We start from the raw sequence: 72,089 nt of genomic DNA on the forward strand, positions 1-72,089 counted from the left end.
CTAACCTATCCTTTTAATCACCTGTGGGGAGAAAATAAGATACCCAAGCTTTTGGGGGATCTGTGTGTAAAGGAAGAGTAGACAGGCTTTGCATAAGAATTTCTCCGATAGACCAGGGCAAGAATTTTATTACAGGGTTTGCTAATTCTTACTACATAGATATCTTGGCTTTCTCTCTGATTCTTAGCTATTATCTGGATAAGTGAGGTGACCAGATACCCTGGTGCATGACAGGCAAGGTAAGTTTCTTTAGAAAGTTAGGGACAGAGATACCTGCCCTTGAGCGTAAGGGAATGGGCACACATTGGAGATCCCACTGCTCATACTCATCTCTGTCTCATCAGCAAACCCTGTGCATCTGTAACAAGTTTCCTCAAAGTAAATTATTGTCCAAACTGGGATACTTTTGAGAACAAAATAATGCAACTACCAATATTTATTTCAAGACAAAAGGACTGTCCTAGACAAATCAAGACAGAGAGTTTCCCTATTTCTTTCTTTCTTTCTTTTTTTTTAGGATTTTATTTATTCATCTGAGAGAGAAAGAACACAAGCAGGGAGAGGGGCAGAGAGAGAGAGACGCAAGTAGACTCCCTGCTGAGCCAGGAGCCAGATGTGGGGCCTGATTCCAGGACCCTAACCTGAGCCAAAGTCAGACACTTAACCAACTGAGCCTCCCAGGTACCCCCTTGGGTCTCCCTATTTCTAAGACAAACCTTAGTAACACCAGCTGGTACAGAGAACTAAAAATGTAGTGGATTACTGCAGGGTTAGGTGGTCATCATGGCCATAATCACAGACTTTCCTTGGGTAATTTCCCCATTTAGATTTAAACTTATAAATTATGGACTCAGGCCAATGGTATAGAATGCCTGACATCTTAACAAAGCTAAAACAAAGATTCAATTATTGCTTTTGGACTTAATATTCTCACCCTTCTGCATCCAAATACCACTTAGTTTCTTGGGTTGGCAAATCAAATGTGTTTCTGGATTATTTTTCTTGAAGTATATTTTGTAATAAGTTTATGGACCTGTGGTTTGGGCTGAAATATTACATTCATTAGATCAGACTGTGTGTAAAGTTCTTAGTCTAATATCTGGAATATAGTAAGTACTCAACTAATGTTAACTAAAGCAAAGGGATCCCTGGGTGGCGCAGCGGTTTGGCGCCTGCCTTTGGCCCAGGGCACGATCCTGGAGACCCAGGATCAAATCCCACATCAGGCTCCCAATGCATGGAGCCTGCTTCTCCCTCTGCCTATGTCTCTGCCTCTCTCTCTGTGTGTGACTATCATAAATAAATTTAAAAAATTTTTAAAAAATTAAAAAAACTAAAGCAAAGATATGTGCACTTGTGAGTATACACACACACTTCTGCTTTTATTATATATATATTTTAAGATTTTATTTATTTATTCATGAGAGACACACAGAGAGAGAGGCAGAGATATAGGCAAAGGGAGAAGCAGCCTTCTTGAAAGGAGCCTGATATGGGACTTGATCCCAGGACCCCAGGATCACACCTTGAGCCAAAGGCAGACGCTCAACCAGTGAGCAACCCAGGCATCCCCACTTCTGCTTTTAAACTAAAGTACAATCTGGAAATGTGTGTCAATATTTAAAATATCCTTTGGCCTAGATATCCAGCTTCTAAGAATTTGTCCTAAGGAGAAACATGTTTATCACAATATTGTTTATAATACTGAAAAATTGGGATAACCCAAATCTATCAATAGATTATTAGTTAAAAGAATAAAAAGGCATCTGTACAATATAATATGATATATGGCTCTTAAAAATAATGACGAAGAATTTCATTTATTGATGTAAAAAAGTCAATAATATATTATCAAATGAAAATGCAACTTACAAAGCAGTACTCCCAGTGTGATTTCTTTTGTCAAAAAAATGAAAAGAAAGAAAAGACATCAAAAAATCTAAAACTATATAGCAAAGCAACATGTCTTTTTAAATACTTTTTAGTTATTACCTCTGAATTACAGGATAACTGGTAATATCAATTTTCTTCTGTTGGATGTTCTGAATTTTGTTTCATATATATATATATATATATACACATACATACATACATATATATACATACACATACATATATGCATATGTGAAACAAAATTCAGAACTTTCAAAGAAGAAAATTAAGATGACCTATTATCCCATAATTATATATATTATACATAGCCATATATATATATACGTGCATTTATATAACTTTCATAATCAAAATAAGGCAATACAATGATTTAAAAACAACTCTCAACTCAGATCCCAGCCCCTCTGAGAGGTGCTCCTGGGCTCTCCAGGGTTCAATGATACTGCTCCTCTATGCTCTCATAATTCCCTGTACATATAATTTTTCTTGTACTTATCCCTGCATTGCAGTTTTCCCATGATACATCAGCCTCATCAACAAGACCATGTAAATTTGAGGGCAAGTCATTTACCTGACTCATCTTTGATTTTCCCTTATATGCCACCTAGCTTAAAGTTTATGCTCAGGCAATGTTTGTTCAATGAATCAATGCAGAAGTGAATGGGTCTTGTGGCTTCTAAAACTAACCCAGTCTTCAGAGTCTCATGAGAACAAAAGGAGATGTAATGATGCACTTGCCTTCATAATCGGGCTGCATCATGTGAGACTTGCAGTCTGGGAATCCCTGAAGGAGTTCCCCTAGGGACAAAGCAAGTATTCAATATTTGTGGAAAGAAAGAATGAAAGATTGAATGGATGACAATAAACAAAAGTGATCATAACAACACCAGTTCCATCCTATGCAGGGGATCTAGTAACAATGGGGACCAGGACCTGAAAATCACCCCGAAACTGGAAGACAGAGATGTAATAGAACCTTAGAGATCATATAATCCATCTTCCTCACTTCACAGGTGAGGAGACAAGGCCCAAAGAGGAGAGATGATTTCCCTGAAGACACAGGGCAGGTAAGCAGTAGCCTCTGGGCTAGAACCCAGAGCCCTCACCACCTGGCCTGGGGCTGCTTCCTGCAAAGCTGCCTCATCCCTCAACCACAGCCTCAGGTTTCTGTGATTTCAGCATACTCTGGTTTTCTAGCTGAACAAATTGAAGGCAAAATCAGGATGTTCTCTCTTCATCTCTGCCTGCAGTGTTTTCCCTTCTGCCATCCACTCTATATGCCGTTTGAACCAGACCCCTTCCCAGAGCAACTGCCCCTCTGTCAGTAATCCACACGCATCTGGAGACCTGGCTGCCCTGGGTGCTGAATCTCACCCACCAGGGTTTTGTTCTGTTGAACAAAAGCAAATCCTGCATCAGGCAACAAATACTTCCCAATTCTTGAATAATTGAAAGCCTGAGCCCCAAGCCGCAGCAGGCTAGGCACTGATTAGAGATGGAGAACAGGGAGCCGGCAGTCAGCATCACCCCTGTTTTGGGGCACTCCACAGGACAACTGCCTCCCTCGGGTCTGTGGCCAGGGCCCAGGCGCCAGTGGGATAGAGGGAAGCATTCTGCAAGCATCAGCTTCTTCATATCCCCTCTGCTTCTGCCACCAAATTAATCTATGTGTTAAAAGCAGTGGGAAACCTAGATCACTTTTGCATCCCCAAGCTGATGCAATTGTGATAACTCATCAGAGGAACCGAAAGAATGATTCTAACTACCTTCCCATTCCTTCCAGATGGGCTGTTGGTGAGAATAAGCACATTTCTCAGTTTACACCTGAGTCTTAAGAAAATGTGGGCCTCCTTTTCATTTCAATGATCTCCTTTTCAGGGTTAGATGAGGAAAACAAAACCCGTGTCACACTGACCGCACTCCACAGCCTCTATGTCTTATTAGCTCTCCACAAAATGGCACAGAGGGCTCCTTCACTTGTGGGAGAGCTGGGAGCAGAACAGGGATGGGACACAGGACTGCTGGCTGCCAGCTTATGCTGTGCCACCCTTGGGGCCAGCCACCTCTAGTCTCACACGCCTCCTGCCATGCTCAATGCTGCAGCCACAGCCATCTCTGCAAATATCAAATATGATCAGCTCATTTCCCTCTTCAAATTTCTACTTTGTCATATGTATCACCTAACACCTTTGGGACAAAGACCAAAGTCCTGAAGAGGGCTTTCCAGGGCCTCAGATTCCAGTCTGTCTCCCTCCATGCCCTCATCAAGCACCACGCTCCCTGCCATGGTCACACCCCCAACCAGAGCCACCTTGACCTTCCTTGTGTCCTCAGAAGTACCATGCTCTGTGGCTCTGGTCCTTCACATGTGTGTCCTCTGAGCCTGGAACAGTCCTTAGTGAGTTTCTCCTCATCAGTCAAGGCTTTGATCCCTAAGGATCACTAATCCCTAAGGAAGAAAGTTCTCCACTCCATCTCCCTCACGATCACTGTTCTAGTGGCCATTCTTCCCATCAGACAGTGCGCTTCATGCTACTGCAGGATCACGACTGTCCAGGATGAATGAACCAGCATCTATTATGATGCCTAGCTTGGAGGAGGGCCTAGTAAAAATTTGTTGAATGAACAAATAAATAAATGGCTGAATAAGAAGCAAAAACAGAAGCAGAATCAAAATCAGGCCACAAAAGAGTCCTGACTATCTTTTCATTCATGTCTTGTTATTTTTTTAATGAATATTTATTTAGTATCTGCTATGTGCCAGGAATTGCTCTAGGCACAAAGAAAAAAATATTTAACAGTGAAGAAGACAGGCAAATATCCCTACACTCATGGGATGGCTTTTGTTTTAGTTAAAGAAGACAGTTAATGAAGAAAATAAACAAAATATGTAGTTTGTTATACGGTATTTGGCACCATTGTAGGGGCAGAATGGAGAGGGAGCAGGAGACTCACATATAGGTGCTGACTATAGGTCGCTAAAACTAAATCTCATGCTACCTAAGAGGTATCTGCCACCTGTATTCCTCTAAATTTCTTTTCTTTTCTATTGAATTCCCCTAATGGTGTACATTTAATTAGCTTTCTATTTTAATGCTATTTTAGCTCATCCTGAGATGATATATGGGTCAGGCATCATTCTGTTCCCATCAAAAGATCTCCTTTGGATAAATTCCTAAATGGAGAATTACTTAATCAAAATGTACATTCTTTTTTTTTTCAAAATGTACATTCTTAAGATCTTATGATGTACTTCCATTTTAAATAATTTTAGAAACTTATAAGGCCTCTTTTACAAAAAGAAGTGTACCACTTTCATTATATCATCAACAAGACTGAGAACTATTATTTTTGTTTGTTTACTGTTATTTTAGTAGATATGAAAATTGTATTTCAAGGTTACACTTGTTTGTACTTCTTTGATTATCTTGTTTTTATTTTCTAAAATCTGATTACCTGAATACAAAGCAGTGCTTCTTTACCTTCTGGAAAAGTGTTTATGAAACTTAAGGTCTCTGTATTTTTGATAAGAGAACATCAAAAAAAAAAAAAAAAAGAGAGAGAGAGCATCAAAGACTACGTCCAGGAAATGGATTCCATGAAATGATCAAGCTGTTCCATTAGGACAACAGGATCATGAAAACGACCAGAACTGAAATACAAAAAAAGACTGATAGGGTTCTGAAGGCAAACCTACCATGTTGGCATCCTGTTGAATACTTAAGTATCAAATACTTAGGGCAAATAATCAATAATTACATATAGGACTAGGGACTCACAGACCTTCAATCCATTTTAACCAATTGAAGAATGGCCCTCAGCAGTAATATTTTTTGTCTTTCATTTGCCTTTGCTGAGTAAAGATTTTGGGGTTTATACCCTGGAGGCTTGATTATTCAGATAACTTCTGTGTGGCTGTATAAATCAGTTAAGTAAAGGCTTTCTTAGTTATTATTTCATTTTTAAAATCATACTACAGAGCTGTCTACATCACTCATGCCTCTATTTCATTCTTATGCTTATCATTAATACATAGTTTTTTTAACTTGACCATAGTCTCTCTCCCAATCAGATGGCTTCTAATTTCCACTTTCAAAGATAAGTAATTGGAAATTTCAACTGCTAATTTAAATTTGCTGTCAAGGAGACATTCTGTACCATCTCCATTTATGTTTTTCTTATTGTCTGGCATATTTTTTTCTTTTGCTATCAACTAGACATTGTGTATTTTGGTTTCAACTACATTTCATGTATTTATACTCTTTTAAAAAGTATGACATAATTTACATTTAATAATATTGACCATTTTTGATGTTCAGTCCTCGGAGTTTGACATATCAGTCACAAATAACATCATGGCCATGAGAATCAAGATGCAGAACGATTCCGTGACCTTCAAAAATGTCCTTATACCCCTTGGTAATTAACTTCTCCCTCTGTTTTCTACCCTTGGCAACCACTGATCTGTTTTGCCTTTTCCAGAATATCAAGTCAATGGAATCATATAGTATGCAGTCCTTTGAGTCTGGCTTCTCTCATTTATCAGAATGCACTTGAGATTCATCCAGGGTGTTACATAGATCAGTCCTTTATTCCTTTTTATTGGCAAAACAGTATTCCTTTACATGGATTTGCCACAGTTTGTTGGTCTATTTATTACCTAAAGTACATATGAGTTGTTTTCAGTATAGGCAAATTGTGAATAAAGCTGTTATAAACATCCAGGCACAGGTTTTTATGCGACCATAAGTTTCATTTCTCTTGGGTAAATATCTAGGAGTGGCAATTCTGGATTGTACAATGACTTATATGGCTGTGCATTTTGCATTCCCACCAGCAATGTATGAGACTTTCAGTTACTTCATATGCTTATTCATTCTTACATATTTAGCGTTTGTATTAGGTTTGTAGCAGTAGTTCATTGTGATTTTAATTTGCATTATTCTGATGACTAATGAAGATGAGCAATGTTGCACAGTCTTGTTGGCCATCTGTATTATTTGATGAAGTGTCCATCCAAATACTTTCCATGTTTGATTGGGATACATATTTTCTCATTATTGAATTTGCAAAGCAATTTATATATTCTGGTTACAAGACTTTTGTATTTTCTCTCAGTCCATGGTGGGTCTTTTCTTTTTTTTCACAGTATCTTTTGCAAAGTACAAGTTTTTAATTGTTATGAAGTCTAATTTCTATTCCTTTTGAAAAGTGTGTGTGTGTGTGTGTTTCTTAGCTCTTTGTACTTCTTGTGCCCCCATCAACGACCGCTGTACAGCAGGTACATTTTGGCCTATTTTTACTAAGGACATCCAGTTGCCACTGCATTTCCTTAGCATGAAAGGAACACATATGAGGACATGGAATGAACAGTGAACTGAGTCAAGATGTCTAGATTCCTATTGTCATTAGTTTGCTATTGATCTTGAGCTTACTATTTAAATTATTTACTTTCCATTTCTTCATCTACATGTTAAAATAAAACCCACTTTACTCATTTCAGGAATGATGAGGATGAATCGAGAGAAAAAGTGTGAAAACATTTGTGATGTTGCTGGAATGATTGTACATGCACAGGATGTCCATGAGGGAACATTATTTTTTCCCTAAGAATTTCCCATTGACTTTGACAGGCATACTTGGATCCCACATTACAAAGGTACCCCATAACTACAAATATAAAACTATAATGTACTTCATGTACCCAGTGCTTCTCTTTCACTCTAGAATATCCTTTGGCAACTCTGAATTTTCTTTTTCATGCTTTATATCAAATGTCTTTTTTCTTAGTTATATATATTTAACACTATAATCTTCAGATTTCATTTCTGAAACTTAACATTTTTAATTTTTCAGAAAGAAATGCTCCAACCAGCATTAGAATTGATTAAGATTCTTTCCTTTGGACAGTTGGCAGAATCATCTTCTTTCATGAAATAGTAGTGCTATTCAACAATGGAGCACGATCTTTTTTTTTCCTTCTCTTTCTCAAGGGAGGGAATTGAACTATAGCAGAAGATTAAACATTCTCTAGGATATATGTGGTCCTCCTAGTAAAACTAGATAAAGAAAAGGATATTTCTGTGGATAGGAATATTTGTGGTTAGGAATTATAGCTGTAAGGATCTAAAAATTGAAACCATCTAGGAAAGGAATAAATTTTTAAAAAGATTTAGTCTGTATAACCATTGAGAGTTGATAATTTGTCACATTCATGAAGTTTTTAACATGTTTGTTTAACATTTTGAATTTAAAAAAAAACGAAAAAGGATTCTTTATAAGTTATGGAACTAATTTTGGTAAAATTGCTATTAGCCTATTTTAGGAAATAGGTAAATCTTACACTGCACTCTTATAAGAGCCAAGTAGCTTAAATCCAGGATAATTGTTTTTAAATGAAGGTCAAATCATGTCACTGTTCTGGTCAATGGCTTTGCCATCTCAGAGTGGCAGACAAGTCCCGATGAGGGCCCATCTATGGCACCTGCCCCCCACCTCACCAATGCCTCCTCCAGCCACTCTCTTTTTTTCTTGCCTCACTCCTGTTGACGCACCTTCTGTTCCTTACTCATTGTAGCCCCTGTGTGCTCACTGGTATCTTTTACCTACAGATCTCTGTCCTTAATTATCACATGGCTCATTCCTGGTCCAGGACCAGCTGCATAGTTCGGCCCAGTATAAAATGAAAATGTATTTTGTTAAGATAAAAATCATTAAGAATCTCAATATGGTGAGACTAGAACATTAGACCAAATGTAATGCCCTGTATCACTGCGTTGGTAGTATATCCATGAAGCCTGCACTGTCTGGCTCCTTGTCCCCTTCATATCTTTGTTCCAAAGTCACCTTATATTAGAGAACTGTCCCTCTGTCCATTCAGAAATTGTTACTCCTGGCACCCTTGGCCTCTTCCCTCCCTCTCTCCCCCTCTCCCTCCCTTCTTCCCTTCCTTCTTTCCTTCCTTCCTTCCTTTCTTCCACTATTATCTACTTTTCCAAGTGGAATATAAAGTCCATACATGCTGTATCACTCAGAGCATGGAACATGCCCAGCATATAGTAGCCACTCAAGTATTTGCTGACTGAATGAACAAATGAATAAATGAGAAGTAATGAAAATGCAAAACTAAAAGAAAAAAATGAAGAGACACATCAGATTTTTTAGACAGTGGATACTATGTTTACATGTCTGGAGAGAGGTCCAGATTTGATTATTCAAATTTATGAATGCAGAGAGTGGATTCAGTCCTGGCACCAACACTGGCTGGTTCTGTAACTTTGGATAAGCTTCTTGACCACTCTGAATCCCACATCATCACCAGTGCAGCAAGGGTCCTCTCAGCATTTCATTCCACAACTCTATAGAATAGTCTCAAGTTCTCAAATGAGACAGGATAATATAATAATCTAGTCAGTTGAAGATCTTTTCTGTACATTTGAATCGAAACAAAAATGAAACACTCTTTAGATTACTATCTGAATAGTAATAGACTGGTCTGAATAGACTGGTCTGACATCTTCAGTCTATCCCTTCCAATGTGAAGTTCTAGTTATAGATATATATATATGGGATATCCATATATACCAAATTATATAATATGGCCTCACAGAACCATTTTTCCTGAGGAAAAAAATACTCTACTTTGGGAGTAACTGGAATTCTTATAAATAACTTATTATGCATCAGATTGTGTAACTTGACCAATTAAACTCTTGAATTGGTCATACTAATCTGAGCTTATCTGAGCTCATGGGTCTTTAGGTGTTAGTTCCTTAAAAAGAAATAGAAAAGTAATGTAGGGGTTCCTGGAGCTGTTTCTTCACTGCTGATTAGGACATTCTGGGTGTCTATTGCCCAATGCATTGTGGAAAACAAAATCCTCATTTCATGTGCCACACTCCATTTTTTATTATTAATTCTAAAAATCATGAAGAAATGTTCTGATCATAAATTCTCCTGGCATAGATGATTTTAAAAAACCAGAACATTAAAATGCCTTCTGGCTTCATATGTGTCTGTGTTGAAAAATATTTGTTTTCTAAATCTAACCTCTCTCCTTTTTGGTCAATAATTGTGCACAGAATTTGCTTTGTAGTTTGTATTTCATGTCCATTTTGCTTGAGATAACGTCCTGTGTCTTTTTTTATTCTTCGGATTCATTTTTTTCTCTGTTCATTGTGTTTTTTAGCAAAGAAGTAAAACTGATCTTTTCTTCCCCCAAAATCCACATTAATCCTTCCTGCCCTAAGATTTCTGACATGCTTTTATCACTGTTTTAAAATAATCCCCATATTCTATCTGATGGAATGAGAATAAGATTGACCCAAATCACATAAAAATAGACAGAGGCAAAATGAGCCAAAAGCGAAATGCAAAACTGATTCTGGGTACAAGACTATAGACTTGGTCAATTGAATAGGAAGGAAGGGCTTGGGAGTGCTACCAATCTCAGTATAAGGTCAGAACAGGATTTGATGCTAAAGTCTTGACATCCTGATTATAAACCCTATTTCTAGAAGCAAGGATTATAGTTCCTTACTGGACAGACCCAGTTACATTAAGGAAACGTGGATGTAGGAAGCTTGCCTGGTCATCAGAAAGGGGGGTTAGACAGAGAAGAACTTAGTGAATTAAAGATAAGTTATAATTGAATGCCTTGTGACTAAGACAATGAAGACAAAATAAGAAAAAAATAAATAATCTGTCATATTTACATATTATTCCCAAGTGTATTACCAACATGCAAGTAGCATCCATGAAGCATAGTAGTCCAGAACATTCCATGGAATCTACATATACATTCAAGGATGTCAAGCATGATTCCCTATCCATGAAGGAAATCTCCTCTTTCTCTCCCTCCTAAAGGATTGAACACAAGCCCAAGAACTCTTCCTATAAGATAAAAGTCAACGACAGATTTGACCACCTAATGTAGAAGAAAAACTCTCCGCAGTAGGAGCTGGAAGATCTGTTTCTAGTCCCAGCCACTTCACTAACCAGCTTGAGTAAGTTTCTCTTAGCCCTTCCAGGCCACCCCTTCTGCCAACTAAACACTGTGGGTGGGATGACCCAGCTGACAACATGTTGAGCAAAAGAATCACCCAGCTAAGGTCTTCTTGAATTTTTGAAGCATAACACTACGACATATAATAAAATAAGTGCCACTTTGGCTACAAAAGTTTGGAGTCACTTGTTATTACATAACAATGCCTGAAACTGAATTCTGTACTACAAGTGGGATGCTATTGTAACATGACCGTAAGCACCATAAGCATGTGGTATTGGCTTTGGAGCCTAGAAGTAAGTGAAAGGTAAGAGCCTGGGGGCAACTATTGGTCAAGTATCAAAGGACAGTGGGAAAACGTTTCTGGAGGCTAAAGAAAAGATGTAGAAGTAAAAAGTTTAGTGAAACTGTTGCCTGTAGTAATGTAGCAAATAGAAAAGGTATCTAAGGAACCCTCTGATCTAGCTAAAGAGATTTCCAGACTACATAGCACAAGTAGCTACTGGTTTCTTTTGACTCTATGTGATAAAATACTGATGGTGAAGGACGAGATGAGACAAGAAAACATTACATTTCAAGAAGAATTTAGAAGGGATATAAAGAAGCCAGGACTTGTTGGTTCCAAAACAAAAATGTTTCCCAGTCCCAGCATCTCTGGATGGTGAAATAATCTCAAAGTAAAATCATCATCATCATCATCATCATCATCATCATCATCTCAGGGTAAAGATCTTAAAGATGTTTCTATAAGATCTTTATTAAGACTCATTAATCCCAGAGTAGGATTTGGGACACCTGGGTACTTTAGTCAGTAAGCTTCTGCCTTCAACTCAGGTCATGATCTCAGGGTCCTGGGATGGAGTGCCGTGTAGGACTCCCTGCTTAGCAGGGAGCCAGCTTCTCCCTCTGCCTCACCCCCTGCTCATAGTCTCTCTCAAATAAGCAAGTAATTAAGTAAGTAAGTAAGTAAGTAAGTAAGTAAATAAATAAATAAATAAATCTTAAAAAAAAAAGACTCAGTAAGATTTAAGGGTTCACTTAGCAGGACTTCTAAGAATCTTAAGGATACTTAAGGATATACCTATTGAAGCACTTTAAATTAAAAAAGGCCTTTAAGACTTTTTTTTTTGCCTTTAAGAATCTTAAAGATAAAATACCATAAAATTTTCCATCTAAATAAAAAAGGCTTCAAGAATCTTGAAGGCCTCACCCCACAGCACCCTGTGTCACAACAAACCAGAGGGGAGCTTATCTGGAAGACTTTTATCTAATGGAATTAACCTCCCAAAAAGTCATGCAAACACTGAAGTTTTTTTTTTTGTTGTTGTTGTTGTTGTTGTTGTTGTTTTTAACACTGAAGTTTGTAAGAGAATTTCTCTACAAAAGCAGTTGGCTAGATACAATGTCCAAAATGAAAAGACACCCCTGTGCCCACAGAGGAAGCAGCCTGAGAAAACTACTCAGCTGAAAACATAGGCAATTTATTGTATAAAAGAAAAGATCACTCAAGGTAAAACCAAGAGCCCAGAAAACAAAGATGAGAGCCAAGGAGAACCATTTCCAGGGAGGAAGACTTGCCCCATGAAGGAAGTGGCAACATGCCCCCAGCTGTATTTTATGATTAGCTGGATCTCTAGACCAGTGACTGCAATGTACCTCCCATTTTCCCCCATTTGGATGAGAATGTCTATTATATTTATACTGTCCTTGTATCACCAATGTCTGTTGGCTGCAAAGGGACAGATAACTTGTCTCTTTATTTAACATATCTTCACATTAAGACATACTCAAAGAACCATTCCCAAGGTATCTCATTAGTTTCTAGACACTTTTTTTTCTTTTTCTAAAGTAGGCTCCAGGCCCAGCATGGAGGCCAATGTGGCACTTGAACTCATGACCCTGAGATCAAGACCTGAGCTGAGATCAAGAGTCAGATGCTTAACCAGCTGAGCCACCCAGATGCACCTCTAGACTTTTTCATATAACAAGAACCTGGATCTCAGCCTAAGCCTGATGATAGAATGGAATGAAAATCTTGAGAGCCTTGGGAGGTGGTATTAACAAGTAGGGGAAACACAAATAGTTTGTGACAGACAAAGGACGTTCACAATTTGTTTGATACTCTTCTCCTTGAAGGATGTGGTCTCATACTCATCCCTTATCATCTGAGCTGGCCTTGATGACTTGTTTTGACCATAGAATGCAGCAGAATTGACATCTTAGCGTTTTTGAGAATCCATCATAAAAAACCTTACAGCTTTCACCTGGGCCTCTTGCAACACTTTCTGGGAGCCATGGACCACCATGCAGGTAGGCATCCCAGTGGACATTCTGACTTAACATGGTCCTCCAGCTCTCTGCCTTGAGGATCAGACATAGCATGAAGCTCTCCTGGGTGCTCTGGACCAGCCCACTTACCCCCTGAATATTACAGAGTGACCTCAGTCAGTGCCATGTAGAATTTAAAAACTGCCCAGCTAAATAAGCTCTGTCTAAATTTCTGGCCCACAAAATTGTGAGAAAAAAATAAAATAATTTCTCATTTAAGCTGCTAAATTTAAGGAAATGTGTTACATAGCAAAAAAAAAAAAAAAAAAAGGTCTCTTTCTCCTTGTGGGTCTCAATTTCCTCACCAACAAAATGTAAGATTTGAATCATACCTCTAAGTTTCTTCTAATTTCACAAAATTAGCAAAAAAAAACATGTAACTCTTTTTACCAAACTGCCATAATCTTACTTATGAAGGCATCTATGAATAGTCAGAAATTAGAATTAGAAATTCTGTTACTTCTGACTAAAACATCAGAACTAGAGTGAAAACACTGGGGAATTTTTGTCCAGACACACTAACCAACATCCTAGCTAAAGATAGGTTACCAAGAAAAATGTTTTTGGAGCAAAACAAAGTGATTTATCCTCAGTGATCCTCCATAAGGGCTAGTTAAATGCACCCAAGTTAGTTTATATCTAAAACACATAAGGCTTTCAAACAAAATATCCCTTGAATGAGGCATAGGAAAACTGGTCCAGAAGATTAATTCCTATCTGCAAATGGTTTGGTGACTATATATGTCTGTCTATTCATTTAGTACAGGACTTCTCCCCTATGTACCCTGGTGGAGTCCACAGATAAAATTCAGAGGGTCTCTGTACACTTGTGGAAAAAAATTACTTATTTTCCTTGATCTTTAAACTGAATTTATCATTAATTTCAATTACGACCGCAAAGTACCAAAACAGAAAAGTATTAACAGTATCTGTGATTTTTGTCACCAGTTAATCACCAATATTTCCATATCCCTTAACAGTTGCTGCAGATATCTCAAACTATCATTTATACTCATCACAATTTTGACTTTATGGTTGCTAATCCCACTCATTATTTGATGCATTAATAAAGATATATATGTAGGGGTGCCTGGGTGACTCAGTTGGTTAAACATCCAACTCTCGATCAGCTCATGTCATGATCTCAGGGTCAGGAACTTGAGCCCTGCATTGGGTTCCGCTCTCAGCACAGAGGCTGCCTGGGATCCTGGGATTCTCTCTCCCTCTTTCTCTGCCCTTCTCCACCCCGCCTCCCCCCGCTCATGCTCTCAATAAATAAATAATAAATAAATAAATAAATAAATAAATAAATAAATAAATAAATAAAATATTAATAGATAGATGTATGTTATTATAATATATATTCTAATATATATCCAAATTTGCTTTTGATATTTGGAGAATATCTTATCATAATTGGCTTCCTTTTTAATGCTACATGCTTTAATTTATATATTTGAAAACACTATTCTGAGAAAGGATTCACAAGCTTCCCTAGACTACCAAAGGGGTCCACGGCTCCAAAAGGTTAGAAACTCCTGATTTCAAGCCCACACTATAGGCACTTAGCTCACCAGATTGTCCAGCTACCTGGCAGGTGTTGAGTACCTGCCATGGGGCCCAAGTGCTCTGGGAGACCAGCGTGCCAGTATGTTAGTTTTTTCTCATGCTCTGCTTCGTCTTCCTAATTCCCACAGTAGTTGCTCCGAGCATCAGCCTCTGTTTTAGGTTTTAGGTCCCTATTCCATCTATGTATGCTCCCTCATTCTTCATAGATAATTCCAACTCGAATATTATTTTAGCTCAGATAGAAATTCTTCATTTTATCCATGTCCACTGTTTTCTACTGCTACATATACGCCGTTCTTTCTCAAATATGTATTTCCAAATCTCATGTCTCTTCTGAGTAGGAAAGTCTAATTTTCCAACTGCCTGTTCATCTTGAATACCTTTACATGCTTTGAATTAAACAGGATCATTCATTATCATTTCTCGCCATCAGATGATCTGACCCACACCAAGACCAAGACATACACAGAGACAGCAGGGCTGTGTATAGAATCGAGGTGCCATGTCTGGATTTAATGCCCTCTCCCTCACCCCCAAATTCAATCACACTTGCCTCTTCAAATATGTCTGAAATCCACTTCTCCTGTTAGACCCAGAGGCTGTTCAATTCTTGCCATGACGATTTTAATGATCTTTTAAAGAATACCATGTTTCTGGTATCTCATTTTTTTTCATTCCATCTTAACAGTTGCATTGCCTAGATCAATGAGTCTCACTCAGGTGACTTGTGAAAATACACATTGCTGGGCCCACTCCAGCAGCATCTGATCCAGCAAGTCTGTGGTAGGGCCTGACAATTTGCATTTCTAACCAGTTGCCAGGTGAGACTTATGCTGCTGGTCAGGAAACCCACATGAAAATTACTGCCCTAGCCATCGGTCTTTAAACCTAGGCCTATTATTTATAAATGATACACATGTTCTAAGGCACTAACACTATGGACACGTTAGGAAACGCACTAAAATAATCATAAAAAAGATGAGACAGAACAAATAGAAAATTCAATATTATTCTTCCTGCATCCAAACGGATCATATTGTTTGCCCTGCATCAGAGGATTCTGGGAGGGACAGAGATTAAGAATAAGCCTGTGGCTTGAGATATAAAGTCCTATAATCTGTCTTTCTAGTCAATTAGAGCCTGTTTACTCTCTAATCCTGGCTCCAGGCCATAGGTTACAACCCTAGGAAACTTTTTGAACCTTTCTATTCCTCTATATCTTCTAGTATAAAGTGAAGATAATATTAGTAACTGCTTCATGGGATTGTTTTCAGGATGAAATAAACTCATATGCATAAAAAAAGTCCCTAGCATATAATAAGTGCTTGATTCATCTGCACTGTTATGACTGCTCCTGGTTAGACACTTTCTGTTATAACCATGCTGATCAGTTCGCTGTTTCCTGAATAAACATCTACAACTCACTGTCTTTGCTTGTGCTGTATCCTCTACCTGGAATATACTTTCTCCATCTCCACTTGGTAAAATCATTCTCATTTTTCACAGCCCCACTGAAAATGTTATGTCCCCTGTGACAACTTACCCAAATCTCCCAGCAGAATTAATTGCTTTCTCTTCTGTGTTCCCAGAGCACTTCTGGAAGACTCTGAAAATGGCTTCCCACATGTATTATGTACAGTTGCTTGCGTACCATCTCCACCAATATTTCGAGCTCCTTGGTGGTATGAACAATGTCTAGTTGAAATATGTATCCATCTCATTGCCCAAGAAAAGTTTTTGGCACATAATAGATGCTAGGTACGTATTGCGAAAGAGGGCAGAGACAAGAGGTAACTATCCCACCCCAGTACCATGGCACAGTCTGTGACTTGTATTCAGCTGCGGATGGTGTCTTCCCCAAGGGACCACCCATTTTGGCCCCATTTTCTTTGTTCCATTGGTTAATGAGGCTGTGATATAATAAAAAATAAATATTTGGTCTTTGTCCCAGGTTCCCAGCACACAGCTCCTGGAACCCTTGGAATCTCCAGAGTGATGAGTGCCTTTTGTATGCTGGTGAAAACAACTAGTCCTAGGGGCTCCTGGGTGGCTTCATGTTGGGGATTGCTCAGCAGAAAAAAAAAAAAAAAAAAAAAAAAAAAAAACAAATCTTAATCACAAACTTGGAACTTTCAGTCCCATCTCCTAACCTCTGGAGAGGGGAGAAGGGCCAGAGACTGAACTCAATCAGCAATGGCCAATGACTTAACCAATCATGCCTCTAAAGTGACCTCCAAGAACACCTGGGTGGCTCAGTGGTTGAGCATCTGCCTGTGGCTCAGGGCATGATCTTGAGGTCTGGGATCAAGTCCCACATTGCGTTTCCTGCAGGGAGCCTGCTTCTCCCTCTGCCTGTGTCTCTGCCTCTCTCTCTCTCTCTCTCTCTCTCTCTCTCTGTGTGTGTGTGTGTGTGTGTGTGTCTGTCATGAATAAATAAATAAAATCTTTAAAAAAATAAAATAATAAAATAAAGTGACCTCCATAAAAACCCCTGAACAAGGGTTTAGAGAGTTTCCAAGCTGTGACTACATCCATGTGCTGGGAGGGTAGTGTACCCCAACTCCACATGTCAGGAGCTCCCGAACTCAGGACCCTTCTGGATCTCACCCTATGTCCCTCTTTACTTGGATGTTCATTTGTATTCTGTATAATATCCTGTCTAATAAACTAGTAAACATAAGTAAAGTTTTTTTTCCTGGTTTTATAGACTGTTTTGACAAACTGTCAAACCTGAAGATGGAGTTATGGGAACCCCAATTTATAGCCAGTTGGTCAGAAGCACAGGTGGCAATCTGAGACGTGCCGTCAGCATGGAGGCAGTCTCATGAGACAGAGCCTCCAACCAGTGGACTCTGTACTGACTCTGGGTACTTCGTGCCAGATTAAACTGAGTTGTAGTCTACCCAGTTGATGTTGGAGAATTGGTTGGTGTGGGGGGAAAAGCCCACCCACTTGGTATTAGAGTGTGAATAAAAACAGTTCAGAGAAGCCATCTGAACAGCATGTTCACAAAATGGGGACAGACAGAGCCTATTAGATTTGATACTTCCATTCTTCTTCTTCCTATTTTCCATAATCTCATGCCTTGAGGTATTAAACAAAAAAGAGTGCCTGTCCTCAGTATGAAAACTCTTCCCAACCCAGTCAATAAGAATCCCCACACTCCTAAGGCCCCAGACGATTCTAATTGTGTTTCCTGTGAGTTGACACTTGACCCCTCCATTACAGTATGTTCCAGTCACATCCACATCCATTTGAACCACACATAAAATGTGTCAGTCTGTGCCCTCTACTTACCAGCCTTGTCATGCTTGTCTTCACCTGCAGGTCCTTCAGAGTTTACCAGTTCCATGAGTGGGCTTGCTCTTAGTAAATCCTTGGTGTCCACAGCATGAAAAAAAAAATTGAAACCAAATTACACTGACATTTTAATAAGCCAATCAAAGCCCTTTCACCACATGCTAACAAGGTCAACATTTCCCCCCACAACCCCCTGCTGCCAGACTCATCATTCAGTGGAGCTTTGTTTATATGTACTCATGATTACTGGACTATTTTATTATGAAAGAAAAGCTAGCTTCATGTCACATAAAGTATATTCTTAAGCCACAGCACACAGCATGAGGGAGCCAGACATGCCCTTGTCAACCCTAATGAAAGAAGAATATCAAACCCATTAAAAGGCTAAAGTCCAATCACCCTTCAGTGATTTTTCTTTTCATCAGCAAAAATGCTCATTAATTCTAATATCTTTGCTTTTAGGCATGAGCTTCGAGATCTGAACAGAAATTTCATTTGTAATGAATACATTTTGACAGAAGTAGAATTACGATGATTCTACTGGTAATAATAATAATAAACCATATGAAAGGAACCAGAGAATTCTATTCTCTAAGCTGACAGGGGATCTGTGAGACCTTCTTTCTGTGACATGGTCTCATGATGCTCCAGAAGCATCTGTATAAATAGTATGACCATAAAATCACTAGATTGATTCTTCTAACCAACATGCCAGACTATTACATAGACCCAGAAAGCAAACATCCATCATTGACTTGATCTGGTGATAAGGATATGGACTCTTCCTTTTAAAAATCCTGAAAGCTGATATATGAGCCTGCATTTGGTTTACATGGATGCCTTCTATGAGATGGAAGGTTACTGCAAGGATACTTGGGCAAGTAGGTAGAAGGCCAGAGTTACCTCAGAACCCAGAGATTCCAAGTGTGGGTCTACCTAAAGAAGGAGATAATCATTCTTCATGATTTAGCATCAATGTAATAACCAAGATTCTCTTATTTGATTTAGCAGGCATATTTCACATTAGAGAAAATTTTGGAGTTCTGCATACTATAGGTACTTAATAAATATTTGTTCAATGAGTAAGTGAATAGGTTCAGCTTTGCCACTATCCCACACTATCCACCAATTGCTTTCCTGATCTTTAAGGAAGAAGGCTACTCAATCCCACAACTATACTATAGGCAAAAGAAGGGCTTATGGAATTCCATTCCAGCACTGGGCTCCCGTCCTTCAAAATTATTTAACATGAAGGAATAGACTACCACTTATTTCAAATTTAAGTCACTGTACTTGGGTGCTACCAATGACCAAATACAGTCTCGACCCGATCCTAACATATGCTACTACACCCATTTCCCAGATAAACAAACCAGTTCAGACAGATTAAGATGCTTGCACCAAACCACACAGCTAGAAAGCACAAAGCCAGGCTTTCAAACCCTGGTCTCTGATAGAGAAGCCTTGTTCTTCCTAATGTGCCCATGACTGCAGTGGCCATGAATCAATAGAGCAATTAGAATTGTTATGTCTATTGTAATATTGAGTTAGAAAAAGGATTTGGTTTCAATAGATCAAAGAGAAAAGAAATTAGAAAGAGAGCCTGTGGGGAAATGCGTATGTGGAGAGTTGCCAGAAGAGAGGCCAGCCAAAAAAGGATTTAACACAATTGCTTATCAAATGGGCAAAGGACAGGACACACAATTCACAAGTGAGGACACATAATTAGAAGACAAATGGGAAAAACATTTTATTTCTGTAGATATCAAGGAAAGGCAAATTAAAACAACAGTTTTATGCCTTCTAAAACAACAAAGAGAGGAATGGTTGAACCCAACATTGCCAATGGTGCTGTGAAACTCATACACAGATGTATCTTGTTGAAAATACAATTTAGAAAACCTCTTTGAGACAAATTTATCTATCATTATCAAGTGTCATACAGAGGTTTACACCCTTTCGCTTAAGGAAAATATTTGAAAGAAGTATCTTTATAAACATGCAAACCATGGTAATATTGAGAACAGCAAAACTTCAAAGAGAAAGAAGATGTTTATGTTATATGGAACATTAATATGTTAGAATATTATACAGAGTTGGCTCGGGCCCTGTCCCCTCTGGTCTGGACCACTGCAGTAAGTTTGTTCCTTATCTCTGGTTTTGTCTTCTCCAATTCAGGCTCCACCACGCCACCAGATGGGTCTTATGAATATGGCATTCCTACTATGGCCCTGTCTAATGGTATTCCAAATTCTTAGAGAAGCCCCGCAGGCTTCTGCAAACTGTTCCACCTGCTTCTCCAACCTCATTTCTTGTACTGGCCCCACGTAGAGGCCTCTGTTCCTACTGCTCTGAGCATGTAAACATATTCATTTCCTAAATAAACATCCAGAACTCCATGTCTGCTTATGTTGTACTCTTTACCTGGAATATTCTTCCTTCATCTCCACTTGACAAAATCCTTCTCAGCCTTCACAACCCAACTGAAAATATTAGCTGGGCTTTGCTCGTGCATCCTTAGAATTAGTGAGGCCTTACCTGTGCAACCAGTGGCAGTTTGCCTTCAAGATAGAGTTTACTTAAAGCCTCTGTGTAAAGATTTTTTTCTTGATTTTTTTTTTTACACTTCCATTGTCAGGTGGAATCAACCATGCTTGTCTTGGGGCTTCTAATAAACCCATGACAGAAGTTTATCATAGCTCCTGTCAGTACTAACTGCATGTGTTTTTGCCTATGTCTCCCTCAACCAAACTCCTTGAGGTCATGGCACATCATCTTAGTCAATCATATCAGCATTTCAGTCACCACTATTGACTTAATGCTTATAATATGCCAACCAATGGGCTGTGCTTTTGCATTTTATCTATATCTCATTAAAATCTCACAACTCTAATAAAGTATGTTAATTATTCACAATTCTAAAGATGAAGAACTGAGGTTCAAAAGAGTTAAGTTTATGCCGAAGGTACCAAGTGAGCAGATGGTGTAGCCAAGAACTGAACCCTGATCTACTTGATTCCAGCTGTCTAGCCACCATAAGGTCTCATTCTCTTTTCTAACACAGTAGCTGAAAAATGACAGGTGCTCAGTAATTGCTACAAAAATAAAATTATGTGGCAATATTGATAAGTGTTTAAAAAGAATAAAAGCAGAATGTAAAAATGTATCTATACCTTGATTACAACCCAATTAAAACTATCTGTGCATGTTGGAAAAAGACTGCATGGGAACTTGGCAACAGCAAAGGTCAATTTATTAGAGAAACAAAATCATGGCAATTTTTAAATTGATTTTCCCTTTGCATAGTATTCTTAAAGTGCATAGAGAAGCTGTTTCATCAGAGTGCCTAAGACCATCAAAATATCAACTGACTAGAGGAACCCAGAAGCCAGATGTCCTAAGTAGATAGTCACTGAATATTCCTGGTGGAATCTGTATGCACAGCAGATCAGAAAAATGGATAAGTAAAAATAAGAAATGCTGGTTTACTTTTTTCCTGAATTGCCATATATAGAGTGTACTTGCACAAAACCTAAGCTGTGTGAAAAATAAATAAAACCAGAACTTCTCAGGACTGGGATGCCTGGGTGATTCAGTCAGTTGAGCATCCAACTCTTGATTTTGGCTCAGGTCATGATCTGAGGGTCATGAGATCCAGCTCAGTGTGGGACTTCATGCCCAGCAAGGAGTCTCAAGGCTTGAGAGTCTCTCTATCCCTAAATAAATAAATAAATTTTTAAATAAAATTAATTAATTAAGAACTTCTCAGAACCATTTCATTAAATGCTGGCCCTGAATTTCTAAGTAAACTCTCCACCTCATGCAAAGAATGTTTTGGAAGAAGAGAGGAGAAAGGTAAGAGAAGGAAGAGAAGAGATATAAAAAAAGAAGGAAGGGGGAGGATAATTTCTGATTTGGCAAAGAAAAAAAAAGAGGCTAGTTAAAATTCAAATAAATCAACCCATTGGTTTTCTTAAGAACCCTTCCCCGAAACTCTGCATTTCAGAACATGTAATTTCTTAACTTCACCCAAGTAATGGGAAAAACGTTAGCACCATTAACAGAAATGGGAAATCAAGAGGAGGAGGTTCTTCAGGAAGGAATATGAGTCTATAAAGAGGACACCATAAATGTTTGTGAATAGACCATTCAATAAGCGTGTCTTCTTTGTTGCATTTGAGTTTCCAATAGGACATTTTTCATGGCCCGCCAAAATTAGGAATACCTCCTCTCAAGGGGCAAGACTGAATTTCATTTAATTTCCTATTTCAATGAGATCAAAATTGCATGTCAGCAAGAAACAGAGGCAGGCTACACAGTTCCCTTGGTCTTGTATTCTCAATCAAATGCAGGGCCCAGAAATAGCCAGGCTGTGTCTGTACTGCTCTTGCCCTGTGCCTAAGGGTAACTGGTGATAAGGAGATTTCTTAGCTATCCAAGCAATCTGAGCCTCTCTAGTTCAAAACAGATTGGGTGCAGACCCGAAGGAGTCTGCAACGGAGGGGAGCCGGTCTGAACAAAACCAGTGTCATATATGAAGCACCTCACCCTTTGTCCTGTTTCCCTGGGGGGTAGAAAAGATGGGTGCATGGTGGTACCAATGAGGATTACCTGGGACCCCAACAGTCAATATTATTCATGTTTCAGGGGAAATATAAAAAAAAAGAAAGCATAATTTTCAAACAAGGAAAACTTTCAAGCAGGAAATTTGGAATCATTTTATAATCTTGCTCGTGGCAGAAGGTCGCTTTTGTGGAAGGTGTCTTGTCAATCTCTCCCAGAGACGCACAGATCACTGCGTTATTGTTTAGAAACCAGAGATCAGACTTACACACTTTAATCCCATTTGCTTCCATGAGCATGAAATCCCATCCCATGGAGGTGTCCAGGTCTCGCTCCATGAGCAGAATTTGCTAAGGTATAGGAAAAGGCTGGAGCTTGGCAGGGTAGGTTGGGTGGGGGTAGACTGAGGGTAGGTCAGGGCTAACTTGGCATGGAGATCCAGTTGAGGGCTGGCAATATGCATCCCTTTGCAAGTGTCAGGGAATAGCACAGACTTCTCTTATAATCAAAAACTGATGCCTCCCCATATCCCTCAGCAACCACCACCTCCTCTTTTTCCCTATCTCTGTAAGTCAACAGGAAAAATAACACTCCTGAAATAAGAGATTCATTTCTCACCAAAATAGAACCTTCTTTTATGTAGCTACACATAAGCTTCCTTACTGAAGCACCAAATTCAAAAGCAGCTATAAGTAAAAAGAATTTGCTCTTATCATAAATAAACGATTGTATATGAGAACTTATTTGCAGTAAAATCTTACAATAAAAATATAATTTATATCCTAGTTTCTCCTGTGTATTTTATGTAATATCCCAGTAAAATATTTCCATTTTACAACATGTACCTATTAAAATCATTCCTTATAAAACTGTCGGCATAAAATAAAATACAAAAACTGAAAGGAAAAAGCAGAGGAAAAGAAAATATATCAAAAAGAGGTGGATGAAGGCAACAGAAAGACACTGGTGGCAATCTTCCCAGCGGGATATAAATAACACGGGTAAGGAAGCAGGAGAAGGTGCTGATAATTAACTAGGATATTTTAAGGTGAGAAATACTTAAAAACTTCCTAGAATGTCAGTCTTTGCTTTCCGCTAACAAGGAATTCTATCACAATAAGATTTGAAGACAGGACCTCACCAGTGAGATAGGATGAGTCTACAAAACAAGTCAATTAAAAACAAAGTATCCTGGAAATGGGAACACTGCCAGAGGCTGCCTGACATCTGATGGGAGTTCACTCTCAGGTAAACAGGTGCTCCTCCCATTTAAAGGTGGAGTTGCAGCAGGCTAGCCCAGGAGCCCTTAAAACCAGCTCATTAGATCTGGCATTCTCTGTTAGGTTGCATTTGGTTTTAAATTTACAGAAAACTTGCAAGAATAATTAAAAGAATTCCAGATACTGGTCCTCCAAATTCTACAACTGTTAATATTCTATCACATTCTCTTCATGTGTGTGTGATCCCTGGAGAGTAAGTTGTTGACTTATGACACCCATTTACCCCTAAAAACTTCAGTGTGTATTATTTTTCAGCACTCTCTTACATAAGTTATCGAAACCAGGAAAAGCATATTTAATATTACCTAATCTTAGAGATCTTACTCAAATTTGGCAATTGCCCCCAACAACAGCCCCTATGTTTTTTAAAAATGAGATAACTAAAGAAGGAAGAAAAATCAAAACCAAATTCTTGCCCAGGATCCAACACAGGATTACACACTACATCCAGTTGTCCTGTGTCTTTTTTCTCTCTTAATCTGGAACAGTCTCTTACTCTCCATGTTTTCTTGACCTTCGCTTTTTGAAGAGTACCAGCCAGTTATTTTGTAGAATGACTTGCTTTTGTCTGATGCTTCCTTATGATTATATTTGGATCACACATTTTTGGCAGGAATGCCACAGAGGTGATGTACTTTCTCAGCGTATCATATCAGGAGTCATATGTCAATTTGCCCCATAACCTTGATCACTAACCTTGATCATTCTGTTAAACTGGTGACCATTGTAAAATTAGTGATTTCCATTTTGTTATTAATAAGTGGAGGTACTTTTAAAAAAATCAGAGTGAAAAAATATGTGTAGATATTTTGAGATTAAATATCCTGTCCCTCATCAAATTTTCATACACTGATTCCAGCATCTATTGTTTACCCTTGTCTAAGCCAATGATGTTAGTGATGGGGGCAGGGACACCGTGCCCCACAGAAAGGGTATATCATTATCTCTGAGGGATCAGATGGGTTAATTCTTGACTTGGAAAATAAAGCAGTACTTATTTTTGCTACAATCTATGGAATGAAAAGACCAACAAAATTGTCCTAGTTAATGGGACTATATAGAACATAGAATCCATTTTCTGTTCATCAATAATTCTCAATGGAAGGGTGGAGTTTTTATTGCTATCAAAAAGGTTATAGGCTTAGAAAAATTGAGAAACCCTGTACTCAATGCTTTCCTTTCAAGAGAAATTAACCTCCAGTTTAAAAAATGAAATAGCTATTTTTCTCTTGAGTAGTTGTTCTGTTTTCATGGAAAGACACTTTGAATTATGTAACCAGCCAAGTTTTTTTTTTTTTCTTTTGACAACACCTGCTAGAAAATGTAGAGCCTAAAGTATGTCCAATTCACAGTGATAGGTCTTTTAAGCTTGCATTTGGGGATTCACTTCTAGTCCACTTTATGTTTCCAGCTAGTTTTTCTTTCTTCTTTTGTTCTAATTTCTTATTTATGCATTTTGTTTTACTACATATTTTTGTAACAAATTGAAACTTTGTGGACTGAGAATGTCATAAAAATTAATAAAATAATCTATGCTTTCTTTGTTTCATGTTGAAGGAGGGGATGATGAAAGACCTCATGAGAAATATTAAGTCAATGTCATTGGCTAACTCAGTGGCTTATGCTTTCCAGGACCCCAAAATAATGAGATTGATTATTGCTGGTCACACAGAATGGGTATTTCTTGGTGCAGGTAAAAGAGCACTGGACCAGGCATCAGGAGGCCCATGGATCGTATAGTTCCATCTCTGCCATAGACTAAGTATGTGACCTTGAATAAATCAATTCTGCTATCTGACCTTTGGCATTCTTATCAAAAACTGGGAATAAGAATACCTAAACTGTACATCCCACCAAATTATTGGAAAACCCAACAAGACAGTGCTTTAAGAATCATAAGGTCCAAAAGTTCCTTATCACCTTTTCACCTGGTAAGATAATCAGACAAGAAACAAGTAAAGAAATATCCAAATAATTTCATTTCAGGTAATAGTAAATGCTACAAAAACAAAACAGAATAAGAGAGTCAAGAATGAAGGCAGAGAAGATTTTAGACAGGATGGCCAAAGGAGGGGATATTTAATGGGAAGCACGGATAATGAGGAACAGAAAGTATATGTGGAGATGACAAAAGCATTTGAAGCAGGGATAAGAACCGGAAGGCAGGAAGCAACTGGGTGTGCTCATCTGACACAAGAGGCCAGTGTGGCTAATGGGTGTCTGTGCAGGTGGGCAAGGTGGAGGGACAGGGAATTGCAGCCTTCAGAAGCCAATCTCTCTGCAGCCTCAGCACCAGGAACGCAGGCTATGAGAGCCCACAACCTCGGGGTGCCTCCTGGGCCTGCTTCTTGCCCATCACGGTGGAGGCACTTAATCATTCACTGTGGCAGCTTTCTCATATATAAAACAGGAATAATATTAGCAGCTACTTCATAGAACTGTGTGAGAAGTGAGTGTCGTCCTGTTCAGCACTGTGCCAGAACAGGTGAGCCCTCAAGAAGCATTAGCTATGAGGTTCTGGTCCACTCCGACTCCTCCGTCAATTGAACATCCCCGGCCCCTCACCAAATAAGCTGCACAATTCAGGATTCAAGGATATTTCATAAAAAATCTTCAGTTTAGGATAAGCAGTGAACTCCTTAAAGGTAGAGTCTTTTTCAGCCCCACGGCACCTGGCACAGAGCTGCACACAGTAGGTTCTCAATATATATCTAACCTGAGTAAATATTTGGGCAAGGTGGTTCCTGACTGTAGTAACAAGGCAGCCATGAAACCCAGGCCATAAATCACACTCCCCTGTGCCCAGCTCTATACAAAATTCACAACGAGCACAACTTGTTTTTAAACTCCAGCTATGTGAAATGTTTTTAGATCATCCTAACATATTCGGATGCATGCTCGCCTTAAGTAATGTGTTGTCTCAGGAGTGAGTCCCTGGCTCTGCCATAATAGCTGATTTTTATCAACAATTAGGAAAAGAGGCATTTGTCTGATTACTCGCCCAATTTCTGAACAAATGGCTCCTCAGCCAACCATTGCAAATACCTCCCCACCACCACCAGCGTTTCCAAGTTCAGACTTCACATTCTGATCATGCTAGGAATGTAATCAAGTCCCTCCATGGAGATAAGTTAATTATCTCCTCAGGCTATGAACAAACACACGAGTGTGGTTTCTGACCATGTTGCCTAATGAGAGGACACCCCAGAGGAGCTGGAGGGCTTGTCAGCTTCCACCCCAGGGCCATTTATGGCATCTGGGAGCCATGGTCCAAACTGTGCTGGCCCTTTATTCCCCCGGTTCCCCATTGCACCTGCTTTTGGCAATGCAGCCCTGGACACAGAACTTGGCTCCCTCCATTCTCCTCCGGCCAGCCTCGCCGTGCCCCCAGATGGCTGGGGCTGGGCCCCTGGAGCCCGCCCCGCACCCCCTGCAGCCCAGCACATCTCTCAGCCCGGGATGTCCCTCTGGAAAGCTGATCCAGCTCTGCTGAGCCTCCCAAGATAGATAAGGGAGGAAATCAGCTTTTCTGTCCTCCATCACCAGGCTGCCAGGGACAGCAGGACCCAAAGACTCAAACATAAATCACCTGCCTATCTCCATGTTTTAAACTTCAGCTTTAATCCAGCTCAGAGTGGGATTAGCTGCCTCAGAGACTGCTAATTGCCAGATGGCCGCTGATAGCCGCCCGCGGAAACGTGTGTGTCAGAGCTTGCCATGGAGCCTCAGAAAGTCAGAACTGGAAAGGACCTCGGTGAGGCAGACCAGCCCTTCATTTCTTCATCATCACGATGGGGACACAGGCCAGGTGCCAGCCTCGGGACCCACCGTGAGTTAACAGCACATGCCTGGGACCTTCCCGAGGGTTTCATTAAGAAAAGTATTGAGGGACAGCAGTGTGTTTCCAGGTGATTATGCCCTGCTGCCCCCAGAGAGGGGCAGAAGCAAAGAAGCAAAATTACTTTATTGAATACCTCCTATATTCAGACATGGTGTCAGCTGTTTTCATGTGTAAGGCCTAGGTTCTAACCCCCAGTCTGCCACTGGCCATACATGTGATTTTGGGTAAGTCATTCTGCTCTGAGGAGGTCTGAATGCTTCATGTTCAGATTGAGGAGGGAAGACTGGATGATCGCTAAGACAGTGGTTGTCACTCTTAATGTGTACCAGAGGCCCCTTGAGTCTTGTTAGAATACACTTTGCTGGGTCCCATGCACAGTTTCTGATTCAGGAGGTGTGGACTAGGCCTGAGGATATGCATGTCAAGCAAGCTCCCAAGTGATGCTTCTCAGCTATGGACCACACCTAAAGATGCAGCCACCAACTCGAAAGTTAGATACCTTGAGTGAATCCATGAACAGGAAACACACACACACACTTTGAAAAAAAGAGTACAGGGATCCCTGGGTGGCGCAGCGGTTTGGCGCCTGCCTTTGGCCCAGGGCGCGATCCTGGAGATCCAGGATCAAATCCCACGTCGGGCTCCCGGTGCATGGAGCCTGCTTCTCCCTCTGCCTGTGTCTCTGCCTCTCTCTCTCTATCATAAAAAAAAAAAAAAAAAGAGTACAAGAATCCCAAACTAGGAAATCAATTCCAATGGATCCAAACCTACAGATTTTCTTAAACTCTTAAAAATAACTTGAACCCTCACGTGTTGCAAGCCAAGTCTGACTGAAGTTTGTGTCCTATGGCCCAAGTCCTTTCCTTAGAGAAGAATCCAGTGCTATCTTACACCCAGGGAGCCTACAAGCCTGAACAACAGGAGTTCATTAACACAGTCACACTCAGATGGAGACCCGGATGGCATCCTAGGGAAGCATCTGAAGTGTCTTGGCATCTGGTGTATCCAGACATTTGCTATATCCCCTATGAGGCCTTAACCAGTGAGGGTACCACTGGGATGGAGACAACACAGGAGTGCTCACCACCACTTCTGTGGTATGTCCAGAGAGCCATCTCTCCTAAGTCCCCACCCAGAGCACTGCCAACGCCCCAGAACATCTGCAGATAGTTTCCAGGAAATTTCTCAAACATATACCAACCCAAAGAAAAGTGTAAGAAAATATGCATTTATTGAAAAGCTCAGAGAAATCCCTGGAATGTTCCTAGGCGAATATTTGATTCTTGACAACCTCATGAGCCAAATATCCAAGATCAAAGCTACTTAGGAAAGGTCTTATATATCTTATAGAAAAACAAAAATTTTCCCAGGAAAAGGGAGTCAGTGAACTTCCACAGGGCTCTGCTTCTCAGGAAAGATGTGCCATGGTTAAAATCCAAGAAAGTCAGATATAGTCAGATATAAAATCCAAGAAAGTCAGTGTCATTTCTGGCCTCTGGTCCTATAGGCACATCCACTGTCATTGTAGACACAGCAAGTGATGTAGCCAAGGATGGAAGTCAAGGTGAAAGAAAGAAAATACCTTCTTTCCCAAGTCCCCACAAGGCACTCCACAGACCTAACCTAAGGCTGGAGAGAGAGTTAGTAAAAAAAACTTGTCATTGATAACAAGTGAGATAGAAGCTAAAATATTTATTGGATGTAATCATTAATAGAATTTAATGGGATTTATATTCCACAGAAGCTATCAAAAAGAAAATCAGGATGCAGACCACACGGAGGAAGAAAAGCAGAAACAAATCACCGTCATCACCACCCAAAAAAGGAGGAATAAGAGAAAATAGAAAGATGAGGCAGCAGAATTAAGACAAAGCATGCTTTCCTAAAAGACAAACCAAAACAAAATACCCCCACTGCTCTCTTGATGATTATGCAGAGCCTCCCCCTCCTGTTGCTGCCCATTCACCACCTTCTGCTTCTCTCCCACTTGCTCATCAAGGATGATGGCACCCACAGGCTTTTCCCTGACTGAGTCCCATCGTTCTGGATGAATCCAGAATCCTGCCCCAATACCTTAGCCTCTTGGTCCCTTCATTTATCCATCTTCATTGACCTCTGCAACTCAGCCACCCACAGTCATTGTCATTCATTGGACCCCATCATCCTCAAAAGTGTCCTATCTCCAAAAGCCCCTAAATCAATCAGTGCATGCCACATCTCTTGATATTTCAGTGTAAAAGAGGGCAGATTTCAAGGGAAAGCTTCTGCTTCTTTGGGTTTTTAATAAGAGAAGATAAGATTTTGTTTTTTTAAAAAAAAGGTTACAATCAAAGGAAGAGGAGAACAAACAGAAAAGAAGAGAGGAATCGATGCGGGCAAGTTTTGAAGTTTTGGGGAAGAGAAGGGGTCAGGAAAGGGTAGAGCCAATGACCTTACAGTTAATCAAGCCTGTAATTTATAAACAGTGAATCAAACTACAGAATGAGATGGAAGCAGCCCTCAGAGACATTCTGAGACTCAATTTTGTTGCTTCAAAAAGGAATGAAATAGAGAAATTTAGCATCTATCTCAAAAGTCAGAAAAAAGAACACAATGGCATGAGAAAATCTTTTAAAAAGAAATATAATGTTACAACTTAATGTTCTTGTAGGAAGAAATCTCCAGAAATAAAGAATCCCAAGAGTTGACTTTTCAAGGAAATGGGAAAATATATACTTGATATAATTAAGGGGAGAAAAGGTTAGAAATAAAAAAGTAGTATAACCACAAATGTGCAGTTTACTTTGTGAAACCTAAATGAGTGCTATTTTAACCCTTCTAGTAAATTTGAAAATCACTGGAAGAAAGAGTTTCCAGAAAAATCTATAAATCACAAAATGGATTCACAAACTAAACAACCCGAGGAGTTTAATGATCAAACTTGCAACTTAAATATGTATATGTATATATATAATATATATGAATATATATATTATATACAATATATATAAATTATATATATAAATATATATAAATATGTGTGTGTATACACACACACAAACACACACACACACACACATATATATATGTATATAGTTTGTTTATTCCTAAGCAAGCTATACCCAGATGAAACTTTCATGTTATCAGGAGAAAGATAATCTCACTAGTACCCAGACCAACAGTCCCCTTATTTATAAATCTGAAATCCCAAATACAGTTTTTTTTCATAAAATATTTGAAGACAAAACCTGACTGGAATTCATTTAACAGTAAAATTTGACCTGGTTTGAGATATATATATTTTTTTATTCCAATTATTATTTTCATGTCATGTTGTGAAATAGTATTGTGTTTTATTATGCACTGCTGCCACAGATCCCACTGGGTGAGATATGTAATATTCAATATGTATCCTTTATTACCTTTCTAAAAATCCAAAGGTTCCAAATTCTGAAGCATATCTGGTCCCAAGGGTTTCAGAACAGGCTTTGTGGGCCTATATAAACTATCACAGAGCATATGAAAAGATGAAAAAGTTTCTCAACTATTTTAAGAAGTGAAGTTAACCCTGATCTAAAATTTGGCAAAGAAAGATCACTCACAAAGGAAACTGAAGTCTGATTTCATTTGACTATAGATGCAAAAAGCTTAGATAAATGACATTTTTCACTTTTTCAACGTGGTGATAAAAGTATGTGGTCGTCCTTAAGGACTGATGTGTCCTCCCAAAATTCATGTAGTGACGTCCTAACCCCCAGAACTTCAGAATTTGACTATATTTGGATATAGGGTCTTTAAAGAGGTAATTAAGTTAAAATGAGGTCAGTAGGGTGGACCCTGATCCAATACGACTGGTTTCCTTATAAGAATAGGAAATTTGGACACAGAGAGGCAGATGGGGAAGACCATCTGAGGATAGATGAGATGTAGAGGCATCTACAAGCTCTGGAGAGATGCCTCCAAAGAAACCAGTTCAGTCAACACCTTGAACTCAGACTTCTAATCTTTAGAATTGTGAGAAAATAAATTCCTGTAGTTTAATGTACCCAGTCCATGATGGCAGCCCCAGCACACAGATATACGGCCACGTTTTAATACTCCAGTTTAAGTAACTACCAGTACTCATCCAGCATCTCAAAAACATATGCAACTAGCATTCTATTGCTTTGCACAGTGCTCTTCTAGACTGTGTAACAAGGTAAAAGAAAAGAAACATGCCCTTAACCACAAGAAATAGGATGGTGCCATTACTACTGCTTGGAGATTTGATGACTATTGAGAGGAGAAGCTATTAGACATTTTTAAAAATAATTATTTAGAAATTAATGACTGCTCTCCATGCCAGCATTATTAGCCCGTTAGAGAGTATGTAGAAAATTAAATCCCCAGTGTTGACAAAACATATATTTCAGAGTAAGTAGTACATAACAGGTAAGACGTTTGTATAATTAAATAGTTTTAAATGGCTTTAGTTTCTGCTCTGCCTACGGTTTAGGGAAGAACCAAAGATATTCTCTGAGAACACTGGTCTGTACTCAGACGCATCTTTCTTCTATCACCGCAAGTCACTGGACTCATCAGACTAATGGCTCTACTGGGGAAGAATCTACTTCCAAGCTCATTCAAATTATTGCAATAATTCATTTTTTTGTGGACTTAGGACTGAGGCCCCCAGCATCTTTCAGCTAATGGCTGGAGGCCTCCCTCAGCAACTAGGGGGCATCTGCCATTTGCAGAGGCTCACTTGGGCTTTGCCAACTTGGCCTCTTACTTCATCAAGGCAGCAAGTGTGTCCAGAGTGAATCTCCTAGCAAGACAGAGTCTCATACAATGCAGTATAATCCCAGGAGTGGCATCCCATCACTTACTCAGCTTGTTAGAAGCAGGACGGGCTCCCTCCCACACTCCAGGGGAAGGGGATTATGCAGGACATGAACAGGACATAGGGATCATGGAGGTCACCCTGGAGTTTGCCACATAGCCAGCCAATGGATGGGACTGACATGGGAACACAGTTGGAAAGCCGTCTCTACGAAGTGAGCATGTAGTACAAGCACATTCACCACACGTCCTGCCACAGTAAGCCTTTTATTTGGCTTAAAAGGTGCAAAAGACCAAGAATTGGGGCAGTGTAAGGAGGAAAATAAGTTTGCCCACTGTACACGTTGTCAATTAGTATTGTTCCTTGGTTATAAATTCATTGGTATAAGTGTCGTGAGAGTCCCTCTCATACACCATATATTTTAAAGGAGCTCAGGGTGTAGAAGAGGAAACAAATAAGCTAATCTGATGAAAATTCTCAAAACTGTATTAGCTGGGATATTTTAGGGAGATCTGACTGGCAAGGGCATCTGAGCAGTGAGCGGGCACAGAGATTGGCCAAAGAATATTTTGGTTGATTGATTTCCCACCAGAAAGAACTGAATCAATGAGATTCCAGAAAACAGGGAGATCTGAAAACTTCCATAATGTGATCATCAAAAACCTACTGAAAATATCAGACATATCTAGGTGCTAAAAATTGGATCACAGATATCCAGTTCATCAACAGCCTCCACAAAAAGATGTGTGGCTGCTGAAAGCATGAAGCTTTGGCCTTGGTTATTCCTCCCATGGCTTCGCTAAGCTCCCATCCCCATGCCTCCCTGTGAGAGCAGGCAGGTTCCAAAGCTGTCAACACGAGGGGCTTATGCAGCCTCATCCCACTCTTCTCCACCAGAAGCACGCCCGTGACACTGCCATCTGTTCAGCAATACAGCAGCCCAGGCACCAGGAACACCATTCGGGACGGGCAACTGGATACAGGGCCATTCCTCTTGCCACCTCGGGATGCATCTCCCCTCAATGAGGGCAGGTATGCCCTATTTATCGGGGGCCCAGACAGCGGAGCTGCAAATATTCATTCTCAGTTTTTCTGAGACTTCAAGGATCTTCCGTGATGACTGAACCCAGTCTGCAAGAGCAGCTGCTTCCGTAAAGCCAGGTTCCATGAGGCAGTTAATGGGGAGAAGGGACTCTTGCCCCATCACAAACCAGCAGAAGACAGGCCAATTTCTGTTTTTCCAAGGAAATAAGCACGTAGAAAAACAGGGCAGATGGGCAGATTCTTCACTGCCTTCCCCCTCTACCCTGTCACAGGAGCTGCAAGGAAAAATTATGACGCCAGCCAGGGCAGGAGACATGGTACCTGGATAAAAATTTCATTTCAGGCTTTGAAGATGGACTCTTGGATATCCCTGGTCCCTTTGTTTTGTTTGCTTGTTTACCTGCTTGCTGAATACAGGGGTTGTTTGGGGAAGGATCATGCCATTTTGCAAAAAAGGAGAGTGTAAGGTTTTTGAAAAGAGAGCCCCAGGTCTAACTGCTAGGTTCTCTACTTGTTCTCCGCCCACCCTTAACAAAACATTCTAACCCCCTTAAATCTGTCTCCTCATCTGCTTAGAAGGGTACATTTAAAAGGTGCTTAATCTCACAGGGTTACTGTAATGGGAACATGCTGGGGATCAGAGTTACACGAAGCATCCCACCCTTTGCTGGTAGAAATTGCAGAGCTGAGCCAGCCTTTGGCCCACTGCACCCATTTGAACACTCTGCACGCCAGGTGCCAGGAAACTAACGCCCGTGATGGGAAAGGGATTTGGCCACGTTCTCACTGTGAAAGACTCAGTGTGGGGTATGCCTCCTGTCCACGATTGCCAGGCAGGGGAGATGGGGTTGAAAAGGAAAAATTTTGCAGCTCACCAGGGACTTAGAACCCTCACCCTTGGGTGTGGGGCTGAAGGGGGGGGAGTTTAGAGCAGGCACAGGACTGGCTGGGTCGTGAGCTTCACTCTGACACCCTGACTGGGTCCTCCACCACCCCCGAGCCACAGATGGCTCCAATCTGACCTACCACCATCCCTCATCTGTCACTGCCAGCTGTCCCCCGATGCTGAGTGTCACACCCAGGTGTCACCCCAGCTCTCAGACTCTGGCCACACATTCTGAAGGAGAAAGGTGGTGCCAGAGCTGGCACAGCGGCAGCTCCAGCAGCTGTCGTGCCAATCAGCAGGTCTACGCCTATGTTTTGGGGCAGCCCCATCTCTCTCTGCATCAGGAAGCTTCATGGACATATTTGTTTACTCCATTTGCCGATATGCAGTTTGCATAATATTGAATCTGGAAAGGACACTGCATCCACTGACAGGAGTTCTCCCAGCTGGAAAAAGGAAAAAAAAAAAAAAAAAAAAGAAGAAAGAAACTGGCTTTACATCTTTTAACATTTTGGGGTAAAAATAAAGACACCAACACCAAGCGCCAGGTTTCCTGATGGATGTTTGCTGGGTGGGGAAGGCCAGTCTTTGGTCAGGCCACGCTCCCAGACCCAAAGAAGTGTTGGATGGCTCTCTCATAAACACTGTTGGCAGCTCCAGGACGGCTCTTTTGGTAAAAAGGATGTGCTGGAACGAAACGTGGGACTCCAGCCAAGCCACATTTCTTCCTATAAAACAGAAAACATTCCCGTGTCAGGATGCAAGGAGCCAAGCCCCTCCAAGATTGGAGGCATCCTCCTCTTCAGCCTCCAGGGAAGATGGGAAGAACAAGGCCAAGCAGAGCTTTGACTGGAGATGTCAGGTAGGGAGCAAAGGGCTAAGAATGTATGCCAGCCCCTACGCCTCTGGCCAGACTTATATTCTCAGACTGGTCTAAACACCTGGCTCACACCCAAGTTACATTGAGACCCCTCTAAATGTGTAGACACAGAGCACAAAGCCAGGGTAAGTGGAAGAAAGCCTACCAGGGGCATACAACAAAGGCTCCAGCCTTCTCATGGACACCCTTCTCATCATGGGCCCTTGTGGCTCAGTGGCAGGCCCTGGTGAGCCGTGTGGAAGCACTGCTTGTTCAAACATCAGTCTACACATGTAGACTGGGCCCTCCTATGCCGAGTGTGGTCCTCAGAGCAGCAGCCGCTGGAAGTTGGTTGGAAGTTGGTTAGAAATGCATACTTTCTGCCCCCCACCCCCACCCCAGCCCTGATGATTCAGAATCTGCATGTTTACAAATGCCCAGGTGATTCTAAGGCAGATTTAAGGTTTCAGAGGTACAGCCCCAGGGGCTTCCCGGAACATGCACACAATTGGATATGCAGGCCTCTTTCAAAGTGTTGCCCACTGAGGAGGATGGATAGTCAGTGAGGCATGAAGTGATTAAGCGCTGACACACACAGCACCCTCAGATCATAACCCTGGGTTGGGGTAAAAGGCATTTTCTTTTTTTTTTTAATTTTTTTAAATTTTATTTATTTATGATAGTCACACACACACAGAGAGAGAGGCAGAGACACAGGCAGAGGGAGAAGCAGGCTCCATGCACCGGGAGCCCGACATGGGATTCGATCCCGGGTCTCCAGGATCGCGCCCTGAGCCAAAGGCAGGTGCCAAACCGCTGCGCCACCCAGGGATCCCTAAAAGGCATTTTTGACTGTAATCCAATGTCCCCAGGACCAAAGTCATCCCAGCACCCAACCTCTATGGTGGGGAAGCATCTGCTCACACTCGTTCTACCCTACATCCTTCCTGGATGAAGGAAAACCATGGAGCTCAAATCCAGGGTGACTTAAGACCCCACATTAGAACTGAAGTCCAATCTGTGGTGCTTCATTGTGAATTTCTCATCCATTAGCCGGAGTCTGGCTTTCCCTGATCAAGGGACAAAGGATTCGAGTCCCAGGCAGGTTGGGTGAAGTCCTAAATTAAAGGTCGCTATATCCCTTGGGTGGACATCACGGCCCAGGCCATACTGCAGGAGCACAGGTCCGGTACTGAGACCAACTCCCTCTCAGCACTCGGTTCTGTCCTCACCACTGCTCTTGTCTGTTCACTGAATCTGGAGAACCTATGAGCTCAGTCCCGGGCAGATCACCAAGCTCTGCCAATGACTCAACAGCAAATTCCCCTCAGGAGCAACAGAGCCCTGCACACCAGCAAAGCTCACAAACCTGGGGTCTCCCTTACCATCTAATTGATGGCAACATAGTCACCCAGCAGCAAGTGACCACTAAGCATAGTCACCCAGCAGCAAGTGACCACTCCCAGTGCCCACCGGGCCTCTCTGGGAGGAGCAGGGGTACCATTACCTCCTGGTTCGGGCCCCCAGGACCTAAGCCATAAATACTACAGACATCTCACTTTGTGTGGTGGGCAGGACACCTGGCAATGTCTGTTCTGTTACTTTCGCTGGTGCTCGGTGCTTACACCTTGTAAGAACAACAGGAACAGAATTGTGTTTCCTGTAGACATGCTATAGATGAGTGCTTTAGCGAGTTTTTGTTTGGCATCATACACATAGATTGTAAAATGCAGCTTGGGCCCGTCGCATCCATTTATCATCCGTCATGCCTGGAAACTAAAGCCCAGGGTGAGAAGGGACTTGGCCAAGTTCACGTCCAAGTCCTGTTTTGTTTTTAAGGGCTGTAGCAGTCATATGGTTGCAGCTGTTTTAAGTTCTTTTATTCATTTAAAATTACGATAGCGGATTACACTGTATGAAACCGTGTGGCCTCGATTACCATTTTTTCCATGTGTTAAGGCAGACCTAAAATGACTTTCTGAGGAGAATCTTGGCCTTCCCCACAGGTACACCCTGGCTTATCTCCAGAAGGAGATACAAGAGCTTTCTTTTCAGGCAGGAGTTCTTGTAAGGTGACACAATTTTGACAAGAGTGTGTTAATCTTCCTCCCACCTTGGGTGACTGTTACACCTACCCACTTCCCTGCAACAGAAGATATTTGCACTCCCGGTAGTTGTCAGGGAACATAGCCTTGAACTTGGTTGTCACTCAAACGTTACAATTCCTCCTGGTTGGGAGGAATTGTGTTTAGAGAGCATTTCTCAAGGGGGAATTGTGTTAGTTAAGATAATAGAAGCTACTCTATCAGACAAATCCCAAATCCTCAGTGGCTTGACACAATAGAAGTTGGTTCCTTGTGCATATCACAGTCCAACAAAGGTAATCTGGCTGGGTGTGCTTCTACCAGGACTTTAGCATCCAGACTTCTTCCTTCATGTGGCTCTGCCCTCCTCTGGGTCCTTGGAGCTTCCCCTCAGCCAACAGATGGGGAAAGGAGCCATAGAGAGAACACATCCACTTCCCAACCACTTCAGCTAAGCAGTGACACACAATTTCTGCTCACATTCAACATCGAAGCTGGGAAGAGTACTTGTGTGCCCAGGAGGGTAGGAAACAGGATGTGGTAAACCCTAAGCTGTCTCTGTCATGGAAATGCATTACCCTTGAATTGACCAGATTAAGCCAGTCTATCTACAAGATGAGTCTCTGGAGAGCATGGTGTGGATTCCCAGCGAAAAGCTTCTAGGACAGCAAAGAGATGTGCCCCCAGTATCAACAGAGACAAGAGAGAAACACTAGGTGAGTAGGAAGGTGGGGGATGATTTCACACCAATGTACGTGGATGCTGCTGAAGATGGCATCCAAGCCTGATGACATTTCATTTCAAGGAAGAATCTAGAAATCCTCAGAATGATGGTCTTCCCCATTGTCTGCTTTGTTTTTATTTAGTTATGCTGTGATATGTATCATTGTGCTTCCTTCTTTGCCGTGGCTGTCGGCAGGCTTAGACTCAGATCAATACAGGTCATCTCTAGCAACTATGGGAGACATTAAGGGATGCATTTTTTGAACCAGCCTCACACATGGTGCCATTCATCTTTCCTATTCTTACTTCTCTGCCTCATTTTCTGAAGGTTTTTTTTTTTAATGTATCTTGCTATCATCCAACTATCTTTGTAAACAGTGTCTAGTTAGCTTGAGGAATGCCATGGAATACAAGCAGATAAATAACAGAATAATCAACAAAATACAAAAGCAACAATGATGCAGGAGCTACTAGAGAAAGCTGGAGATACTTCTTTTTTTCTTCTCTTCCTGGCATTACTTGGGCCTTACTAATGTGGTTCCTCTCCATGCACAAATCTCTTTCTTGTCCTCTGGGCACCTACTGCACACTCAGGGTTGTGACAGCCTTCAAGAAGCCACCTCCCCAGTTTCAGAAGACTCACAAACTCCAGGATGAGCATCCTCTAGTTCCTCCAGGGAATGGTAATCTTCAAGTTGCTGTTTCTTGGAGAGAAGTATTGGCTTCATTTGTATTTCACCCACCATGCTTCTTCCTATGTCCTCTCATGACAGTGTGCCTTCGGACACAGCAATTGTTCTTACAGACCAATCTCTAATGTTCCTCTGATTCCATGGGCAGATGAGCCAGAGGGCAGCACCACTTCTGAGAAAGTGCAAGACTGAGAGAAGCACTATACAATATGGCAGCCACTGGCCACGTGTAACCAGAAAACACAATGAGGTGAGTCTGACATGAGATGTACTTTAAATGTAAAATTCATACTGGATTTTGAAGATGTAGCATAAAAGAAAGAATATAAAGTATCACATTAATAACTTTTAATATTTAACAGGGATTGTTACCTAATTTCTCACCACCAAGTCTCCAGATGGAAACCTGGTTATTAGGGTTTGGTCCAGTGCTCTGGAAGAGCCTGGGATTCATAGTAAGAGGGAGAAATTGAGGCTCCTGTACCTCTATCTACAAGTTTTAGCCCCCAGTCTGATGCGCTCAGCTCTGAGACTCAGCCTAGGGAACAAAGACTTTAAGCTATCATTCACCTGTATTGTGTGGGCTTTGTTTTCAAGGACAAAAAATATTAACTTAAGGGAAAAAAGTCATTTTCAGGTTGTTCTTTAGTAAAAATTAAATCTTACCTGGAGCAACTTATCTTCCTCAAGCAGAGAAGTTCAATTGCCCACCCTCAGCCCTCTGAATAGCAACTAAGAAAGATAAAAATATTTGCCTATTCAGAGATTATTTCAGTAATCACAGGCACTAAATAGATGGCAAAGGAGCAACGCTCACAGATGTTTGTTCATGAAGCCTGAATCTTTTGCTTAAGAGAAACTGGGAGTGGCTTTTTGGTAATTAAATGACCAGTGAATAAAAATGTTCAAAGTTCACATGATAATGTTGAAGCCTGGAAGAGCAGGAACTCGACTCATATGAACAGGTATACCCGCGGATCAATAGACTTGCAACACCAACATGTATCCTTACCCTGATTGACCAGGAGGAGCCTCCACTTCCCTATAGCCCAAAGAGGGGCATGGTCACCTTCAACTGCCAAGATGTCCCAACCCTCATTCATTGCACCCTGCCTGGCCCCACATGACCTTGCCTTTGCCATGTGACTTGGCCAATTCACCCCAAAGGCACCCTCCCCGCCTCTCCCCTATGGGAAACACGGTACTGCCCATGCCCATGCACCCTTTCACAGTCGTTCACGTGTCTTCTTAGCTTGCATGTATTTATGCTGATGTTTCTCTCATCACTTCCATCCTCTTGGTCCTCTAATTCCTTAATAATGCAACCCTCAATGGCTCCAAGAAATCAATCCTTCAGTCCCCAGAGAGGGGCAAACACTCCCCCAAAGTAGAGAAACTCAGAGAAAGATTCAGTAGAAGCCACAAATTGTTCAGTTAGAGCCACAAGAAACCTACTGATTCATCAGTAGGGAAATAGCCAAAGATCCATGGATAGAATTCAGAGGGCCAATGCGCTTACACAGAACAAATGTCTATCTTTATTTTCACTAGTCTCTAACTAAACTATAGCATTTCCTTCAATTATGAACCTGGGCAATAAACCACAGTAGTTTTAGCAATGCCTCTGATTTACCAACAGTGGAGATCAGAGACTTTAGTATGATTGTTGAAGATTTCTCAAAACGTTATTTATTTCGGATGTATGACAGTAACTAGAACTATATGTAGAACTTGCTTTTTAATGAGTAAATAAGCTCATATCAGACTATACCACATATCTGGCTTATCTATACTTTGATAATTGTGTGTCAATATTATCAGTTTCCTTTGTAAACCTGTATGTTTAATTTTGTGCATTTAAAAATGTTATTCTGAGAATAAGTCCTGTCTTAATTCTGGCTGGAGTGGGGGGAGGATACTAAACAAATACCAAAAACGAGAGGGGGTTACTTAGACAACAAACATTTCTTTCTCCCAGTTCTGGAGGCTGAGAAGTCCAAGATCAAGGTATAGGCTGATTCAGGAACTGTCCCAGGTAGCCACCATCTTGTTCTACCCTCACAAGAGAGACAGACCATCTGTCACTTACCTCTCCGCAATAATCCCACACATGAGGGCTCTGCTCTCATGACCAAACTGCCCCCCCCCCAAAAAAAAACCTGCCTGCAAATACCACTATGTTGGGGATTAAGGCTTCAACATATGGATTTGGGGGACACAGGCATTCATCCATAGCAAGTCCACAGGCCTCACTAAATGCCAAGGGAGTCATTGGAAGAAAAGGGGAGAGATGCTTAAGCCCCTCCCCCATGAGCCCTATAAAACATGGCTCCCCACAAAGATTCCCAGGATGACATGGGCCCCAAGGTCTGAAACTACTGCTCTCCAGGCATCTAGAGCCTTGTGTCCCCCAGGTGATAAATATCCACACTCCTGTCAAAAGCAGCAAAAAACTCAAAAGATTCATATGCAGCACAGAAGGGAGGGGGCAAGGACCAAGAGGCCAGGAGATCTGGCTTCTGGAGCCCCTCAGAGTCCATTTCTCAGGGGGCAGAGCCAAGCAGCCCCCACCCCCACTCTGTGAGGGCCCACCTGTGCTGGGCACCAAGGAGGGGGTCAGAAGGTGCAGCCAGAAGACCGCCTCCTGGGGGGCCAAGCCCACCCCCCAAACACACCTCCAGCCAGGGCACCTGCTGATGCCACACTGACCAGGCAACTGCCTCATCCCTCTTTTGAAGGGAAGGGGAAAGCCTTTTGCGAACATAAATCTAAACTGGGTGAGAGATATCGTTAGCTCCGCAATTCCCTGCCCCTCGCGCTAATTACACAAGTGCTGTGGGTTAATTAATTTGTAGGAGAGGACCATATTGCTGAGCGTACATTTTTTTTTTCTGAGTTTCAACTGCTCCACTTCTCAAGTTGAAATTACTTTGCAGCAACTTTTCTTTCTTTCTCTCACCTTTAACTCGAAGTCTGTTTGCATGTTTTCCTTTTGCAGCTTGGGGGAAAAATTTTGAAAAGGGGGGGAAAAAAAGAAAGGTTATTTGATCCTTTGAAGAGAGAAATCCTGCTCATGGATTTTCTGCTTTTAATTCTTTGGAGAGAAAAGGGCGATCGAGTGAACAGGATGGGAAAGGAGGACAAGGCAAGGAGCAAGAGACTTTCATCTCTTGCAGGTGGGGAGGCAGGGTGGTGCCCCCCATATCCCAGGGTGGCCCCAACCCGTAGGTCCTTGGAGACCCTTCCACAGCCAGGCCCCACCATCTGCCTGGAGAACTCTGGGCTACAGGTTCTTAAAACAGCCCAGAATGGGGGAAGCATGAGACTCAGCCAGAAATGCTCATGCCTCCCGGTGCTCACCGCCTCGGGCACTTTGATCAGACGAATAAAAGCTAAGAACTAAGAAATCATTCTGAGCGTGAGCTGAGAAGGGAGAGCTGATAAACCAGGGAAATACTCTTTGTAACAGGAGCTTGTATTTCTTCCTTCATCTCTAGGCATAAAGAGGGGAGGCAAAATACGTGGTCATCAATACTGGGTGATAAATGCTCAGAACTTCTGGGTCAGCTCAAGGGCTCACTCGAGCCCGCAAAACAGAAAACACCTAACACAGGGGCAGGCATCGAGCTGAAAGCACATGGACTCCCCCTGCTGCTGCCCACTGCACAGCCCTCTGGAAATGTAGTCCTGACTTTGGGCAAGGCTAACATGTCAGCAACGCTGTGAAGCTCACGGGTCAGTAACTGGGACTCAGTTCAGCTCAGTTTTAAAAATAAAAACTTTGGGGACATCTGGGTGGCTCAGTGGTTAACTATCTGCCTTTGGCTGAGATCATGATCCCGGGGTCCTGGGATCGAGTCCCGCATCAGGTTCCCCACAGGGAGCCTGCTTCTCCCTCTGCCTGTGTCTCTGCCTCTTTCCCTGTGTCTGTCATGAATAAATAAATAAAATCTTTAAAAATAAAATAAAAACTTCAGCACTTAACAGATGGTGGGCGTCGTGCTAGAGAAAACTGGGGCCAACGATGAGTGGGAGACGGGGTGCCCACAGACCCATAAACTGATGATAATTTGTAAGTGCTAATAAAAACAATATTCATAAGGTCAAGGACGGTGAAGAGGAGTGGGAATGGTTAATTAACTGGAAAAGGCGGCACCTGGGAAGGTTCATCACAGAGGGGATACAGAAGCAGGGTTTTGATGAATACATAGAAGTTCATCAAGAAAACATGGGATGAGAGTGACCTTCTATATCACAGAGAGAACACACAAAGAGACACGGAGATGTGAGACGTCAGGGTGCGTTCAGCAACTATGGTTGGCTTGAGTATGACGCTGGGGGGTGGGGAATGGTAGTAGATGATCCTGGGATCAGGTCACAAAACACCTGTGCCTCCCCCAAGCTTGGCTTTCCTGGGATTTTATCCTGGTGGAGTGGTTGTAAGCAGGAGAGCAACAAGATCGGAAGTGTGTGAGTGTGTACGTTATACACATGCATTCGGCAGCTGAGTGAATCAGGGGTGTGAGATATGGTGTTTCCTCTTTGGACATGCTGATTTTAAGGCACCCCTACATATTTCACTAGCTCAGCGGGGGATCTGTGCTGGAGATGCCAATCTGGGGGTTGCCAGCCTAGTGGCAGGCGCTGAAGTCATGATGAGGAAGAAACAGACACCAGGCACCAACCTCCAGACTCCGGCTCAGCCAAGTGGTTCGTAGCTTTAGAAGTTCCTAGACCATAAGACTTAAAGGGTTGAGAGATCACCCTCAACCCTCCTCCCCCCCGCCCCCATTTTGCAGATGGAAGTGGAACGTTGGTGGCAGCTATGGCCCTAGATTCTGGTCACCCGACTCCCAACACCACCGCAGACCTGACCTGCCTGCCCACTGCGTCTAAAATGGGCCAGAGGTGGAAGGAGAAGAGGGAGATATGGAGATGAGGTGGCAAAGGTCAGATTTAAAGGGACTTAGGCTACAGCCCAGAAGACGAGGTGGTGTCAAAGTCTCTGAAGCAGACCCCCGGCAGGTGGCAGGGGGAGAGGAAGCTGTAGGTTCCTACTCTGGGGCCAGTTTTTCCACCTAGTGAGTTCTCATTCAGCTCAAATGCCACCTCCTCCAGGAAGCCACCCCAACAAGCGGAGCCCAAAGGAACCTCCCCCTCCCTCAACCTGTGTCAGCATTCCCTGCGTGGTGCTTTCCACTCCCTGCATGGTGCTTCGAACACCTTAGTCGTAAACTGGAATTATTCATGGGCATTTCTCTCAATCGACTGTGGACAGTGGGTTGATATCATCGTCTGAACCTCTAGAACTAAACACAGGCAGGCCTGCCACAGAGCCGGGGCTCCCCAAACAGGACCTGGAGGAATCGAAGCTTGCTGGCAGCACACGAGGGAGCAAGGCCTGCAGAGCCAGATCCGTGGATGAAAAAACAAGTCGACAGACAAGGAAAATGAGGGCAGACCTCCGGAAAAACAAGTGGGGCCACCGTGTCCCAGGGGCCCTACCGTGGCCCCCCCCTGCTTGAGTCACAGGCTGAGGAAAACACAGGCGATCCAACACCAGTCACACCAGTTCTGGCAGAGGCAGGACGGGATGATCTAATAGATATTTTCCAGCCTTCGTGTCTATTATCCCCAAACAAAATGACATGTGCTTCCAAGCAGCTCCTCTCTGGTTATGAGCACTATAATTAAGCATGAAGTACACACCCACCTCAGTCTGCACAGAGAGGGTGGAGAAGCCAACACAGCACAGCGCAGCCGCCTCGCTGAATCGGTGCAGAGCACCAGCCTCACACTGCGGCTCTCCGACTCCGTTGTCCTGCAGTGGCCTCTAAGAGTGGCCACTTAAGCTCCATTTGGGGCCCCAGGGTGTCAAGGGGGAGGCAGAGGGCCGAGAGGAGTGGTGCCAGGATTCTAGCCTCTGTCCTGCTGCTAAATGGAGATGCCTTCCCATCCTGAGCCTCCGGGCTTTCGTCTGGTCTCCCCACCTGGCTTCTGTCCACGGCACATGAGCCTGGGTCCCCCATCATGCTCTCTTGGCCGAGCGAGCTTAGAGGCCTCAGGAGCTACCCCTGAAATGCAGCCAGGGCTCTAGCAGGCACAGGGTCCTTAGACGCCAGAGCCCCCGTCCCAGCCAGGTCTGCCCAGAGGCTGCTTTGGGAATACATGTCGGGATCCTAGCAGGGGTATTAGGAAGCTTGGAACCACAGCAAGATGCCCCCTCCCAGTCCCAGTTCTGGGCCCAGGCTGCAGACAGTGAGTCTTGTGAGAGGTACACTGAGCACTGGATTAGGGATTAGGCCTTGTCCACCCAAACACCCTAAATGTCCAGGCAGCAACAAGCCAAGGGACTCAGGCAAGTCAGATCCTCAAAATGGTACCCAAGCTGTACCTCTTGTTTTCCAGGGACCCAGACCTTGAGGCATCTCAGCTGCTGTGCAATTAGACTCAGTATGCCCAAGCCCCCCACAAACGCCTTCCCAGATGGTCTTCCAGGAACAGATCATGTGTCTCTCCACCAGCCCTGACTGACCCCAGATTACCTGGGGATTGTCCCTCAGCATCTGTCCAATGTGGGCCGGCCAGCTCCAAGCCAGATTCAAGGAAGGCAGATTATGGGAGGAGATATTGGGTGGGGCATGGCACTAGCAGCATGAGATTCAACATCTGAGAACATCCCTAGGCCATCAGGTCTCCGCTCCCCATCCTGGAAAGCTGACACTGGGCAGAGCTGTGACACAGGAGGCTGCTGACCCCATTTAAACCCAGAAAATCAGCCTCCAACCGAGGGAAACAGAGCTCTAACATGAAGTCCTGTGGTTCTTACACCCATCCTCTCCTCCACCCCACATTCTTCAGATTAGTCACCTTCGGGCTCCAGTGCAATCCTCCAGCACCTATCAGGGGGACCTTTATCAAGTGGCCTCTTCCCAGTGTCATCCCTTAGCTATAACCACAAGGAGCTCCACACTTGAAAGATAAAACCTGCATAGCTCAGTCTTCACCTGGCTGCTCCTAAACTGCACCTGCCATGTCATCCCTCATTCTTCCCGTCCCATGCTCTGCTGCCCTGCTAGTGGAAAGCTCTACTTGTGCCCTCCCTTTGCCCTTCCCCAGTTCCCTGTGCGGCCACGTCCTCCATGCCCTAGCCAAAACACTCCCATTAGCCCCGGGGAACTCGGCCTTTTGGCTGCCTCCCACCCTCCTGGCTGGCCCTTTGCTGCGGGGAGACTGTTGAGGGGGCTGTTGCCAAGGGGGCATCTTGCTACCCCTCCTACAATTGCTCAAGGGGCCTCAGAGCAGATCCTGCACCCTCCTGTCTGCATCTTTCTCTGTTTACCACCTTCTTTACCACCTTCTGATACAATGCTCATTTATTTAATGTGTGTTTCATTTATGTCTCAACCCATCCTCCAAATAAGCAACTCTATGAAGGGAGAGACGCCTGCTTTTGTGCACAACTGTCCCACATCCAGAATGGTAGGCACTCTATAAATACTTGTTGAAGAAATGAATGAGTGAATGAATGTGACCATAAGCACCAGCCATGCAACATCCCTGTGTGGATAGATCTTTTCCATGGGAAACCCTTGGAGAAGGCTGAGCTGAGGTGCAAAGATCCCTGGCTGGGGCGGGGAGTTGTCAGGTCCCCTGAAACCTGAAACCTGGCCTGTGCAATTTTTCCTGTCTGCTTCCTTAGTTTCTCCACTTATAAAATTGGGGGGCTGGGCGATGCCTGGTCGTGGGGTCTGTCAAGGGCCGCCCTGGGGTCAGCGGCCTCCTGCCGCCTGCTCACGGAGCTCCCGCAGACCTGTCCTGTGAACCGCCCGCAGGCCCTCACCCAAGCCCCCTGGCCCAGCAGGCTCTAATGAGGAGCCACTCTTAGCATTTTTATAATTTAATTCTCTCCGGTCAACACTTTAATTATGGGTCTCTCGGTCATTTTTCACCGACATCACAGCACAAATGGAGAGGCTACTTCCTGAGCAGAGGAGGTAGCCGGCTGGGGAGGCCTGGAGCTCCAGCCGCCCAGCAGCCGGGCTGCCCCAGGGCTGAGGGGTGGGTGTTGCACACACAGCACCCTCCTCTTCCCAGTGTCAAGGGACCACAAGGAGCTCTTGTGGTGTGTGAAACATCCACCCCGGCCACAGCACCAGGTGAAAGCTTCGTTCTCTCTCTCCTGAAGGAAACGGCTCCCAGGTACAGTATCCTGCCCCTGCCCTGCCACCCCACCACAGTCACCTTCACACCCACTGGACCCCCTTCTTGCCCAGACAGACAAAAAGCAAGCTCCCTGATGAGTGGGGAGCCTGACACGGGGATCAGTCCCAGGACCCTGGAATGGTGACCTGAGCAGAAGGCAGACGCTTAACTGACTGAGCCACCCAGGCACCCCATACTACCCTTTCTATTATTATTATTTATTCTGCACTCTGTTTTTATTTGTTTGAAATTTTCCTGCCCAGACCCAGGCTGTTGGCCCTTTCTTCCTGTGCCCTGTAGGAGGGTCTCCAAATAAGACCCAGATGCCACAGGTGGATTTTCCCTCACCAGGATATGGGGGGGTGGGGGTAGAGAGAGGCATTCCTACTTGTCTGTCTGTCCTCTTCTTCCTGTGGGACACAGACATCCTATTTATAGGATTGGATTTGTTTTCCCCAGGCTCGAAGTTTATCCTGGTATTTCTACTGTGAGAATCCAATGTACCTGCTAGCCCAAACTGAAACTTCTCCCCAAAGAGCACTGTCCCCGGAGGTAACCCTTCCCACACAGTCTCTGAGTGGGTAGGCCCAGAGCTGGGGCCTCCCAGGCAGTGGGAGGATGTGACATGGCGAGAGAGGGAGGCTGGAGGGAATGTCAGCAGGATGAAAGGTCTGAACAAGGCTCCAGGGAAGCTCCTGTCTGAGTCGGAAGATCCTTGACACAGGCTGCAGTAGCCTCCAGGAAGGTCTATGCTGGCATCCAAAGGACTGCCCAGGGGCTGGCCCACATGTGAGGCTGCAGAAAAGGACGTGGTGTCAAGACCAAGAGGCAGAAAGGAGGGAGTGTGAGCGTGTACAGAGCCGAGGAACACAGGCTCTAAAGCGGACGCCCTGCTTGTCACCTGGCTGTGCCACCCACTGGCTAGGGAGCTAGGCAAGTTCCTGACTTCTCTCCCCATCTGAAAACAAGAATGATAAGAGCACCCTATAGGTGTGCTGTGGCAAGCAAATGACCAAATATGAGTAAAGGTTTAGGCTGGTGCCTGGGAAAAAAATAAGCACTCAATCGACGTTAGCCATTGTTATTATTCTATAGTCCTCCCAAGCACTCATGCTCTACCACCACCACCACCACCACCACCACCACCACCACCACCACCACCACAGACAACTCAAATTACCAACACCGGGAGCCTCAACATATGTCCTCTGGCCTCCTCTTCCAGCCAGAAGGCCTCCCAAGCCCACTACCACCACTGCCACTCAATAAAAATTCTGCAATTCCCTCAGAAAGGCCAGGTTCCAGTTCCCAGGGCAGCAGGGCCCCCAGGCTCTGTCTGAGGTCCCCACTCTCCTGTCTTTGAAAAATTACAAAGCAGCTTCCCTCATAGAAAGAAATCATTAGCTCCACAGAAGAGGAGACGCCCCCTGGAGGACACTCTGGGAGCGCCACTGAGCAGTAGCGCTGGGAGACCAGGGTGGGTGTGCATGGCCCGAAGGGGTGCAAAGTCCCTCCCTCCACCCCTGGGTGCTGATCTGATGGTCTGTTTTCTCTCTGCCTCCCCTTCTGCCATTTCTTCCTTCTCTCCCGAAGCTGAGGTTAGAGCCTTTGACCCGAGGTTAGAGCCTTTGACCCAGGAGCACCAGCAGCCTGTCCAGACCTATCAAAAATCTTCCTCTTAGGAGGAAGACCCACAACCCATCACCAGGCTCTAGTTCAGATGATTATCTCAATTGGAAAAAAAAAAAAAAAGAAAGAAAGAAAGAAAGAAAGAAAAACTTTCATGCAAATCGAGGCCAAATTGAAAATCTGTTCATCACTTCTCCTGGTGCCTCGGGTCCCTTGTTGGGGAATTTTTAAATGGCTCAGCTCATCTGAAGCCAAGGAAGAGAGAGGAGACAGATGGATTCATGCATTTTTACAGAGATTCTTAAGAATTGTCCTTGTGGAAACCCCCTCTGCCCATCCACGCTGCAGTGGGGAAGTCTCATTCCATGACCTACTCTTACTAAAGATATTTCTCCTCGCACCTGACAGCCCAGGCACATTTCTGCAGGGACTCACTTGCACAGCAGCCTTCAAAAGAGATACTTCTCACAACTGGCTCAAAAAAAAAAAAAAAAAAAAAAGCCAAGCCTGCTTACCAAAAAAGCAATCTTTCTGCTGCACAACAGAATGCAAGAGCATTGGTTTTTATAAGAAAAATGTCCACTGGTATAGGGACTTCTTGTCAACTGAACCACCTCTGCCCACAAAGTGAAGAAAATCTGGGACCGAGACAGGCTCCACCCAACACACCTGTCCTGTGTCTGCATGGAAATTCTATTTTAAGAGGCCCAGGGCTTCCCTTCGCATAGACTCTTCTGGGGAGTCTCATGGACAATGAACTTGGCTGCAGAATTTGACTCAATGTCTGGTCTCCAAATACCCTTCAAAGGAAGTTTGGCTCTCAGAAGCTGCCTTCTGAGTATAATCACTCAGCAAAGCCCCACTTTGTAGGGTTCTCCAGAGTAGTAGGTCAGGCTCTCCAGAGAAACAGAACCAATGGGATATAAGTAGATAGATAGAAAGAAGGAGAGACTAATTTTAAGGAACTGGTTCATGGAATGGTGGGGGAGTTGGCAAGGCTGAGATCTGTAAGGTGGACCAGCAAGCTGGCAATTGAAAGTTCACATTGCTGTCTTGAATCTGAATTCCACAGGGCAGCGGGCTGGAAACACGGGCAAGGTGCCTATGTCGCAGTCTTGAGAGGATCCCTTCTTCTTTGGAAAACCTCAGCCTTTGCTTTTCATGCTTCAACTGATTGGACGGGGCCACCCACATGATGGAGGGTAATCCACTTTACTAGAACTCTACTGCTTTAAATATGAATCACATCTAAAAAAGACCTTCACAGCAGCATCTAGATGGTATTTGACCAGAAAACTGGGTACCACAGCCTAGTAAGGATGACACTTAAATTAACCTCCATACTTGGCACAGGCTGTCACGTGGCCAGGCTGCCCCAGCTGGGCTTCCTCCTTCTCCTTGGGTACACATGCTCACCCACAGCTCTGTGCTCTATCAAGCTGCTCCTCCCCTTCCCACTGACAAGCATGCTTACCCCATCCCCTGCCTCTTCAAATCCTTCCTTCACCCCCCCCCAACACCCAACTCCAGTCCCACTCCCTCCATGGAGACTGCCCTAGCCCTTCCTGGGACACATGGGTGTCCCTCCAGGACTGAATCCATAGCACAGACCCACCTTTTTTGATCACACCTCCTGAACTCTTTTTTTCCAGTCTCCTTTCTCAATTAAGAGACCAGCTCTTGCACCTGCACATCCCAGTCCCACCCAGGAGAGGGCTAGGAAGATCCAAATGAGTATGAACATCCATCTGGTGGGGATTTTCTCCTCGGGGAAAATACAACGGTGAGAGTTCTGGATTAAAAAAAACTAAATCAAAACAAAAACAGGGAAAGAGGTTTTTCTGTTGGAACAGAGCTAAACACAAAAGTTGAGGAGGGGTCAGGGGGAGACAGTAACTTCGCTGTAGATGAAAACATCAAATGGCTGCTGCCCAAGCCCCTGCATGTGGAGTGAGCTGTTGGGGCCCTGCCACGGGAGCTGCTCCCCAGCCGCAGGTGGGGCTTCCGGCAGGCAGCAGGGCCATGGTGCGGGAGGACTGCGCGATCCTCTCTAAGGAGACCTCTCCAAACAGATGAGTTCAAAGTTCTGCTTTTAATCGATTCGTGTGTGATATCACTGGGCAGCATTTCCTCTAAAGATAAGGGCAGCATTGATTATCAGATATGAAGTACAGGTTGCCTTGAGGAACACGGAGCCCACTGCGGGAGCAAACACTCTGGGACCAGCTTTGGGAGGGGGCTGCTGGCCTCAGCTTGGCCAGGGTGAAGAGGACTCCCAGCTCAAGCTCCAGCTGGGGCGGAGGGCTTCCCCTCTGTGAGCCAGTCACCAGCTCATGGGAAGGAGGGGAGGGGACAGAGATATACAAGGACCTTGGGCATTTGTGAAAGGGACTCATGTGGCAAATCTCAGGGTTCTGCTCTATCTCAAGTAGCTTATTAATACTGTTGAGTATGCAAAACTGCCATACCCTGTGCTGAGCACAGTGGATAGGACAGCCCAGAGCCCTGTGTTTAAGGAACACACATTCCGGCAGGGGCGAAAGAACAGTGGGCAGGTGTCACAAATAATTGCCAAGAGAAGTCAGGTTGATCACATACAATTTTTAAACGGCCCAGTGACATTAGAGAGGTGAAAGGTTTTTCTTTTTTCTTTTTTTTAAAGATTTTATTTATTTATTCATGAGAGACACAGAGAAAGAGAGAGGTAGACACAGGCCAAGGGAGAGGGAGGCTCCATGCAGGGAGCCTGACTCGGGACTCGATCCCAGGTCTCCAGAATCACCGGAGACCAAAGGCGGCACTAAACCGCTGGGCCACTGGGGCTGCTCTGGAAGGCTTTTCTGGGGTTGGCCAGGGTGGGAATAGGGGTGTTGGTTTCACAAAAGATTGTTCACCTATAAACAGAAGGCTTCCAGCGCTGCCCCTGCTCCGTAGCCCTCCCTGTCTGAGTCAGCTTCTCGAGGCTCTTCTCAGCTTGGGGCAAGCTGGCATTGGATCTGATGCCTGCTGGATTGGAGGATCTCTCCCCCACCCCCTGCCATGCTCCTACTATGACTAGTAATGTTCCTCCACTCACCACTACCCCAGCCATAGAACCTCTCATGCTGTGTTTTAATTGTCTGTTTTGTTGCCAGTCTCATCCGCTGAATAATAAGCTCCTTGCAGGCAGGGCCATGTTAGTCCCACTCACCATTGTACCCCCAGGGCCTCCAGAGAACGCGACACACATTTGGCTACAGCTCTGAGTGCTGCCTGCTTAATGTGCATTTAGAGAAACTTCGCTAATAACGATAGCTGGCATTGTTTGAACAGGCATTATGTGTCAGACACCGCTAAGCACTTGGCAAACATTTAGTCCTTGCAGTAATCTTTTGAGTTTGGCATTATTATCCACATCATGCAAATAAGGGACCTGAAACTCAGAGAAACTAAGTAATCTGCCCAAGGTCACACAGCTCAGGACTAGACTCAAACTCAGAACTGTCCCTGGTCCCCACAAGTGCTGGCCTGAGGTCCCCTGAGAGAAAACATGCTTCTCTGTAAGTGTGCAAGGAGAGGCATCTGCTTCTGGGCAGAGGCGGCAAAGATCCAAGGAGTTTTTGTGCTCAATGAACACATCCACAAGGAAGGCAGAGCATTTGCAGCGGTCAGGATCTAAAGCACCCAGACATGGGGCTCCTAAGCCCACAGGATTTTCCGCGAGGAGGTGAAGGCAAGTACCAGACTTTACAAGGCTTCTTCAGAAGCAAAAGAAGGACCTCAGGCAGGACTCAGGAAGGAGGCTGGCTGGCCAAATACAGCGGAAGGAGGCAGAAGCGTCAGTGAGCAATGCCTCCTTTTGTTCTCGGCATCTTCCTCAGGTCAGTCCAGTCTTCTCCCTAAAACTCAGTGCCTATTGCATGCAGGAAGCCCCAGAGCTAGTCCCAGATGCAGCTGGATCTGGGACAGAGTATAGAGGGATAGAAAGAGAGCTTGTCACAGTAAGGGTCAGGGCACCAACCAGTACAAGCAAGCAGAGGCACAAAAGTGGCATCACTCCCACAAGCCAAGTGGGATGTGTTCAAACATCATAGACTCATATGGCTATGGGGGTGTGCTTCTCTCTAAGGAGCCACTTCAGCCCGCTGCTACTTCCCTGTGGAAAATTAAGAGAGGAGTTGTCATCACCGAAAGAAAGAAAAGTAGCCTGCTCATTTCATCACAAAATCTCTAGCAAGCCTATGGCAAATGGTCTCAATTCCTTCCTTCCACCTGATTTATGCCAAAGCCATTGTTCACTCTGATGGTGTTCAATATATCACCAGAATGAACACTGTGCATCTTGGTATTTCACCCTCCAAAGCCTCGTAGAAAAATGGATGCTAATGAAGAGACCTTCCATGTTTTCCTAAGAAGGCTATCACCTCTGATAATACAGAGTGCTCCAGCAGATCAATAAAAGCAATAAATCAATGCAATTTATTAAATACAACAAGCACTTTCCCAGGCAAGTGTTCAGAAAGAGTCCAGAATAGCACATCACCAGCGCTCAGAACGGGAAAATGTGCTGGTGGCTACTTATGAACAAAGTTTCAAAAGATAACTCAAGAACAATTTATAGCCAGGAACAGTGACACTCAGATCACCTCATCCCAGCCCCCAGTGGAGCCTTCCCTGTGGGGATCCTCATCAGTGTTCTTTAGACAGAATCCAATTTACCAGCCTTTCTACAGAAACACCTCGATCAGCTCCTGGGACAGAGCTAGCAAATGTTCAAGTGAGTAAGGCCCTGTTTCAGTGGCAAAGAAAAGCACAAGTGAGGTGAAATCAAACATAGTAGGCTTCGAGAACATGGGGATTAACCCTTGAGTCTGTCTGTCCTCTGCCTGAAGAAAGAGTGAGAATGGTTCTCCACGCCGGGGTCTGAAAGCCATCTCAAAGGAGAACCCACAGCCCAACCCTGGTCCTGACATTTAGACAGAGCTGGTTTAACAATTCATGGGAGAAGGCTGACTGCTAATGTTCACTTCATCTGCAAATAAGAGTTTCTAAAACAGCTACTGCACTGCTGAAGATACGGCAAGAATTCTCAACAAAGGCAAGACTAAGGCTGTCATTCCTCACCTCAGCTCCACCCTAAGGCCCCTGAGGAGAGAAAGACCCTTGCAGGGTTGCTGTAGGGTCACGGTCCAGGCTTCAGACATCCAGGGCCTGGCCTGAGAATAGGCTTCTCCCCAGGCTGAGAGCCTTGGTGAAAACACTGACCTTCAAAGTCACCCACCATTCCATCCATCCATTATCCATCCATCTATCCACCTACCAATCGATCCATCCATCCATCCATCCATCCATCCACCCATCCCTTAAATTTTTGCTAAGGAATCTATTACATATAAGGCTCTGTAGGGATGCAGAGGATCTCTCAAAATTTGAATATACAAAAGGTGATAAAATAGCCTGCTGACCAGTGATACAATGGAGACAGTCTGAATTCTGGAACCAACTCCACCTGGGTCTTCATCTTAGATGTGTGTCTTTGAGGAGGTTATGAAACCTCTCAATGCCTCTAATGCAAAACCTGGAAAACAGTGGTAACAATGGTAACAAAGAAAACCTTCTCTTTTTTTTTGAAGACTAAATAAATAATGGAGTGATTCCTAAAAGGTGATAAGGCATACCAGCAATGATAAAGGAAACCATTTCAGTTGGAACAGGAGGAAACTTTTATCCAAAACAGATACATATTTTAGAAAAAAATAACTAAACATCATACTCATAATTTCACAAATATTACTCCTGAAGATAAATCTAAAGTTTAAACCCAGTTGATACAGAATGAGAAATGTATTTGCAACACATGCTACAAACAATGGGCTTGTGTTCAGATAAAGGATTTCTACAAATCAGACTTGAACAGGCATTCACAAAAGAAGAGATCCAAACGGCCAATATGAAAAGATGCCTAATCCCATTAGTGATCAGGGAAATGTAAATTAAGATCACAATAAAGTGTTACTACACAATCCTCAGGATGGCTAAGTGAAAGCAATGGTAATACTAAGCGTTGACAAGGATGCAGAGCAACAAGAACTTGCATAGTCGGGACTTATAAGTTGGTGAAACCATTAGAAAGCATGTCTGACACGACCTACTAAAGTTGAATATTCATATATCATACAACCCAGCAATTACACTCCATGTTTTAATAAGTTTGTACAAAAATGCTTATCCTACCATTATTCATAATAGCCCCACACTGGAAACAACTTAAATCTCCATGAACACAGAATCAATGCATCATGGTACCGATCTCATGCAATGAAATACCATACAGCAATGAAAATGAAGGAACCCAGCCCTATGTAACAACAGAGCTGTTGTCCCACACATAACACTGAATGATAGGAGTCAGACACACACAAATACGTATACCATGTGATCCCATATGGACAATGAGCAGACACAGGCAAAGTAAAACACAGAGTATGAGAATGAGAATAAGGTTTCCCCTAGAGAGGCGGGAGTGGGGCACAAGATGGGTTTCCAAGGTCCTCACCCTGTTTAGTTTCTTGATATTTGATGATCATTTATTGATTTACACGTTTATGCTCTGTGCACCTTTCAATATATTTGCTATATTCATGATTTTTAAAAAGTTTTGCAGACTCTTTATGTATTAAGCAAATACATAAGTGTATGATGATGACAAAACTGCGAAGGTAATAATGACTATGTACTGGAAAATACTGAGTTGCTAGAACTTCACAAGATACAGACCCTTCACTGTACATGCCACATAAATTGTCTCATGTAACTATCACAACAATCCTATGAGGCGAACATACTATTATCCCCCATTTTACACATGGAGAGGCTCAGAGAAGTTAAGCTATTTTCCTAAGGTCCCTCAGCCAATTAGCACCAAAGCCAAGATTCAAAACCAGGCAATCAGAAAGGGAGACAGAACATAAAGATTCCTAACTCTGGGAAACGAACTAGGGGTGGTGGAAGGGGAGGAGGGCGGGGGGTGGGGGTGAATGGGTGACGGGCACTGAGGGGGACACTTGACGGGATGAGCACTGGGTGTTATTCTGTATGTTGGTAAATTGAACACCAATAAAAAATTAACTTATTAAAAAAAAAAAACAGGCAATCCAGCACTACGATTGTGCTCTGTGCTATTGACCATTCCCCTCAGTTGCCCTCATGCAAAAGGCTAGCATAATAAATAGCTCACACCTTTATTATAAATAATAGCCTTTCCTCTTGATTCCCTACATCCTGCTCAGGGAGCCAGCTAGTCATTCATTATTCCTCTCACAATTTATTTGGTGTTCTGGTTTGGATACTCCTTTCCTTCCCTCATATTTTGTGTCCCTATTTCAAGAAGTCTAATGAAACACTGCCTGTGTGGGGGCGAGAGGATACCAAAGGCACAAGTGCACAGCTTTTTGGAACATAAAATAGCCAGACTGATATCTATATGTTAACCACAAGAGCACAAGGTGGGATTTGGCTTCACCTGATGATGATTGTCTCAGGGAGACCACCAAACGGCTTTCAGCTTAAGGGGTGAGGTGTCCACATGGGTTCTCAGGCTTCCTCCAGATCCTGCAGAAGCATAGGTGCTGAGAGTGGCCAGATCACAGGGAAAACCTGCTGTGAACAGCGGGCATCTTCGCCTCTTAGAAGGAAGCAAGAGATGGATGATGCAGATGCATTCAGGATGAAGCAGGGGGGAAAATGGTTCACAAATGTTAGGAAAAGTAACAAGATGCTCCCAGGGTCCCACAGCTTAAGAATGTTGCCTGAAATAGACCTGAGCTACATCTGCTCCCAGGAAGCATTGCCCTTGAGAAGTGCGGTCATCCACCAGGGAGACAACTGTCCCCTGAGCCCCTCCAGAGCCTGCTGGAAAGCCTGGATGATTTGTCGTCTGAAGACTGCTATTATGGCTCTGCACAATCCTTTTGGTGCTAAATTTATTTGCAATCATTGCAGCAGCATGTTTAATTATAACTAATGGGCGTAGTCACGCTAAGTGACATGCCGTTGGAAATCCCCTTCCCCCAACTAAGATCATCCACGGAGATGCAACAAAGATGCTGAACAAGAAAGCAGCTATATTTAAGGTGACTAAGCTGCTGTACTTGAGGACCCACCTTGGATGGAGAAATTTCACCAAAGCAATGTCCCCCCAGGACACCTGTGTGGACAGCTCCAGCCTTCCAGGCTATGGGGACGGGGTGTCCTATTTGCGAGCTGCCATCTCTGAAAGCTCAATGACAGGGGCAGAGCCCCCCTCTCTAGGCCTCCTACAGAGGATGTGATTTAGCATGCACATTATTAATGAGCTTCATCCTAAAGTTATTCTGGCGGCATGTGGAGCTTAGAGGGCTTGGGAACACAACTTGGCAGGCGAGAGAAGCTTTAAAATGCAGCACTTCCCCAGCCTGGTTAAAAAAAAAAATACATAATATCAAAGAGCAAATCAGAATTGGGGTGGGGGGGCAGTCACATAAATGGGTTAGTAAGAGTAAAACGAGGAAAGGAAAACTTTAAAAGACTGTTTTTTAAAGAAGTATGTATATATTCAGCCCCCTTCTGTTTTGCGCTGTCCCTCCCAGCCTTGGGGCCACTCTCTTGCCACGAAGGCCTTCCCGCTCTTCTCCATCTGGTCAACTCCTGAAACGCCTGTGGGGCTACCCAGGCCATCTCCAGAAATTCTCCATTGACTTCCCCAGATCTCAGAGCACTTTCCCTCCCGGACATTCCTTTCCAGCAGCCCTTTGGCATTTTATTTGTTTAATTATTCATCAAAACAGGTATGGATTCCTTGCTGTGAAGTAATTGTGGCAGACGTTAATCCCAGGTCTCAGATAAGGTAGCTCTCCCCATGGGTATCTTGTCTTTTTCAAGAGGCTGAGCTCCTGATAGTAAGAAGCACAGTGGGTTCATGGCCACACTGCCTATGGCCTGGCACTCATTGGCCCCTCAGGGAATGCTCACGGGATGCCCAAATTGAACTTAGCATGCTGGAGAGTGTCCTTGCTTGCTCTTTCCCATTGAATATGACAGGATGGTGCCCATCGTCCCAAAAGGCAAATGGGGGCAGAGGACTGGATCCCTCAAGAAGAAAGTTCTTAGGTGCAAATTCAGCTTTTGCTTGGGTAAAGATAGAACTTTCGAAGAGCTGAAGTCCCAAACATCATCCTAACCTCCTAGATCTGCTGCCTGGGGACATGGTATCTAAAGAAGAGAGACAGTAATGGTGATAGGGTTGAGGGAGGACCTACTGATGGCTAAGATGGCTGCTTGCTTTCCAAGAGGAATAGATATTTATTCAGTGAATGAGAAAGGGCCACAAAAGATGTTGATGAATGGCAGGCCCTGTGAGAACATGGGAGGGAGGCAGATGTAGTGACTTGGGCTCTACCCTTCTCTTGGAAAGAAAAAGATATGGAAAGCAGAATACCGGAAGGATGATCCATTCCAGACCTCTATGGAAATGACAGATCTCAACCCAAATCCAGGGAATAGCTCTGAAGCCCAACTCACACTTGCTTCTGAAGGAGACTGGCCACAAATAGTCATGTTACCAGTCCAGCGCCCCTCCCACAGGCAGGAGCATTTTTTGGCCAGGGAAGGGGGAGCGCATTTTTTAATTAAGCTCCATCCCTGGGACTTCTCTGGTTATAGACACAGAAAGAAGAATCTTGTCATTTGTAAAGCTTCTCACAACCATGCTTGTAATGCTTCACTTACTAAGAGATTTCACATTGGAATCTATAAAATCAATTTTCCCTGATCAAAATATTTTCCTGAGGTTTCTGTGATGCATCAATTGCTCTTCATGCTGCAACAAGAGACAGAATGAGTCAGCCTTAACTTGGCCTGGAATTTAGGATGTTGACCCAGGCTCACCAGGTGCTCTAACAGCAGAGGCCTAGATCCTCAGAGTCAGTCTGAGCTCTGAGCTCCTTGGTCCCTTCTTGGCAGAAAAGCATGCCAGGATTTCTTTGATCTGGGTTAAGACAATACCACTGGCAACTTCTTCACAAAGGAACAAAGTAAAATATCCAGATACAGCCTAAATTTCTCACCAACTCAAAAACCAGGCCAGGCTATTTCTTCAAGAGAAAATTTTGACAAACACATCACTGCATCATCACATGCATCAAAATGAGAGTTAACCCAGGGTACACCTGCTGTGAATCGGGATCTCCTAGTTACATTTGACAAACATCAACCACCCTAAACTTTTCCCTATGTGGGTTTAAGTCTAGATTCTTACAGCCAGCAAAAAGGACCAATCTCCCTTTCCCTTTGTGAAAATCCTGGTGTGTGCTCAGTACCATGCTGTGAGAGGGAGGGGCTTGGCATACTCTTCCACTCTGTCCCTGAAGGGAGAGGTATCACAAATGGTTCATCTTACAGCATGCAGGGATCTGTCATATGTCCTCTTCTTTCCTGAAAAGGTTGCTGTCAGGGTTAAATGACAAGTGATTACAAAATGCCTTTCTCATTGGAATGAGAATTAATATTAATCCAATTATAGGTTGATGGCTTTGGTGTTCTGTTAAAATGGACCAACATTTAAACACCATCACTTAACAAAAATAAAACCTTCCTAACAATGACTTCAACAGTATGTCAAGAGGAAGAAATGTGCAAAGGACTCTCCTGGGTGCCATTTTTGCAAGACTATTCTAAGAATTAGAGTAGAGGAGGAAAAAATCCACCACTCTCCCAATTGAAAATGTTTACTCCCATAAAAGGTAAAAGTTGATTTATTTTTATGAAATACTACAAATATGCTCTTAAAGTCACTGAATTCCTCAGCTACCTCATGCCAAATCATTGCTTTATGGAGCTTTTAAGACCTTCAAAATACAGCACTGTAGCTAAAATAGGGCCATTCCCCCAAGCAACAGGATTGTAAACAGGATGTTAGAGAAGGAAAGAATTCTTTTAGAACCATGTAAAGCTGCTGTCCATTTCTTACAACCATCTGGCATGATCTGAGGGCAACTCAACGGCACAAGACTCCCCACTCAGAAACACCTGTCCCCTTACTATCTGAGCCCCACACTTAGCATCTTCCCTTTGAGTCTCTGTCAAAACAAATGGGCCACTCAAACCATAGAACTCTAAGGCTAGAAGGAACTCAGTGGTCATGCAGGTCAACCTACCCGTGTCACAGTGGGAAAAATGCAGGTCCAGAGAATCAGCCAGAAACATGCAACCAGTCACTGATAGAATCTGAACCCAATCCAAGCCTCTTGGATGCTCAGCCTGGTGCCTTATCCATTACTCAAAGTTGTGGCACAAATTGTGTCCTCCCCCCCCCCCAAAAAAAGTTATGTTGGAGTTCTATTCTCTAATAGCACCTCAGAATGTGAGGCTATTTGGAGATGGGGTCTTTCAGAGGTAATCAAATTAAAATGAGGTTATTAGGGTGGGCCCTAATCCAACGTGACTGCTGTCCTTATAGAGAGAAGAAATTTAGATACCAAAAGAGATGCGCATAGAGGGAAGACAACGGTAAGAGATAAGGAGAATACAGCTGTCTGCAAGCCAAGGAGAAAGACCTTGAACAGATCCTGCCGTCACAGGCCTCAGGAGGAAGCAACCCTGCCAAGACAATAAATTTTTATTGTTTAAGCCTCCCAGCTTGTGGTATTTTGTTATGGCAGCCTTAGCAAACTAATAAACCCAGTATCAGCCGTCCAGAGTAGAACATGTGTCTGTGTAAATGTCTATGTAGATGTGCTGGCTTTATTTCATATATAGTTCCGACATCTACAAACCTTAACTTTTTTAAAAATGAAAAGGGGCGATCTCCCTAAAAGTATCTTTTGCAGACACTAGTCTCTAGAAGATACAACCTTGGTCAAAACTCAAAGGTAGTTTAACAATCCTATCAAGTAGACACTATTATTAACTTCATTTTAGAGGTAAGACGCTTAGATTCGGAGAGGTTACAAAAACTACCCTGGAACAACCAATCAGTAAGTGACAGAGCTTATTTCGAACCTAACAAATAGAGTTAGGTTTAACTATTTATACTGTTCATACTATGCAGAGTATAAGCTCTTAAGTAGTACACTACACAAGACGTAGTGAGCTTGCCATCACTGGCAGGGTTCAAGCAGAACCCTGGAGGAGCACCAGTGAAAGATACTTTCTAAGGAATCCCTCCCCTTGAAGGAGAGAGGAGGTGACGTGTTATCTAAAGCCCTGCCAACCCTGATCTTCCCTGAGTTTACAATCCTGTAATTACTGCTGGTTTGAGTGGTCAAGGGAAATCTCAAAGAGGTAACAAGATGAGAATGTGCGTTTGAGTTCATAGAGAGAGAAAGGAAATTAGTGATGGGGGTGGGAGACTTTAGTAGACTGGGGGAAGTCAGAGGAATAGCAAGGAAGGTGTTAACAAGATTCAAGTTCTTAGGCTTTGCTAGTTAGAGATGCCCAGAGCTCCAGCACCACCAATCTTTATGCTGAGTGTGGGGTCATGTGAACCTCTCAGCTGAGCCTCCATCCTGTGTGCAGCCCAATTAACTAGAAGTAAACACTTTCAGCTTTAAAAGTCACACGGTATTGAGGATGGTTGCAGAGCCAATGCTTTGAGCCCTTAATTTAGCATTTTTTTCCCCAGCCCTGAGTTAAACACAGACATACATACTGCTTCCGCTATGCTATGGGTTAAGTTCCCCACACGTCTGAGCACCCACGTATCTTATGTTATCCTTAGCATGAGTTACTCACATATGCAGCGGAGAGAAGGTAGGCCTCAGAGCCCTGGGTTCCCAGAGCAGCTCCCGAATTTATGCAGAGTCAGGATCACAGCCGTTTTGAAGGACGGTTTTCTGTCTCTGCCACAGTTCAGGCGACAGATGTGTGTTTCCAATGCGGCGACTGCAGAACATAACACTTGCTCATTTTCAAGCTAAGGTTTTATTTTCTCTGGTTTCAACAGGTTGCTGTGCAGAGGATCTATCTACTCAGTACGTGACATTTTCTCAGCTTGCTTCAGAGTAGGAAAGGTAGACTCCCCAAACCCCCAAAAGGTTTCTGTAAATCAATAGGAGAAAAAAGTTGTTCAAAGCCCTATGCTTGGCTCCTTAGAAAGGCTCCTGAGGTGGCCTCTTAGGCAGGAGGAAAGGATTGCCTGTGGGCTGTTTGGCATGGGGTCGGGGCTCAGGAGAGGCTCAAATCCCACATGCAATGTGGATTTTCCAAGACCCGGGGCATTGGCTCCCCAGGAAGGAAGGCTCAAGTTTCATATCCACCTCCACAAAGAACAGGCCCTACTTATTTTGACCACTTTCTAGAAAATGCTCAATGCAAACTTTACATTTGTCAGCCTTCATCAGATTCTGAGACATATCTGTTTGCTGCTGCCAAAGGAAATAGGAGTCTCTGAGAGGGAAAACAAGCAAAGCCACATGTAGAGTATCCTGAGTAGTATCTTACATCTTTATAGAAGTGCTACTGATGATGTGTAGATTCAAGTGCTCACTGCACCTCTTACATTGGTGCTAGCACACATCCAGCTGCCTGATTACAGAAGGCTCTTTCTGAGCATGGGGTGGGGGGCTTTCCTTCTCTTTGGCAGCCAGGGAGCTCAGAGCACTCCTTTAGTACTTACTTAAGAAAGCTATTTTCATCATCGGCTTCTGGTATATTTTTCACCCCATCACTACTACCTATCAAGTGGCATTTGATATTAATTGCCTTTTAATGATTCCATTGTGACCACATCTCTTATTATAAGCTGACTCAAATCCTCTTTGGAAATAGCTGGTTATAAATAATAAAGACCATCACAAAATGTTTAAGATAAAATGGGTGGAAGGACTCAGAGTTGGAGGAAGAACCCTTCAGTGACCACATGGAGCATTTTGGAGCAAGAAGTGCACATCTAGTTCAATGTCCAGAGAAGGAATGAGACACCCAAGGCCTCACAGCTATTCAGGGGAGAACTGGACTAAAACAGATCACCTGCCTGCAACACAAGTGCTCTTCCCCTCACGGCCACTGATTAGGATGAGTTCTGACATGTGAGGCTCCAGCCACGCTACAGACTGTCACAACCACACTTCCTCTGTCCAGACAGACTGAGAAAGAGGAGCTTCCTCTTCTCCCTTTCATTCTATTTGCTTTTGCAGAAGCCCTTGCTTAGCGTGCAATGGAGTCTACTTTGCTTTTGATATTGGTAAAATATTTAGGGAAGGGGAAATGGCATCATCAGATGTATCTGGAGATGTGCTGGCCACAAACATGCTGTGTCCTCAGTGTTTTCCACGAAAACATGCAGGGTGGAATTGAGCATCAAGAGGACACCCTGATGCCCTGCAGCAATGTGCAAAATATACCGGTTGTCCCCAAAATCCAAATATCTCATGTCAAGTTCCTTTCCTCCCACTCTGCAAACAACACTTTGGGAAAAGCACAGGTGGCTCTTGAGAATTTGCTGTTCTGCTTGTTCTCCACTTGAAGTGACAATTCCTTGAATGAAGAGCCTGAGGCTCCCATGGAAATAAGGAGACAGAGAATGTGTGCACCTGATAACAAGGGATCCTTATCATCTTCAGTGGCCAGCCCATCTTCTGTAGCTCATGAACTTTCGAAGGACTGGGATGTGTCCCCCAGCCTGATATCCTTCAAGGCTCCACATCCCCACAGCCTCACAAGATCAAATTCAAATACCTTGCCGGGTCCACAAGGCCTTCCCTGGCCTGCCCCTGCCCTACCCTTCCAGCCAGTGCTGGTCATTCCCTTCCCTTCACCCAACATTCCAGAAACATTCAGATTCTTGTAGCTTCCCAAACACAGAGAGCCTGTTCTTGTGCCTGGACCTTTGCTCATGCAGCCTCTTCTGCTGTTTCTCCACCCTTTTGACTTCTCCTTTCTTCGCACTGGGCCCTGGTGGGAGATTTCTCTTGCCTATATGTGTCTTCACTTTCCCCTTCTTGTAGTGTCATATCATTCTAACTACTAAAAAGATCCATTGCATTCTAGAACTCATCTTCTGTTCAAAGTGCAAGGTCCCAGAAGGTGCCCTAAGGGTTGACTCTTCCATGTAAGTCTAGGGTCAACTTGTGGCACTCTGGCTTTCAGTACTATGTTCTCTATGGTCCAAGGGGTGCTCCTCATGGGGGAAGCTATTTAATTCCTGCTTCAGCCTCAGGGTTTTCAGTTTCTGGTCTTCTTTTTCCATGACTGCAATGGCCACAAAAGCACTTTTATTTCTATGTTTCTTGGGGAACATTCCATGGCCATTCAGTATGTATTTCTGTCTCCTGCCTCCTAGGAACTATGGCACCTCTTAAAACCCTGAGAGTTTGCTCATCACTGCAAAACAAGGGTATGGATAAAAGGCAGGGCTTGGGAGACTCAAGAGTTTCTCCAAGTGTTGCAGATGAGTAAACATAAGTGGCCAGGACATGAGCCAGACTTTTCCATGGACTGAGTCAAAACCCAAGAGTCACACTTTGTTGATATGATGCTCACATGCATCATCAGAGAAGTATTTATTTTAAAATTCTTTGGCACAACTCTTTATACAGTTATAGGATCACAGGTTGTAGGAACTTGTGCAAGATCTTTAATCCACCCACCTTCTTCAGATAGGGTGACCAAGGCCAAGAGGGAAAAATTTAGGAACTGAAGTTTCTTTATAAGAGCCAAACCCTGTGTTCCCCAGCCTTACCCACAGTCCCCTCATCCAGGGACCTGGCCTCCATTCATAGGTCCCTAAATTACACATAGGGAAAGAATCTCTGCTCCTACCATGAGCTCTGAGAGCAGCTGCACATCTCCCAACTGGGGCTACTATAGTGAATGCAATTAGCAGGGCTGCCTGACAACAGCAAGAGCAAAATCTTCTCCAAATCTCCCCAAGTGACTAAGTGACTACATGCAGGTATCATATTATCTGAAGGTCCTCATCCCCATTTTTCTTCATCTTCTGGCCCATCTTCTGAGGCAAGACAAAATAAGAGGGTTCTAGGGACTTTCCTTCTACCATTGCTTAGAGGAACCTCTCCTATAAATATACTCTTCTTTGGGATTAAAAGTACATCAGGTACAGTAATTCAGAAGCTTTCATAGTTCAGTAGAGATTCCACTTTTGCTTGCCTTCATATGTATTATCTCCCAACCTTTTGCTCCTAAGCTTCACTATGACTTCCCAGGGACCTAGAATTTGGGGGGTTTTCTTTGTGAGAGGGGGGTACAGAGATTTCCCATATACCTCCACACATGCAGCGCCTTGCCATAAGAGTGGTACATTTGTTACAATTGATGAACCTTCACTGACATATCATCACCCAAAACCTGTAGTCTACATGAGGGTTGACCCTTAGTACTGTATATTCTGTGGGTTTGGACAAATATATGATGACATGTATCTACTCTTATGATATCATACAAAGTATTTCACTGCCCTAAAAATCCTCTGCTCCTCCTATTCATCCCTCCCCCTGTCAAATCCTGGCAACCACAGATCTTTTAACTGTCTCCATAGTTTTGCCTTTTCCAGAAAGTCACGTAATTGGGAGTTATACAGTATGCAGCCTTTTTATACTGGCTTCTTTCTCTTAGGGATATTTAATCAAGTGCATTTAAGATTCCTCTACGTCCCTCAATGGCTTGATAGCTCATTTATTTTTAGTGCTGAATAATATTCTATTATCTGGATGTACTACAATTTATCAACTCACCTACTGAAGGACATTGTGGTTGCTTCCAAGTTTTGGCAATTATGAGCAAAGCTGCTATGAATATCTCTGTAGAGCTTTTTGTAGGACACAAGTTTTGCCTCCTTTGGGTAAATACCAAGGCATATAATTGCTGGATCCTATGGTAAGAGTATGTTTAGTTTTGTAAGAAACCCATAAAACATCTTCCAAAATGACTGTACCATTTTGCTTTCCTACCAGCAATGAAGGAGAGTTCCCATTGCTCTATATCCTCACCAGCATTTGGTGTTGTCAGGGTTCTGAATTTTGGCCATTCTAATAGGTGGGTAGTGGTAGCTCTGTTGTTTTAATTTGCATTTCCCTGATGATATAGGTTGTGGAATATCTTCTTCTATGCTTATTTGCTATCTGTGCATCTTCTTTGGTAGTGTCTGTTAAAGTCTTTGACCCTTGAGATGCCTGGATGGCTCAGTTGGTTGAGTGTCTAGTTCATGGTTTTAGCTCAAGTCATGTTCTCAGGGTTGTGGGATCAAGCCCTATGTTGGGCTCCATGATCAGCAGGGAGTCTGCTTGAGATTCTCCCTCTTCCTTTCCCTGCCCATCCCCATCTCTCTCTCTCTCTCTCTCCCAAATAAATAAATATTTTTAAAAAAAATCTTGGCCCATTTTTTAATTGAGTTGATCTCCCTTTTTTAATATTTTATTTATTTGAGAGAGCGTGCACAAACACAGACACACACATGCACACACACAAGCTGGGGGGAGGGGCAGAGAGAGAAGGAGAAACAGATTTCCTGCTGAGTAGGGAGCCCAACACAGGTCTTGATCCCAGAACCCCAAGATCATGTCCTGATCCAAAGGTAGCCACTTAACCGATTGAGATATCCAGGTGCCTCTAGGTTGTTTTATTTCTTATCATTGAATTTTAAGAGTTCTTTGTGCATTCTGGATAACAATCATTTATCGAGTGTGCCTTTTGTGACCTAGAACTTTTAATTCTGTAATTCAGAGACAACAGAAACATATAAGACCTCTGGGCTAGACCAGAGCTATAGGACTCAGATTTGTTATCTCCAAAGATGGGTCTGAACTAAGTGGGACTCCAAGGAGGACTCTGCATGAAGAGTGTGATGAGTGACTTGGTTCTTCCTGAGAAAAGGCAGTCCATTCTAGGAGTCAGACACATGTAGTCCCTAAATACTCACAGAGTGCTTCCTGTGTTCACTCTACTAAATCTAACAGCGTTTGGCCAGAAGTAGCCAGAGGTACAGCCATCATTGGCAAGAGCAGCAATAATGTCTAACATCACTGAGAACCTGTGCTTTGAGTGAAATATTTCATTTTATCCTGAAAATAATTGTATGGAGCAATGTGATTGTGATAGGTAGAGTAATGGCCTATAAAAATATCTAAAACCTAAACCCCAGAATCTGTTGTTACCTTTCATGGAAAAATGGGCTTTGTGGATGCGATTTAGTTAAAGATGGGGAGATTATCCTGGATTATCTCAGTAAGGCTAATGTAATCACAAAGATCCTTATAAGAGGGAGGAAGAAGCATCAAAATCAGAGAAGGAGACGGGATAGAAGCAGAGGTCAGAGTGATGCAGCTGCTGGCTTGAAGATGGAAGGTGACCATGAGCCAAGGAATGCAGGTGCCCTCTAGAAGCTGAAGAAGGTAAGGAAACAGACTCTCCTCTAGAGTCTCCAGAGGAAGTGTAGTCCTGCCACACTAGATTTTCACACTATGAGACCCATTTCAGGCTTCTGACCTCCAAAACTATGAGATGATAAATGTGTGCTAGTTTAAGTCACCACATATGTGCTAAATATCACAGCATCAATATGAACTAATGCAACTCACATCATTCCCATTTTACAAATGCAGAAGCTAAGAAGCAGAAAGGTAAAATAAGTTGCCCTAAATTGTGCACCTAGCAACTCGCACTTCCACGACTTGAACCCACTGATTCCACAGCTAGGAATCTTAGCTACTAAACTATAATGCTAACTACTAATTGAGTCCATGAATTAACAAATGAATAAACAATAAAGATTTGTCCTTGAGATTGTAGACCTTAAAATTAAGTTAAAAGGTAATATAGAAATGATAGAGAACCCAGAAGACATCTCACATGGGTAAAAAATATACCATAATTTCCTTTGCAGAAGAGTTACTATGAAATAGAAATCTCAAGGTTTGCTGGTGGGAATGCAAAGTGGTATGGCTGCAGTGAGAAGCAATTTGCTGGTTCCTCAAAAATCCAAACATAGAATCCCATATGACCCAGAAATTCCACTCCTAGGTATATACCTAAAAGAAATGGGGAAAAAATGTATTAAAACAAGTATTGGGGATCCCTGGGTGACGCAGCGGTTTAGCGCCTGCCTTTGGCCCAGGGCGCAATCCTGGAGACCCAGGATCGAATCCCACATCGGGCTCCTGGTGCATGGAGCCTGCTTCTCCCTCTGCCTGTGTCTCTGCCCCTCTCTCTCTCTGTGTGACTATCATAAATAAATAAAAATTAAAAAAAAACAAGTATTGGTACAGAAGTGTTTGCAGCAGCACTATTAATAACCGTCAAAAGATGTAAATAACCCAGTTGTCCATCAACAGATGAATAAACAAATTGTAGTATATACATTCAATGGAATATTATCCTGCCATGAAAAGGAATAAAGTACCAATACATGCTGCACCATTGGTTAACCTAGAAACCATTATGCTGCCTGAAAGTAGCGAGGCACAAAACGTCCTACATTATGTGATTTTATTTATATAAAATAGCTGGGTTAGGTAAATCCATAAGAGAGAAAGCAGACTGGAGGTTGCCAAACTAGCATAGGAATGGGGAGGCAGGAGAGAATAACTGCTTAATGGAGAAAGGGCTTCATTTTGGGTGATAATGATATTTTGGAACCTAACAGAGGGGATAGTGGCACAACACCGTGGGTGTACTAAATGACACTGAAGTTTTCACTTGAAAATGATTGTTTTTACATTATGTGAATTTTACCTCAATAAAAAAAATTAAATAAAATGAAGTAATACTGCAAAAAAAATTATCAAAAAGAGTTTTCTAGAAGATAACAGAGCTTAGCCAGGGCCTTTAATGATGGCTGAGATTAGGCAGGCTACGAGGAGATGGGATAGTGAGCAAAAAAGGAAAATAGTTTCCCTTTAATTCCACACAATAGACATTCTTGCTTATCTGCAAGGTCCTGCTCATCTGTCCCAGTCTCACCTTATTTAAACCCTCCAAAGACTCCGCCCAAAACCCAGAGATTCTGCAGGAATTACCAAGGGCACTCCACACATTTGCAGACGGTTTTATATAAATTGTGTGAGGAAGACTTACTGAAGAGCAATGTGCTAATATCAGAAAAACTGCGGCAAGTTCCAAATGACTCAGAAAGCCACACAGCACCCCAAATTAGTTCAGGCCTTGCAGTTAGGAGACCTGGGTCTGTGTGTCATGTGGCCTGCCCCCAGGTCCTGAAGGCACCCTCAGCTCTGTCTTGCAACCCACCCACCATGACCTCCTTGGCCCCTCCCTATTACACAGTCTCCCCACCCCAATTCCTGTCCAGGGAACAGGTCAGAGGTTCCAGCGAAGTGGCAGGATCTAGGGATGCTGTCCACTGTGGAAATACAAAGAAGCCTAGCTTTCCTGTCATGAGTCACATAGCCTTGGGTTAAGGAAAATGCCAGAGACCCCTCTTAAGGCAGATGGTTGGGACCGGGGACTGAGCTGGATCCACCTTTCCCCAGTGAGCAGAAGCAGGTGAAGGATCCAAGGGCGACTGAGGTTTGCTTTCACTGCCAGCTCCTCTAGGGAAGGATGTGAGGAGCAGCTTTGAGGAACTCTAGGAACAACCCACGCCCACACCCCGTTTCCTGACTCTGCACTCCAAGTTCCTTCTGGGGGAGCTTCCTGACTTGGTTTTCAATCACACCAGGGTCTTCTGGCTCCTTCCCATGAGCCCGAGCCATCAGTCACAGCAGGACGGGAGGCTGGGTGGTGAGGAGTAATGAGATACATTCTGTTCTGTTTACAAATTGCTTTCAGCCCCGTGGAGAGAGGTACTTGGAAATGTGAAGTGCTGTTGCTACGGGATGTGCGTGACTGATGGCTTTGCCTGGAACCTACCAAGGCTCAGGGCAAAGCCCCTGCCCCTGCCCCTGCCCCAGTCCCTGGCTCTGAGAGTATAGCAGGAACACGATCCCTGCAGAAACAGGGATCCTGGCCACACAGTCTGACTCCCCTCCAGGGAAAGGTGCCATCCCATCAGAGCCCAGATATCTCTCCTCTGAAGCCCTTCAGCCTCCCTCTCTGCACACTCACGGGGGGTGGCATGTCACAGACAGCCTCAGTATCTACCTGGAGGTGTGCCTTTCATCTAGGACCAGACTGTCGGACCATCCAGGGGGCAGAACTTGTCTTCCTCATCCTCAGTTCTCATTGAGCATGTCATGGTGCCTGTGTGTGTGTGTGTGTGCGTGTGTGCGCGCGCGTGCGCGCACAGGCCCACACATGCATTCTGGTTGAGGTTGACTAAATGTTGGGCATTCCTATTCTCGTTCCTGTGACATCAATACTTCAGGCCTTTAGGATCTCAACATTATGCAGACTTGTATTAAAATTGATAACATTGTGCTAAGCATGGTGCTATGTGCTTTATATACACTTTCTCCAAACCTTATGACTACCCTGCAAAGCAAGTACTCTATCCTCAGGGGACAGTTTCCTAACAAGGCCACCTTTGCATCCTCAGCCCTCTACAAGCCAAGCCAGCCAGTTTCTACTCTTACCTTCTTACTGCTCCACCATAATTGCCTTTTCTGATGTTGCCTACAACCTACATGTTGCCACGCTGGCTAACCTTTGGAGCCCATCTTACTGGGCCTAAGCAGCATCTGACTAGGTGAACCAGCCCCCCACGTCTACTCTTAGCTTCTAGGACAGCACATTCCTGGTTTTCCAGCCATCTTCTGACACCTCTGGCTATTCTGGGTAAGGCTCCAGAGGAATTAGGGAAGAAGTTCTGGAGCCAGATTGCTGGGTTCATACTCCGAGCTCCTCCACTTCCTAATTGTGATCTTAAGCAAAATACTTTGTCTCTCACACCTCAGTTTACTTCATCGGGTTGCCATGAAAATAAAGGAATGAATACATGCAGCCCATTCAGAACAATGCTAAGGTGTGGAAAAACCTTCAATAAAAGCTAGCTCCTTGTATTATCACTATGACAATCCATTATCACACCACATCTAAGTTCTAAAGCTCCACAGAGCTGTTCTTGGCCTTTTTCTCATCTCACTCTTGCCTAAGGCAGTCTCATTCATCTCCATGATTTTCAATGTCATCTATACATTGGCATCTCCAAATTCATATCTCCAACTCAGATCTCATTTAAGCTCCAGACTCATTTATCCAATCGCCTACTTGACACATCCATTTGGACGTCTCCCAGGCATCTCAATTGACATGTCTGAAACCGAGCCCTCCCTGCCACTTGCTCCTTCTCAGTCTTCCTTGTCACAGACAATGGCACCATTATCTGCCGGTGACTTCTGGAAAAAAACGTGGAATCATCCTTGACACTTCTCTTTCTCTCACCTCCCATGTCAAATGCATTACTACAAACTTCCAATTTCACCTCCAGAATACATCTTAACTCTGTTCCCTTTCCCATATTCCAGCTGCTATCACCCTACTCCAGGCTACAGTTCTCCCTAATTTATCTCCACCATCCCCACATTCCAATTCTCACATGCACCGATGAAGAGGCTATTGGAGGTGGTGGCTGGGGGTGTTTTCATGTTTTCATGTTGTTTTCACATCCATCAAATAATGACATCAATCTCTGCGTAAAAACTCTCCAATGCTTCCCATTTGCTGTGAGAAAAAATTAAATTCTTCAATGTGGCCCTTAAAACTCTCCAATATCTCCTCCCCCTCCCCCAACCTCTCCAGCCCCATGGTACCACTCTCCTCCTGACTGACCCTGTTCCTGCTATACTCTCAGGGCTTCACAGCAGGCTGCTCCTTCTACAGGCTATTATCTTAACCCTTTCTGTGCTCTGAAATGCTCTGGCAATGGAGCCCTGCTCAGAATGGCTTTTTATGAATAAAATAAAATGCATAGTATTGCAAAGGGAACGAGTTATATCAAAATACTACAGCAAAAATTCGTTTGGGACATACCACTGCGGTGAAATATTTTGACAGTGAGAGAAGCTATGCATATGGAGGGGACAGGGGGTATAGGGGAAATCTCTAGAACTTCTGCTCAATTTTGCTGTGAACCTAAAGCTTCTCTAAAATAATAGTCTATTAAAAATACATTTGTGATATAGCAATAGCATGTGCTTCTTCATCAAGGTATTAACAAAAAGAGTCAGAAATGGGTTCAGTAACTAAAATAATCTCAACACAATATGGAAACAGCTGCAAAGACACACAAGCACCACACACTATTGTGTATTAAGGTCTAATTCCCCTCCAGATGACAACCTTGCCCAAATCAAACTCTCTCCCTCATCCTGCCACTGAGTGACTCCTACTCACCCTTCAGCTCTAGAAGGCCCTTCCTCGACCCCCTCAAACTGAGAATCTTTTTCTCCTGTTGCCCTCTTTACACTTCATTTTAAATCTTGAATTTTATCTCAATTATAATTATAATTATCTCAATTATAATTA

The sequence above is a fragment of the Nyctereutes procyonoides genome, unplaced genomic scaffold, assembly GCF_905146905.1.
Source record: "Nyctereutes procyonoides isolate TBG_1078 unplaced genomic scaffold, NYPRO_anot_genome, whole genome shotgun sequence".
NCBI classification, from domain to species: domain Eukaryota; kingdom Metazoa; phylum Chordata; class Mammalia; order Carnivora; family Canidae; genus Nyctereutes; species Nyctereutes procyonoides.